The following is a 72,089-nucleotide window of genomic DNA, read 5'->3' on the forward strand; positions in this document are numbered from 1 at the left end:
AGGCGTGGTCTCATCTTGTACCGGAGCAATTGAGAGTGGTGGGAATGAATTCATGGATATGGCAGAGGATGTGGATGCCACCTGGTAGTACACAGAAAATCCAAATGATTTCACCTTCAGCAAGAGAACACACACTCGTAGTGGAAACAAAATACATCATTAGAAAATATCCATAGGTAGAAAAATTACAAAAACTTATCCTAGGGAATGTAACTGCTCAGACATCACACAGAATAAATAGATACATCTTAATACATATTAGAAAAAAAACTGTTTATATTTGTATTTGCCACTCATCACTACAAAGTGCATAGTGGACATAAAAATCATTAGATGTGCAATCATTTTAATATGGACCTGATCTGAAACCACTTGTGAGGTCTCATCTACTGCTGGAGCTGCGAGTGGTGGTAATGAATTCTGGGAAATGGCAGAGGGTGGTGATGTTACCTGAGGGTAGAGAGGGTAACTTCAGTTTAGGGCTGTGCGATATGGACAAAAAAAAACCTATCAAGATTTTTTGAACAATTTTGCGATTTCAATTTTAATCACGATTTTGACACACAGAGACATGCTTTACAGTCATAAATGCATTCAGTATAAATTTGAAACATATTTCCAAAAGAAAACCAATGAGAGCTTTATCAAAAAGTTGTAACATGCCTCTAAAACAGACATAAGTCAAAATAATCACTAAGTAAAGATGTCAAACTAAATGTCTAGACATAAGGCAAAAGAAATAAAAAATAAAAAAATCCCGTGTCCAGGGCTTTTATTTTTTCCATGCCATTCATTGGTCATAGAGCTCATTGTAGCGGTGCCTCAGGTGCTGAAATATATTTATTGCCCAAGGTTCACACGTACTCCGTCAGCAGTGCGTATACAGTATGTGTATGCAGTGCAGAAGCAGCAGCGAGAGCGCGTTATTGTAACGTGAAAGCACATTAAAATAATGCGCGAGCGCGAATCTCTCCGCTCGCACATAGATTTTCTTTACTTTGTCACAAAACCAGACACGTGTGCTCAGATACACGCTGCTCTCATCCGGAGAGACGGCGCGCAATTAAAACGTGTCTCCTCTCACTCACTCACTCACTCACTATGCTCATGCGCTAGATATTCATTCTTTTCGAACCTTTCAATTTCTAACCTTTTCTGTTCACATCTTTTACTGTGTGCAGTGTTAACGTTCTAATCCATTAAAATGGGCTTCTGAAAAAATAATCACAAAAAAAATATTAACAACCAGTAGTTCATAATACCACCATTCTCTTCTCTCCCCCCCCACCAATAAATGCGCTGCATTCTGATTGGATCGGATAGCATAGGCTACTGCGGGAGGTCGGGCCCGCGGAAAATCGTGCTATAAAGCGATTTAGAAATCGCGCACGCTCAAATCGTGATTTTATTACGATTTCGATTAATCGCACAGCCCTACTTCAGTTATAGGTATAGATATGATTGTAGTGTGATATAAATCCCAGTGTATAATTCCATACCTGCAAGACAGTGGCTCGTGGCACGATGTAAAGCCTGCTTTTGCCAACAACTGCTTTTAGTTCCTTCACAGAACTAACTTGCGTCCTTCCTGTCCTTGCCAATTCAAAGCTTACCAAATTTAAACTTATGTGAGGGTAGCTTTGGCAAACAAAGTTGTTTAACTCAGATAAACTCCAGTTTAACCCAATCTTTGAGTTTGTGCGTCCGGCCTCCGTTGACTCGTGCACAGGTTTTCCTAAAAAATGGAAATTTAAACATCAGTATAATCGGTTCCTAGTGGCAAAGTAACATTCATTAGTTGCTACAAGATCTTTAAGGACTCATATTTTCAGACATAATCGCAGTCTTGCCAAACCCCAAAAATAGACCTGTGTGACTACCACAGTTAACCTAAGATCATTTGTGTTTCTACTAAGTTTATAGCTTTGAAACTAAACGAACGCTACACTCCTAAGAAAATTGCATATGACAGAAGAAAGAGCCTGGTCTCACTCACAAGGCCTTTACACATTTGACCATATGTGAAAGAACATTAACATACAATATATGGTGTAGCTTAGCATCTGAATGCACCACCCAGATCCTCACACTAACCATAACCACCATTGACTAACTTCAGATAGCTGATGCAAAAGGATTCATTGGGAGGTATTCCTGGACACTTTCAAAGTGATGCATTGGCATGAAAAAGTGTTGCATAGGTGTAACTATTAAAATGGCTACATGGAAACTTATGGAATTGCATCAAAGAGTAAACTACTCTGCAATATTTCTTTAAAACAAATGCCAAATGTATTAACATAGTCAAATGTTTCCCAATATAGAGACAGTATAACAAATCGGACCATACAGGCTCAAGCTAACATAAAATCCAAAGCAGCTCATTCCATAGCTTTCTTTGCAAGAAGGTTAGATAATAAGGTGTAAAAGTAAATAACACAATTCTTATCTGCTTCAATCTCATGTTTACCTAATCCATGTTTAGCCAGTTCCTCAAGTTCTATTGTGGGGGGCAGAAAACCATTATCTGGCCCTGGAAGGAGGAAAAGTTTTGCTTGCCAAATAGGGTTTTCCCTGCGGCCACCAGATCCTCCTGTAAAACACAAATACATAACGATCAGCAGTAATTCTTGGCTAAAATGTTCCTGTGTGTCTATTTATGAGAGAGATTCACACTAATACACTTTAATAAAGATGCTGACATGCATGCTATTCTTGCAATGGAAATGCAATAACACTAACTTCCTTGGATCAGGAAGAAAAAAAGTTCTTAGTTCAGATTAGTTCTTTTTTTCCACAGTAAAAAGCCATGATAGCCTGTAGGTATTGATTTCAGGTTTTAACAGTAGCTAACAGGTAAATTAACAAGTCAAATGTTCGTTTAAAAGCTGCTCTCAAACTCGAGGAGCATTGGGAACATTGTTCGTGTACAAGGAGTTTACTTAAGATAAAAAAAATTTAACGCTGGAACTTACATATGGCAGAAACCGGAAGACAACGTGAGGTAGCCAATTTCTCTGAATTTCCCTGAATTAGTTTCTGCCAAAAAGATCTTTAGCTTATGGTTACAAAGAGAACTTACAATATATGGCAGAACTCCATCTAAAGCTTTGTTTATCCTTCTATATCCCTTTATGTTGATTCTGTCACCTGTAAATCTATTGACTCTCCTAATTTTAAATGTACAGGTCCTGGTCATATAATTAGAATATCATCAAAAAGTTGATTTATTTCACTAATTCCATTCAAAAAGTGAAACTTGTATATTTATTCATTACACACAGACTGATATATTTCAAATGTTTATTTCTTTTAAATTTGATGTTTATAACTGACAACTAAGGAAAATCCCAAATGCAGTCTCTCAGAAAATTTTAATATTGTGAAAATATTGAAGACACCTGGTGCCACACTCTAATCAGTTAATTAACTCAAAACACCTGCAAAGCCTTTAAATGGTCTCTCAGTCTAGTTCTGTAGGCTACACAATCACGGGGAAGACTGCTGAATTGACAGTTGTCCAAAAGACGACCATTGACACCTTGCACAAGGAGGGCAAGACACAAAAGGTCATTGCAAAAGAGGCAGGCTGTTCACAGAGCTCTGTGTCCAAGCACATTAATAGAGAGGCGAAGGGAAGGAAAAGATGTGATAGAAAAAAAAATGTACAAGCAATAGGGATAACTGCACCCTGGAGAGGATTGTGAAACAAAACCCATTCAAAAATGTGGGGGAGATTCACAAAGAGTGGACTGCAGCTGGAGTCAGTGCTTCAAGAACCACTACACAAAGACGTATGCAAGACATGGGTTTCAGCTGTCGCATTCCTTGTGTCAAGCCACTCTTGAACAACAGACAGCATCAGAAGCGTCTCGCTTCAAAAAGGACTGGACTGCTGCTGAGTGGTCCAAAGTTATGTTCTCTGATGAAAGTAAATTTTGCATTTCCTTTGGATATCAGGGTCTCAGAGTCTGGAGGAAGAGAGGAGAGGCACACAATCCACGTTTCTTGAGGTCCAGTGTAAAGTTTCAACAGTCAGTGATGGTTTGGGGCAGTGGTTCCCAAACCTGTCCTGGAGGCCCCCCTGCCATGCACATTTTGTATGTCTCCCTTATCTTAAGGCCCGTTCACACCAAGGACGATAACTATAAAGATAACGATAAAGATATAGTTCTAAAAATCGTTTTCAGTATTAAAGAACAGCAGCATCCACACCACACAACTATAACGATAAAGACAAAGAAAAACGATATCGTTGGAATAACTTTCAAAACGATTTTTTTTCCAGCTGATGACCGATAAAAAAATTGACAGCCAATCAGAATCAATCCTGCTGTAACGAGCTTGAGAATTTAAAGCGCCAGACGAGCGTGTGCTTAGAATAAACAGAAGATATCGTTCGCTGGTGTGGACACTAATATCGTTATCTTTATAGTTATCTTTATAGTTATCGTTCTTGGTGTGAACGGGCCTTAACACACCTGATTCCACTCATCAGCTCATTAGTAGAGACTGCAAGAACTAAATTGGGTGTGTCTGATTAGGGAGACATACAAAATGTGCAGGGCAGGGGGTCCTCCAGGACAGTATTGCCAAAAAACAACCAAGTGTACCATGTCCTCCGATGGTGTTGGTCCACTGTGTTTTCTGAGGTCCAAGGTCAACGCAGCCGTATACCAGGAAGTTTTAGAGCACTTCATGCTTCCTGCTGCTGACCAACTTTATGGAGATGCAGATTTCATTTTCCAACAGGACTTGGCACCTGCACACAGTGCCAAAGCTACCAGTGCCTGGTTTAAGGACCATGGTATCCCTGTTCTTAATTGGCCAGCAAACTCGCCTGACCTTAACCCCATAGAAAATCTATGGGGTATTGGGAAAAGGATGATGCGATATGCCAGACCCAAGAATGCAGAAGAGCTGAAGGCCACTATCAGAGCAACCTGGGCTCTCATAACACCTGAGCAGTGCCACAGACTGATCCACTCCATGCCACGCCGCATTGCTGCAGTAATTCAGGCAAAAGGAGCCCCAACTAAGTATTGAGTGCTGTACATGCTCATACTTTTCATTTTTATACTTTTTAGTTGGCCAAGATTTCTAAAAATCCTTTCTTTGTATTGGTCTTAAGTTATATTCTAATTTTCTGAGATACAGAATTTGGGATTTTCCTTAGTTGTCAGTTATAATCATCAAAATTAAAAGAAATAAACATTTGAAATATATCAGTCTGTGTGTAATGAATGAATATAATATACAAGTTTCACTTTTTGAATGGAATTAGTGAAATAAATCAACTTTTTGATGATATTCTAATTATATGATCAGCACCTGTATATGGAAAAATAAAGGGGAACACATCAGCAGGAAATCTTTAACTCAACTGTACTCAAAGGAAGGTTTGAATGTTTTAAACTTTTACCTTGAACCAGGTTTTTAAAATAAACTGGTTGGAAAAAAATGTTTAAAGGGGAATTCAGTCTCTTTATTCATAACTAAATTTATTTTTTGTATATATATAAATAAAAAAAAAAATCTTTCTTCTTGTGATTTTAAATGTACAAGACTACCTATGAAACTTTCCATGTTATTATGTCATGGAAGCTGATCTTTAAACACAAATTTTTCTCCTCATATCATATAGAACAATCAATATTATCAGCCCGTAAATAATCTTTCTTCCCTTATTGGTTTAATAAAAGCATTGTTTTTTTGTTTCAGACTTAGTAAACAATAGGGGAGACTTTTATTCTTGTGAAGATGTTATTGAACTATATGGTTTAAATGTATCAAAACAGAACTACATTAAACTTACAAAGACTATTTGAATATGAATGTCCCTCAACTATTTATACAAGGGGTAAATATCCTGGATGTTAAATGTAATTTGTTTTTAAGAAACTTTATAACTGATAGAAAGAGTACAGTTATTAAGGCTTATGGGAATTGGTAATAACTCCCCCACAAATACCACATTTCAAAAAGTATGAACAATCCCAAACAAACTACCTTGTAATAAATATTTAAGTAAATTTTACCATAATATTTCCCCACTATGCTCTTTTTGCCAAGAGGAGGAAGAATCTATTTTACACTTATTCTACTTCTGTTCTTATACTAAACAATTGCGGCTTCACATTTCAGCTTCCATATATCTTGCATTTCATCAGTTGTGTAATATTTCTGTCAGTAAGGTTCTTTTTCACTCGGATGTCTCTGAAAATAAAAAGCTAGATGATATATTAAACTTTTTTTGTATGATATCATATTCACAAAGCAAGATACCTTAAATTTAAACCTAACTGCAAAGTATTTCCTTATGATTTACAGTTGTTATTGTCATAACTTTAAAAAAATCCCCTCCAATAAAAAAACTTTACGTTTTATAAATGTAATCTTTAGTTTTTCCTTTTCTCTGTATCCCCACATTCATGGTTCTGTATTCTGTAAAAAACGTGGGGTAGCCACGTCCTGTGCTAACAAAAACGCCTTTTAGGCAAACTCTTTGTACACGAACAATGTTCTCAATGCTCGAGTTCATGAAACCAACACAATAAAAAAATCATTAGACCATAATGACACGAGCCTTCTTGATATTTAAAAAATAGCCATTTTGATGTGTATTTGCAGTAGTTCTAGCTGCTAGTAGTGCCCCAAGCGAACCCATTCAAAAAGTCATTAGACCGTAAGGACAGTCAATCTTAAAAGTACAGTTTTTGTCGTCAATATCATTTTAAATGAACGTTTGACTCCAGTACATTCACAAAAAGACCCTAGCATTTTGGCAACTGTTTTAAACTGTTATTAAACAACTACCCCGAACTTCTGATAGCACATTAGCAAATCTGATGTTAAAAAAGAAAAATTACCTCGAACTCGATGAACTCGCCGGCGAAATAGTCGTCTTGTTGTGGAGAGTAAGGTTGAATCATCATTTCTCGCTGCCAGCTCCTGTCGTGCACGGGCTGCAGCATTAAAAAGACGATTAAAAATTCCTTCGCCCTCTGGCTGCTCCGACATGGTGCTAATTACAAGTTAACAGGTGCGATTTGAATGATTAGAACAACAACACGCTCTGCTCCCGCCTAAAGTGCGATGCGGGCCTAATTTGCATAAAGATATCTGCAACGTCATTTCGCCTAGTCAAAACTCTAATTCAAGATATCTGTAATTACATTTTGACTAGGCTGAATGAAAATTACAGATATCTAAAATTTCAGATATCTCTAATCAAAATTCATTTCAAGATATCTATAACTTGATAATAGATATCTACAATTAAATTATGACTATCCCTAACTCCAGTTTGAGATATCTACAATGCCATTTTGACTAGTCATAATTCCAGTTACAGATATCTACAACGTCATTTCGCCTAGTCAAAATTTAATTTAAGATATCTGAAAAGGAACATGTAGATATCTTGAATTGAAGATATCTTGAACTGGAGTTATGACTAGTCAGAATCAAATTGTAGATATCTCAAACTGCAATTACAGATATCTACAATTCAGTTACAGATATCCGTAATTCACAAAGTGGATATCTGCAACTGAATTGTAGATATCTGTAATGATAAACCCCATACAAATGAATGGCAAAAGTGATGTCATTTGTCCTAGGAAGAATGTCTTTGTGGATATCTGAAATGACAATTATGGATAGGAAGAATGTAGTTGGGGATATCTGAAATGTTCTTTTTGACGAGGCAAAACTGAAATACAGATATCTGCAACACATATCCATTCTAGCTTTTAAATGCTAAAACGGCTTGCGATACGTTTTTGTTTTTATGATTTACTCATAATGAAGGAGACAGTGATGAACCTCAGGCTTAGCCAAGACCAAGGCCAGGTAAACTACACTGGTTTGCTGCGATCTTCGTCGGATTACAACTTTAAATGCAGGTACTGGCTTGAGTTTACTTGAATAATGTAATGATACATACGAAAAACTACAAAATACACACATGGCAGTTCAAATCCTGACTGATATCTTACAAAGATGCAATTTTATGTAGTTTATTGTCCTGACCATATGTAGACAGGTTTGCAACCCGTATTTTTTTAGGCAGTTAACCATAAAAATAAAACTGTATTAAAAAAATAATAATAATAGAGCATAGTACAGCTTAATGTCCAGCAACTTTAAATTTAATAACCTTGAACATATTTAGAAGTAAACTGCAACATACACAGAAGTGCAGCAGTATCATTAATGTAAAACCATCCTGACAAATTCTTTTTTCAAGACAATACTGCACATACCTTTAATATACTTAAGGTATTGAGAGTAAAAGTAGAGTATGCAAGATAATACTTTTACTTAAAGGATAGTTCAGCCAAAAATGAAAATTGTGTAATCATTTACTCACCCTTCAGTTGCTCCAGGTTTGTAATTTATATTTTTGGGTGAACTATTCCTTCAGCTTAGTGCACTATATAGTGGATAGGGAGCGGTTTCGGACACTCTAGTGTCCGGCTATCGCAAGCCGTTTTAAATTAAAAAATGTAATTAAATTTATGCATTTAGCAGACGCTTTTATCCAAAGCGACTTAAAGTGCATTGAGGCTATCAATTTTTAGCATTTAAAACTTGGTTTGACTATCATAAAATATAATTTCGGATAGTCACAATTGTAATTCGGATAGTCATAATCATAATTCGACTAGTCACAATGACAATTAGAGATATCTGCAATTATAACTGCACTAGTAAAAATCGGATTAGAGATATCTCTAAATACTTTATGACTAGTCAAAACTCCATTTAAGATATCTGTAATTACTTTATAGATATCTTCAATAGACGCGTCATACATCCACAAATGTAATTAGAGATATCTCTAATTCAGTTTCGGCTAGTCACAATTATAGTTTAAAATATCTGAATTACAATTGCTCCTAGTCGAATCGCTCTTTGTCAGACACGTGGTTTTGTTGTGTGTGACGTCACCGCGGCGCCATTTTTGAGGTATCGCTATTGACTGAAACAACCACGATTACAAGAATAGAAGTAAATAATAGAATAAATAACTAATATAACTACTTAGATAACTATCTAGATAATAAGTAAATATAAGTAAATATAACTCGCAAACCTGGAGAAGCAAAAGAAGATTGAGAAAAGGCCGTACCGAGATAAACTCAATAAAGATGCCAGGGACTGTTATTTGGAGAAATTGTCATCCATTCATGACATAGATCCATATGAGCTGACTGCATTAAGTTGGAGTGCTGTCCCCGCATTGCTACCTTCATTCTCATACTTAAGACATTGTAAATTACCTTTTTTATGGTAAAAGCGCATATACCAGTGAACAATTTAAAAACTATAAATCTCTGGAAGCCCACGGACATTTCACCAATGGCTGGGTACAGGATTTATTTACATTCCGACCGAAGGACTGCGACAACACAGTAGTAACAGCAAAAGTATGTTTGCTGTAATGATGATGATGATGATGATGATAATGTCATGTTAACTGTTTATGACTGATTAAGGATGGTTTGTTTAGTTTTAGTTTGAACGTGTCAAATAAATTGTTACAAACAAATTGTTATACTATACTCTCTTTCATGAATTTTTTTCTTTATTGTATAAATGACACAAACCAATACCTAACACAATAAAACAGAAACATTGTTCCAACCCAGGCCATCCGACGCCTCTTTTTTGTTATGTCCACAAGCTGTCCATGTCCAGTGTTGGGGAAAGTTACTTTTAAAAGTAATGCATTACAATATTGCGTTACTCCCCAAAAAAGTAACTAATTACGTTACTTAGTTACTTTTTATGGAAAGTAATGCATTACGTCACTTTGAGTGGTGAGCGCGACGCACGAGGATCTTCCCCCCACCCCCAGGACTGTCTGATGGTGGAATTACAAAATAAGAGCCTCCCAAATCTTCATAAATAATCTGCTGCATCTCTTCCTTTCAAAAATCTATAAAAATAAAAGTTTATAGATTGCACAGACCCCATTCAACCGCAGATTAAGAGACCACCTGTCCCACAGTGTTCAGCTGCGTAATTTCAGACTGTCTGATGTGCAATTACAAAATAAGAGCTCCCCAAATCTCATAAAATAGATGCTAAATTCTCTACTTTCAAAAATCTATAAAAAAATAAAAAGTTCTTGCTTGCACAGACCAGTTCCACCTCAGATTGAGAGTACACCTTTGCCACAGTGTCAGCTGCATCGTTTCAGGACTGTCTGATGTGGCATTACAAAATAAGAGCCTCCCAAATCTCATAATATATAGGAATGCTGCATCTCTACTTTAAAAAAAATATCTATAAAAAATAAAAGTTATGATTGCACAGACCCATTCCACCTCAGATTGAGGTACACCTTGCCACAGTGTGTCAACTGCATGTCTTTCAGGACTGTCTGATGTGGAATACACAAGAAGAGCATCCCATACTGTTATTACACATTTACAGGTTTTGCTTTGGGGTGCATAACTTATTACGGCATACAATGTGTACAGGGAGGTGTTAACATTGGTGGGACATTACTCATCATCTTGAGATACAAAATTAGATACAACTTATTTTAATTCTAAACATTTACAAGTAAATAATGTTACAAGTACTCAGTAACAAATAAAATTTAGCATCTGTCACAATTCCAAATAGTAGCGTTGTGCTACTATTATAATAATATATAATAATATTTGTATAATATATAAATCTTCACTAAACAAATAAACTGAACAGTAAATACACACAGCATGGTGTAACAAAAAAATACGGCTAGATGGTAAAAGTTTTTTGTGGTATGTGAAGTGACGGTAATACCCCTTCTCTTATCGTTCTTTATATTAAGGAAATGTTTCTGTTCGATGTTTTATAGGACTGTACAAAATGACAAAGTAAAAAATATTTGGGGAATTCTAGTTAAGAATGCTGCCATATGCTCGAGTCTGATACCCGTACATGATGGTCTTATATCACTGATTTTTTAGATGCATAGGGGATAATGAATGCATTTCCAGCTGTTTCCCGTTTTACCAATTTGGACACTTCCAGAAAGGAAATGGGCAATGAACGGAAAAATTATGGCTCTGCAGATACTCAAAGCATCAGGTTTGTAAAAAGCAAGTTCTGTCTGCTGTGTGGCTGGATCACTATTAATAAAATTGCAGCTTTTCAGATCTGACTCAAATCAAAATTCAAATACACAAGCAGAAGCTCGAGTATAACATAACATAATCACTTATAACTCATTTGCAAAGTATTGGATAGTAGTTAATATTTTATAAATTTTTAAGTAATAGCAGTTAATTAGTCGAAGGTGCAAAGGCACCTATTGTAATCCATAGGCATTATTATTAGGGGCAAGCACCGAAGGTGGCGTAGGCTCCTATTGTAACCGTGGGTGTTTCTTATTCTTTTTCGTCCCATTTCTTCCACTCTGGAGTCTATGGCAGCCCATACCACTTGCAGGAAAGTTGTCAAATTTGGTACACTGAAAGAGGACAGTCTCAACTTTACCAAAGCAAATTTGGAGTCTCTAGCACCACCACTTGGAACATAGGATGAACATAGATCTAACTAATTTAGTCAGCATGACGAAGAACAATACTTATACCATCATTTATCCATCGTAGTGCGTGTAAATAAGGAACCTTATTATAACGTTTTACTAACAGTGTTGATTTCAATGACAATGACTTATGAAATCAGTGTTTGTATGAAGTCGATTAATGTATTAACTGCACGTTTGTTAACTATTTAGTTTACAATAATCAAATCAGTTTGTAAGTGATTTTGTACTTTACAATATAACAGTGGCAGTCAAAGATGGTAAACATCACTATTTCTATGGCTTTTGAAAGAAACTGTCATGCTTACCAAGTCTGTTTAAGGCATCTGACAGTTAGATATGGTTCTAATCAAGAATGTCACTTTCAGCAAAGATAGAGATCACACCAGTTAGAATTGGTCTTTTAAGGGTCAACAGTCATATGAAGGTTTTACACTATTACTTTAAAGCTGCCACAAAAATGCATGGATGTCACAGTATTATAGCAAGCCTAATAAGTTCAAGGGGAAGCTTACAGTTACAGTTACAATATATTATAATCTTGCATTACCTACATCTGATAGGTCTCCACTAAACAATTCAAGGGTAAAATTCATGGTAACAAAACTTGTTAAATTAACAACTATGGAAAATAACAACTACAGATGCCAGATCGACTATGCAGAGGCCTGAATTCATTAAATTATTTGATCTGCAATGTCATAGAAACAGGTGTTTACCAAAAATGAAGGGGATGCAAATGCACTGTTTGTCTACATGCCACCACCATGTACATAAAACAAAGTAACACACATTGTTATTGGTCACTGACGGTTTAAAAGACCTGTTTTGAAGCCTGATTTAAAGGTGGATGGGAGAGTAAAATATTTTTTTTTTTTTTGTTTGTGTTACTAATTAATTTTTGTTTACATGAATTGCAGTGTTCGATGAAGCCGAAAACAACTGTGCCATGTGTTCACTTAAAAAGACTGCTGGATCTGTGCATCGTTTCATAACATTGGGTAAGTTTGTTAACCACTAGATAAAAAGAGAATGGGAAAGTGAAAGCAATAGCATATATTAAAATTTAGCAGTTCCCTGATATTTCGACTTCTAGCATTTCTCGATCCAATGTGAGACATGTGAAAGGGGGTACCATGAAGAGTGCCGGGGTATGGCCAAAGAAGACCTGGAACAGGCCAGAGCTAACAAATGGAACTTGCATAATTGTGCTCTTAAATCGTTTCATTAAAACAAATGTTTTCTTTTTTTTGTTGTGTTTGTTGAAGTGTGCAGTGGTTCTTTTAAGTTGTTATTAATAATTGTAAATTGTAAATTGTTTTTATTACACCGAGTATACACACTGTTTTGTGAAAAATGTAAGAAGAAAAGTCTAAATTATTATAATATTAAACCGTTTTATCATGTGAAATTCAACCATCAGAACATGATGTCATTTTGTAGTTGATACCATGTCAACGATGTCCCTCAATCTGAGTTGAAAGTTGTCTGTGCAAACTAGAACTTTTGTTTTATAGCTTTTTGAAGTAGAGTGAGGCAACCGTATTTCTTTACACTTATTTTTGTAATTCTACATCCAGACAGTCCTGAAACAATGCCATCTTGAGCAACTGTGGCAAGGCTGTACTCTCAATCTGAGGTGGGAATGGGGTCTGTGCACTCTCTATACTGTTTATTTTTATCATTGATTTTTTTTTGAAGTAGAGATGCAGTGCCATCTTATATATGAGATTTGGGAGGCTCTTATTTTTGTAGTCCAATCAGACAGTCCTGAAACGACCGCAGCGGACACTGTGGGAAGGTGTACTCTCAATCTGAGGTGGAATGGGTCTGGGCAATCTAGTAACTTTATTCCTTTTTATACATTTTTTTTGAAGTAGAATTTAGCATCTTATTTATGAGATTCTGGGAGGCTCTTATTTTGTAATTCCACATCAGACAGGTCCTGAAACGATGCAGCGACACTGTGGCAAGGTTGTAACTCTCATCTGAGGGGAACTGGTCTGTGGCAATCTACAACTTTTATGTTTTTTATAGATTTTTTTAAAGTAGAGATGCAGCAGTTTATTTATGAGATTGGGAGGCTCTTTATTTTGTAATTCCACATCAGACAATCCTGAAACGATGCAGCTGACACTGTGGCAAGGTTTGGACTCTCAATCTGAGGGTGGAACTGGTTTGTGCAATCAAGAACTTTTATTTTTATATATTTTTGAAAGTAGAGATTTAGCCATCTATTTATGAGATTTGGGAGGCTCTTATTTTGTAATTCCACATCAGACAGTCCTGAAATTACGCAGCTGACCACTGTGGCAAGGTTGTACTCTCAATGAGGGTGGAATGGGTCTGTGCAATCTATAACTTTTATTTTTATACATTTTTTTTTAAAGTAGAGATGCAGCTCTTATTTATGAGATTTGGGAGGCTCTTATTTTGAAATCTCCACATCAGACAGTCCTGAAATTACGCAGCTGACACTGTGGAAGGTGTACTCTCAATCTGAGGTGGAATGGGTCTGTGCAATCTATAAACTTTATTTTTTTTCTATATTTTTGAAAGTAGCGATTTAGCATCTTATTTATGAGATTTGGGAGGCTCTTATTTTGTAATTCCACATTCAGACAGTCCCTGAAACGATGCTGCAGCTGACACTGTGGCAAGGTGTTAGTCTCACTCTGAGGTGGAAACTGGTTTGTGCAATCCATAAATTTATTTTATATTACTTTTTAAAGTAGAGATGAAGCAGTTTCTTTAGAGATTTGGGAGGCTCTTATTTTGTAATTCCACATATGACAGTCCTGAAACGATGCAGTTGACACGGTGGGAAGGTGTACTCTCAATCTGAGGTGAAAGTGGTCTGGCAATCTACAACTTTTATTTTTATAGATTTTTGAATTAGAGATGCAGGGGGGGGGGGACTTATTTTATATGAGATTTGGGAGGGCTTCTTATTTTGTAATTCCACATCAGACAGTCCGAAACGATGCAGTTGACACTGTGGGAAGGTGTAACTCTCAATCTGAGGTGAAAGTGGTCTGGGCAATCTACAACTTTTATTTTATAGATTTTTGAAATTAGAGATGCAGCAGTTTATTTATGAGATGTTGGGAGCTTTCTTATTTTTGTAATTCCACATCAGACAGTCCTGAAACGACGCAGCTGACAATGTGGGAATGTGTACTCTCAATCTGAGGTGGAACTGGTTTGTGCAATCCATAACTTTTATTTTTTTATAGTTTTTTTTAATGTAGAGATGCAGCAGTTTATTTATGATATTTGGGCGGCTCTTGTTTTGTAATTCCAATCAGACAGTCCTGACACAATGCAGCTGACACTGGTGGCAACGTGTACTCTCAATCTGAGGTGGAATGGGTCTGTGCAATCTATAAGTTTATTTTTATATATATTTGAAAGTAGAGATTTAGCATCTTATTTATGAGATTTGGGAGGCTCTTATTTTGTAATTCCACATCAGACAGTCCTGAAATTACGCGGCTGACACTGTGGTAAGGTTGTACTCTCAATCTGAGGTGGAAACTGGTTTGTGCAATCCATAACTTTTTATTTTTATATATATTTTTAAAATTAGAGATGAAGCAGCTTATTTATGAGATTTGGGATGCTCTTATTTTGTAATTCCACATCAGACAGTCCTGAAAAAATGCAGCTGACACTGTGTGGGAAGGTGTACTCTTAATCTGCGGTGGAATGGGTCTGTGCACATCTATAACTTTTATTTTTTATAGATTTTTGAAAGTAGAGATGCAGCAGATTATTTATGAGATTTGGGAGGCTCTTATTTTGTAATCCACATCAGACAGTCCTGAACACGACGCAGCTGACACGGTGGCAAGGTGTACTCTCAATCTGAGGTGAAAAAGTGGTCTGTGCAATCTAGAACTTTTTATTTTTATATGTTTTTAAATATATAGATGCAGCAAGCGTATATTCTTGCATTTTATTTTGTAATATGTGTATTGGAGGGCTTTTATTTTGGTATTCAACATCAGACAGTTACGGACTGTGTGTTGGGAAAAATCGCGTTCGCTGGAAGAGCGCTGCATCCAGATCAGTTTTCTGACGGTTTTACCGTAATAGGCAGTTTATACGCGACCCTCAAAATAACGTGGCGGCTAGATTGACTGTGCTTTTCGACTTGGCGGCTGGCTTGACCGCAGTCATATATCTTGCATTTCATCAGTAATATTTCTGTCAGTAAGATTCTTTTTCCACTCGGATGTCTCTGAAAATAAAAAGCTAGATGATATATTAAACTTTTTTGTATGATATCATATTCACAAAGCAAGATACCTTAAATTCAAAACCTAACTGCAAAGTATTTCCATATGATTTACAGTTATTATTGTCATCACTTAAAAAAAAAATCCCCTCAATAGAAAAGCTTTACGTTTTATGAATGTAATCTTTAGTTTTTTTGTCTTTTCTCTGTATCCCCACGTTCATGGTTCTGTATTCTGTAAAAAACGTGGGGTAGCCACGTCCTGTGCTAACAAAAACGCCTTTTAGGCAAACTCTTTGTACACGAACAATGTTCTCAATGCTCGAGTTCATGTGTAGGGACCCTTATAATACTACAAGCAAAGTGTCATGTTGTGTCGAGCCTTCTTGATATTTTAAAAATAGCCATTTTGATGTGTATTTGCAGTAGTTCTAGCTCGTCAATATCATTTCAAGCGAACCCATTCAAAAAGTCATTAGACCGTAAGGACAGTCAATCTTAAAAGTACAGTTTTTGTCGTCAATATCATTTTAAATGAACGTTTGACTCCAGTAAAATAACAAAAAAACCATATCATCAACTCAACTTAATTTATTAAACAAATAAAACAAACACCCCATAACACATTAAACAAAACTAACAAAAAAAAAGAAAAAAAAAATAAAAAAAACATCGAACTCGATGAACTCGCCGGCGAAATAGTCGTCTTGTTGTGGATAGTAAGGTTGAATCATCATTTCTCGCTGCCAGCTCCTGTCTTGCACGGGCTGCAGCATTAAAAGATGATTAAAAATTCCTTCGCCCTCTGGCTGCTCCGACATGGTGCTAATTACAAGTTAACAGGTGCGATTTGAATGATTAGAACAACAACACGCTCTGATCCCGCCTAAAGTGCGATGCGGGCCTAATTTGCATAAAGATATCGGCAACGTCATTTCGCCTATTCAAAACTCTAATTCAAGATATCTGTAATTACATTTTGACTAGGCTGAATGAAAATTACAGATATCTCAAATTTCAGATATCTCTAATCAAAATTCATTTCAAGATATCTATAACTTGATAATAGATATCTACAATTAAATATGACTATCCCTAACTCCGTTTGAGATATCTACAATGCCATTTTGACTAGTCATAATTCCAGTTACAGATATCTACAACGTCATTTCGCCTAGTCAAAATTTAATTTAAGATATCTGAAAAGGAACATGTAGATATCTTGAATTGACTTGAATTAAAGATATCTTGAACTGGAATTATGACTAGTCAGAATAAAAATTGTAGATATCTCAAACTGCAATTACAGATATCTACAATTCAGTTACAGATATCCGTAATTCACAAAGTGGATATCTGCAACTGAATTGTAGATATCTGTAATGATAAACCCCATACAAATGAATGGCAAAAGTGATGTCATTTGTCCTAGGAAGAATGTCTCTGTGGTTATCTGAAATGACAATTATGGATAGGAAGAATGTAGTTGGGGATATCTGAAATGTTCTTTTTGACGAGGCAAAACTGAAATACAGATATCTGCAACACATATCCATTCTCCCTGCTGAAAAAAACAATAGAAACCATTACAGAATTTGTAATGGTTTTAATGGTTCTAATGGGAATTCTAATGGTTTTAAATGGACACTGTAATGGTCTCTGTTGGTCTCTATTGGTAATTTGCTTTCTTCTATTGGTGGCATGTATTGTCTATTGGATACCATTAAGGACCAACAGAACACCTTGGAAACTTCTGGTGGTATCTACTGGAAACCAGTAGAAACCATTATGACTCCAATAAATTAATTGGTTTCTTTGGAAAACTGTAATGGTCTTAGTGGGTAGGCTAGACTGCTGAAAAAACCATACCAAAAAAAAAAAAATAATGAACACACAAACAATAGAAACCATTACAGAATTTGTAATGGTTTTAATGGTTCTAATGGGAATTCTGTTGGTTTTAATGGACATTGTAATGGTCCCTATGGGTCTCTATTTATAATTTGCTTTCTTTTATTTGTGGCATGTATTGTCTATTGGATACCGTTAAGGACCAATAGAACACCTTTGGAAACTTATGCTGGTACCCACCCAGCACCAGACGTCATTCGGACATCGTTTTTTTTTTTTTTTTTTTGCTAAATCTCGGCCCGTCATGGCCTTCTTTTAGATCAAAAATTGACGTTGAAAGTTGTTTTTTTGCTTGTTTCGTCGGATTTGGTCCAACTTTTGCCCTAAACTCAGCAATGATCTTTGTTTTGTCTGTCTGATTTGGTTCAAATATAGCCCCAAAATCTATGTTTAATATTAGGTTTTGTTTGGTCCATCTGATTTGGTCCAAATTTAGGCCAAAATAAATGTTGAAATAACAGTGAAATTCTGCGTGACTTCTACGTGCTGTAATGGGCGCGCGCGCTGAACTGGAGCGGAGGACGTCACCATGGAAACGAGGCGGCAGCCCAACCGTCAAGCAGCTGAACGCTGACTCTCAGTGTGGTTTTCACTATTGTTTTTTAGGTAAGTTTCGTCTATATAATTACACAAATAGTACATTAAAGTGTTTCTGACATTTTATTTCATGTAAATGATACGCTTCCGTTTAATATTTACTTTATAGAAATGGTTTAGTGTCGTCAGAAAAAGTCCGTTAGCATCTCCACTGTAAGGCTAACTACAAGAGGTAACGATAAACTTGAGCTCTTATTTATTAAGTTTGGGCTTTTAATGTCATCTTATGTGTAGATGAGCTCTCTCTCTCTCTCTATATATATATATATATATATCTCAACGGATGAATGGAAGTAAGCTAATTAATTTAACCTAAAAGTATGCACTGAACAGTTAACGTTACATCACTTACAATGGGCTGAAACCTTCAGGTTTTGATCTTTCATAGTAACGTTAAACACATAAATACCACTTGTTCTGTTATTTCAGAAGTGCCAGAAAAGAAAAAAAAACCTCTATGACACAGGAGATGTTCCTGATTTTAAAATTTCTGAAGGGAGATAATAATGTGTGTGTGTGTGTGAGTGAGTGAGTGAGTGAGTGTCTGTGTTTTGTTTGCTTGTTAGTTATTTTGATGTCCACGCTGTAGGAGCATTACTAAATTAGTAAAACTAAAATGTTTAAGTCTTTTTTTTGTATATATTCTGTAAATTATCATTTTTATTTTCTGCATTTCACCTCTGCTACAGTTCATTTATAATAAACCTGTCATTGTATAATAAATATTGTTGTCTCTGTGACAGTATGCTTATGTTCTTGGTTCTTCCATGCTGATGGCTGTGCTCTAGAGTCATATCTCCTGTCGAAGAACATTTTTAGACATTATGAACCATGAAAAGTAAGTAATTCCTCAAACATACACTACCATTCAAAAATGTAAGGGTCAGATTTGTAAAAATAAATGTTTTATGCTCACCACTGCTGCATTTATTTGATTAAAATACAGTAAAATAGTAATATTGTGAAATTACCATTTTATAACTATTTTCTATTTTCAGTATGTTTTAAAAAGTGATCAAAGCTGAATTTTCAGCATCATTACTCCAGTCTCCAGTGTCACATAATCCTTCAAATATTAGTCCATTCTTATAAAGTGCAAGAAGCTCTTACAAATATTAATGTAAATAGTATTTTTTTCCTTTGGTGATTTGTATTGTATACCCAGAATGCAATGCACAATGAAGTAGATTACCATTCTCTAACTCACACCGTGTCTACACTGGACGCACCAAAGTGACTGTTGAAAATCATTTGAACTTTGTCAGTACATCATAAATAGAAAGAGGCATCAGTTTACCCGTCTGTGATTTGTTGTGTCGTGTCGTGCCACATCCAGTGTAGAGAGCATTACTGATTATAATAGGCTCTATTGTATTTTGTTGTGCCGTCCAGTGTAGACACAGTGTTAGACCTCTTATTAAATATCATTACATATGATTCATGTATGATGCCATTCATCACTGATAGATCTTTTCTATTTCATCGATAAACCACAAGGTAACTGTAACATATTTAAACAATATTAATAAGAATAAATAAAAATGCATCTGTGACTTACTGTAATATTGCTTCTTATTTTTCAGTGGGTTTTGAAAGTTCTTATTAAACACATAGCTTTATTCTCATCTCTGTGCATTTTCAGACGTTGTGCATATTTCTGAATCAAATTTTTTTAACTTTTTAAAATCATAATATTGGTTGTCTTCTCTTTTGTCAGAGTTTAGCTCCAACCCCAGTTAAGCAGATCGGGGCAGCTGATCAAGGATCACCAGAAACTCTGCAGAACATTGGTCCTCCAGCCCAGGACTGGACACCAGTGTTGTAAGTCATTAATCTAGAAGTAATCCTGCCTCTTTGAAGTGTCATGTTCAGAATATATTACAGGAGATCTGAACATTGTCTCTTAAGGTCCACTGACATGCAGAGTTTTGCTCCAACCTGCATTGCACCTGAACAACATTAATCAAGGTCTTCAGTTTTACCAACTATTAGTGTTGTCACGGTACCAAAATTTCAGTATTCGGTACCAGTACCAGTGAAAATCCATTGTACTCGGTACCAATTTCAGTACCAAAGCAAAACACAAAAACATGCTAATTAATTTTTTATTATTATTATTATTATTAGCTGCACTTATACTAACAATTAACACTTATACTAACAATTAACTAACAAAACAGCGTTCATTTCAATCCGACATTCAGATGTTTATCAGGATATATATACACAATTATATATATCCTGATAAACATACACAGAATGACAGTCAATCACTGATCTTTATTGAACTGCTTTTATAGTTTTAATAATTACTTTATTTTGTAATGAACACAATAAAGGGATTTTACAATGGATTATTTGTTTTTTTTACTTGAATGCTTTTGTTCAGATGTAAAATAAAAAGTGAATTATTATTAAGAAAAGAACTGCAGGAAAAGATGCAATTTTGCTTTGGAACCTTTAGAAAACTTTAACCTGATTTTTCTCAAAATTGACTTTGCCAACTCTTTCAACTTCAAACTGGTGTAGTTCAGTAATTTTTTGTCAGATTTCAACAAATTCTACATCATTTTGAAGGACTATTAATGAGAATAATAATAATAATAAAAAAAAACCTAATTTTTGCTCATTGTGACTTATTTTGCCAGCACAGGTCACACATGCTACTTAATTTCCAGAGAGTGGTCAGATTTAAAGTCTGAGATTAGTCCATCAGTTCTTCTTGAATTTCAATTTGTTTATGTGTGTGTGTGTGTGTGTGTGTGTGTGTTTGAAAACAAGAGTGTCTGTCTCAGAAGCTGAAGAAAAGAGGCCACACCTCAGAGGAAATAAGCGCCTCCTAAGTGTACGGAAATACCTGGCTGAGAAGATCAGTGACATAAACCAGATAAAACTGTCAGTGGTAAGTATTTACATATCCATATCCGAATGTAATTACTACAACCTCTTATATGATTTGAAGTGAATAGAGACTATGTACCATAAAAAGTAGACAATGTAATTATTCAAGACTATTTGTGACCCTGGACCACAAAACCAGTTATAAGGGTAATTTTTTAAAAAATGTAGATTTTTATATCAATAATATTAAGAATTAATTTTCCATTGATGTATGGTTTGTTAGGAGGACAATATTTGTCTGAGATACAACTATTTGAAAATCTGGAATCTGAGGGTGCAAAAAAATCTAAATATTGCGAAAAATATTTAAAGTCCAAAGCAAAGCATTTTATTATTCAAAAATTAAGTTTTGATACATTTATGGTAGGAAATTTACAAATATATATCATGGAACATGATCTTTACTTAAAATCCTAATGATTTTTGGCATGAAAGAAAAATCAATAATTTTGTCCCATACAATGTTTTGTTGCCTATTGCTATAAATAAACCCCAGCGACTTAAAACTGCTTTTGTGCTCCAGGGACACATTTATTCACTCACTCATAACAACAAACATCACTGAACTACACCTAAACCATTGAGATATTCAACACAGCAGACAATAATTAATGACAATATGCATCTATTAAAGCAGCGCATAAGATAAATTAAAAAATGATCTGCGTTAAAAAATGTGTCCATTACACATTTTATAAACATAAAATGTGTAATGGACAAAAGTTCATATCTGCCAAGAATTTGAATCTGCTCAAAGTGCTCCAAAGTGTTGGACGAATTTTAAACATGATGATGTTTTTGTCAACAACTAAGTTTTTGCAACTTTTTGAGATTGCCATATAAATATATATATGGATAATCTCACATACTGGTAATGTGGTTTTAAGTGGTACATTGTCCTAACAAATTTTTCCTTCTCTTTTGCAGGTCTAAGACAGCTACAATGAAGCCACAAAATGCAGTTCATAGTTCCTGTATTTCTATAATGCATTAATGAATAACAATAATTATGTAATGTCAATTAAAAATGTAATGTCAAGGTTTTGTGTTAATTCCAGCTATGTTGAGTATTCTGTGAATAATTTTGATTTTAGGTGCATATTCTTAATTCTTTGCAAAACAACCTGAAACTGTTTGCTATTGAAAGGTGGTATGTAGTTTAAATAAATAAAAAATGATATTCTTGACAAAACCTGTGTATAGTTGTATTAATAATTTAAATTATTTAATTAATCAATGGCCTAATTACCAGTTATCAGGTAAACATTAAAATCAGAACCAATACAAAACTGCAACGGAAACCAATAAATATGTGCAAATAAAGACCAATAGAATCTTGTAATGGAACCATCAGAACCAATACAAAACTGTGATGGAAACCATTAAATATGTGCAAATAAAGACCAATACAAACTTGTAATGGAACCATCAGAACCATTACAAAACTGTGATGGAAACCATTATGTGCAAATCGTGACCAATACAAATTTGTTAATGGAAACCTATACAAACCAATAAATCCTAATGGAATATGCCCAAAACACCACTACGTAATGGAAACCATTTGGTAATGGTTTTAATGGTTAATTGCTGATGGTTTGTAATGGTTTTGTAATGGAAACCATTAGAATTTCTGTAATGGTTTCTATTGTTTTAGAATTTCTGTAATGGTTTCTATTGAAATCGGATTAGAGATATCTTTAAATATAATTTGACTAGTCAAAAAATACTTTATTGATATCTTCAAAAGACGCGCCGTACATCCACAAATGTAATTAAAGATAACTCTAATTCAATTTCGGCTAGTCACAAGATATCTTAAGATTGCTCCTAGTCGAATTGGTCCTGTGTGACGTCAGAATAAATTTACTCAGCTCCTCCCCACCTACTCTGCTAACTGCTAACAACATAATAAAAGTCTGCTTTTGTTGTCACGGATGCAGCCTTGTGTGGTAAAAGGTCTCCAGCGTGCATGTATGTATAGCGCTGTGTTTTAATTGAATCATGTTGCAAAATAAACCAAATGCAGTGTAATGTTTAATAAAGGCAGAAAATCACAAACTGCTCGTCTGAATTTATTTATTATATATTTAGACAATAAAAAACAATGTTTATTTATTTATTTATTTATTTAAGAAAGGTAGGCCTACCTTTAAGAAAAATAAAGGTATGCCTAATTTGCAGCTTTTATCTTGCCATTAATTCTGACGTTTTTTTTCTCAGAATTGCGATATATAGAAAAAGCGAGATATAAATTTTATAACTGTGAGATAAAAAGTTGCTATTTCTTTATTAATTAATTATTTCTTTATTTAGTGGCGGAAACGCGCTTCCATAAATAGCCGACAAGGTGGCAGTATTGTATTGTATTATAGCAAGAGATCCGTGATGATGATATTCTGCTGTGTTCAGCGATGAATGCCTAGGTGTAAATAGCATATTTTCTTAGCGAAAGATGCTATTTAGACTATGTGCAAATAGCAATAGATTCTCTTTACACATAGCAGTATTTTTTAACGATGTGCCATTTACACTAAGTGCAAATAGCTAGCTATTATACTGACATAAAGTTGGCTTGACGTTGGACATTCGATATTCGCAAATCTAGGGACCGTCTCTAAAGTTACATGTGAAACTACTATACACTTCTCTAATGTCAATAGCATGCGAGGATGACTAACAGTCATGAAAACAACTGTTAACTGTTCATCCAGGTGTCAACTATAATACACACCTTTTATATATTTTTTTTTTGATAATTATTAAAATAAACTGTAAATCATATGGAAAATTGCTACTTTTCATTACAGAATGGACTTAATGGACTAAACACAAATTTAAAGCTCAATAGCATTTGAACAGAATGACTCACATTCATAAAACATAATGTAAAGTGTTCATCTAGGTGTAAGCTATAATGTACACCTTTCATATTTTTCATAATTATTAAACTGTAAATCATATGTAAAATATTGCTAATTTTCCTTACTGAATTGGCTCAAATGTAAAATATGCCATAATTTGAAGCTCAATAGCATTTGAACAGAATGACTCACTTTCATAAAACATATCTAGGTGTCAGCTATAATGCACACCTTTTATATTTTTCATTATTATTCAAATAAACTGTAAATCATATGTAAAATATTGCTACTTTTCATTACTGAATGGTCTCAAGCACAAATTTAAAGCTCAATAGTATTTGAGCTGAAAATGTACAATTAATATATTTAATATATTTCAGATGTATACTTTAAACAGTAATGAAAGAAACATCAGTGATGACAACGATACTTCATAATTTTAATTGTTCAATTATTATCTTTTCAATATATATATATTTTTTATCTTTTCAATATTTTCATATTTCCTAGGAACACCCCCAATCCCTACACCCACACAAATACCTTAACTTTTACATAAAATAAGTGAGTCATTCTGTTTAAATGCTATTGAGCTTCAAATTATGGCATATTTTACATTTGAGCCCATTCGGTAATGAAAAGTAGAATTTTTTTTTACATATGATTTACAGTTTATTTGAATAATTATGAAAAATATAAAAGGTGTGCATTATAGCTGACACCTAGATGAACACTTTACAGTATGTTTTATGAATGTGAGTCATTCTGTTCAAATGCTATTGAACTTCAAATTTGTGTTTAAGTCCATTCGGTAATAAAAAGTAGCAATTGTTTTCCAAATGATTTACAGTTTATTTTAATTATCAAAATTATCAAATTATCAAAAAATATAAAAGGTGTGCATTATAGTTGACACCTGGACAGTTAACAGTTGTTTTCATGACTGTTAGTCATCCTCGCATGCTACTGACATTTGAGAAGTGTATAGTAGTTTCGCATGTAACTTTAGAGACGGTCCCTAGATTTGCGAATATCGAATGTCCAACGTCAAGCCAACTTTATGCCAGTATAGAACTGATTTACACTATTTTAAAATAGCAAGGTTTTCTGCAATTTATACTACTTATTACAAATAGTGGCAATTATTGGCGTATCCAAGATGGCGGCACGTCCACGCACAGTGGCTTCTCTGTCCCGACAGAACAGTGTTTTCGTGTTTTTTGTCTTGTGAGTCGCAGTGTTTTTGTACGTCATCATCGCGTCTACCTGTCTTTAAGCGCGCATACAGTCGTGAGTTTCTGCTGGATGTCGGCAGAACCGCATTTTTAGTTAAACTCTGCGCACGCGGAACAGCTGCGGGCCCTCGGTCTGCTCCAGAGGCCTACATTATCACCGACCCCCACTGATGCATCTCGCCCACAGCGGAGACGCCACAAGTGGCGTGAGAGGAAGCAGAAGAGGGGCAAGCGTGGAGGTATCCGAGCTAGGCTAACGGCTAACCCACACAAGCCATCTATCCCCACCATCGAACTGGCTAACGTACGCTCTTTGGACAATAAACTGGACTTCATCTGATTACTACGTTCAACTCAGAGGACTGTAAGAGACTGTTGTGTTTTTGTGTTCACGGAAACATGGCTTAGCAACAGTGTTCCGGACTGCACTATTCAGCTCAACCAGCTGACGTGCTATGGAGAGGACAGAGGTCTCATCGCGGGAGGAAAAACCCGCAGCGGCGGGCTTTGTATTTACATCAATGATGCATGGTGCCGCGATGCTGTTGTGATCTGCAAACACTGCTCAACCCTGGCGGAGTTTATGATTATTAATCGCCGGCCGTTCTATCTGCCAAGGGAATATACTGCCATACTGCTCGTTTCGGTTTACATTCCCCTGAACAACAACAACTGCAACAGGAACGATGCACTAAATGAACTGCACCAGCACATCAGTGAGCAGCAGACAGCACACCCTGATGCTTTTCTTATCATAGCTGGGGATTTCAACCATGCTGACTTAAAGAGTGTGTTTCCAAAAATACACCAACACATTAACTTTCCAACAAGAGTTAACAACATTTTGGATTGTGTTTACACCACACAGAGAGGAGCTTACAAAGCCCTCCCCCTCCCCCACCTTGATGCCTCAGACCACATCACTGTCATGCTAATGCCTGCATACAGACCGCTCATTAAAGTCACCAAACCAGTTCAAAAACAGATACAAGTGTGGCCGGAAGGATCATCAGAGGCTCTTCAAGACTGCTTTGACACAACTGACTGGAATATGTTTAAGCAGGCTGCCACTTACAATAACACCACTGACCTCCAGGAGTACTCAGAGACTGTCACTGCTTACATCAACAAGTGTATTGAGGATGTAACAGTCACAAAAACCATCACTGTCCGGGCTAACCAGAAACCGTGGATGACAGGGGAGGTCTACAGACTCCTGGAGACGTGGAACGCTGCATTCAGAGCTGGAGATGAGGTAGGCCTGAGAACAGCCAGGGCCTACCTGTCCCGTGGCATCAGAGAGGCTAAGAGACAGTACTCCAGGAGGATAGCCCATCAATTCAGCGACAGCAGAGACACTCAGAGCCTGTGGCAGGGGATACAGACCATTACGGACTACAAACACCCACCACGGACCTGTGACAGCAACATCTCTCTGCTTAACGAGCTGAACACCTTCTTCGCTCGCTTTGAGAAACAAAACAGCTCCACTGCACAGAAGACTCCACCTCCTCCCGGTGACCAGGTGATGACGGTGACCCCGGACAGTGTGAGGAGATCCTTCAGCAGGATCAATGCACGCAAAGCTCCGGGACCTGACAACATTCCTGGGCATGTACTGAGAGACTGTGCAGCAGAACTAACTGATGGCTTCACAGACATTTTCAACATCTCACTTAGTCAGGCTGTTGTTCCCACATGTTTCAAAACTACCACCATCATTCTAGTCCCGAAGAAGCCATCTCCATCCTGCTTCAATGACTACCGTGCTGTTGCACTTACTCCCATCCTCATGAAGTGCTTTAAATGGCTAGTCATGCACCACATCAAGTCTGCCCTCCCCACCTCCCTGGACTCATTCCAGTTTGCATATTGGTTAGGGCTGGGCGATATATCTAACGATATGATCATGCGCATCTAGTCAGTAAATCTGGTTCCTTGATTACCGCTAAATCGCCATCACCTGCTTTCAAATGGAGCGGCATTTAATAGACAGAGCCGTAGCTCACTGACAAGGTACGCAATATCGCGTTGATTATCGAAGGCGATTCATCTGGGATAATGAACGCGATATTGCATAGCTTGTCAGTGATCTACGGCTCTGTCTATTAAATGCCGCTCCATTTGAAAGCAGGTGATGGCGATTTAGCGGTAATCAAGGAACCAGATTTACTGACTAGATGCGCATGATCATATCGTTAGATATATCGCCCAGCCCTAATATCGGTCCAACCGCTCGACGGATGATGCCATCACTACTGCCATCCACTCAGCACTCACACATCTAGACATAAAGGACTTATACGTCAGAATGCTGTTCATAGACTTCAGTTCAGCATTCAACACAATCATCCCTCAACAGCTCATTCACAAACTGGTCGAGCTGGGGCTCAACACTTCGCTGTGCAACTGGCTGTTGGACTTTCTGACTGGAAGAGCTCAAGCAGTACGGGTCGGCAGCAATACATCCAGCACCATCACACTGAACACTGGAGCCCCCCAAGGATATGTGCTGAGCCCCCTCCTCTTCACTCTGCTGACCCACGACTGCACACCGTCACACAACTCCAACCTCTTCATTAAGTTTGCGGATGACACGACTGTGGTGGGTCTCATTAACAACAGAGATGAGACAAACTACAGGAGCGAGGTTAGCTGCCTGGACGGGTGATGCAGTGACAACAATCTCTCTCTGAACGTGGAGAAGACGAAGGAGATTGTTGTTGACTTCAGGAGAGCGCACACTCAGCATGTTCCTCTGACCATCAACAGTACGTCTGTGGAGAGAGTGAGTAGCACCAAGTTCCTGGGTGTGCACATCACAGAGGACCTCTCCTGGACTGACAACACCGCAGCACTGGCCGAGAAATCACAACAGCGTCTCTACTTCCTCCGCAAACTAAGAAGAGCCAGAGCCCCACCCCCCATCATGTACACCTTCTACAGAGGCACCATCGAGAGCATTCTGACTAGCTGCATCACTGTATGGTATGGCGCCTGCAACCCGTCCTGCCGGAAGACTCTGCAACGTATAGTGAGAGCAGCTGAGAAGATAATTGGTGTCTCTCTCCCCTCCCTCCAGGAAATTACGGAATCTATGGAAATTATGGTGACCCCACCCACCCGTCACACAGCTTCTTCAGTCTGCTGCCATCAGGGAGGAGACTGCGGACTGTAGCGTGAACCAGACAAATTAAAGATTCGATCGGGAGCCTGGTTGAAACATGAGCCGAATTCCACAGAAAGGCAGGATGTTGTAAATCAACTCCTAGCACCACAGTCTGATAACCAACCAAACTCTTTCAGAGAACAGCTTTCAACATTAACACCATTAGAACAATTATTGACAATTTCAATTCGAAGAAGAGATTGTCTAATTTGCGGGCAAGTAATCGAAGAGATGGACAGTCTGACCCTCACATGTAAAGCCATGAGAGTAAACAAGATCGTTGGATTGACTTCCCCCCACCTAGCAGAACCAGACTGAAATTCCTAAGGAGACCTGTTAACCCCTCTGGTCTTCACAGGACATATCCTTACTCCCCAGAATGGCACAGAGAATGCCTTCCAATGCATATATGCACCAAAATGAACTCAAAAAAGACTTCTAAATGGATATCAGTCCATTGCTTAACTCCATATCATACATGAACCCACACATTTGATTATAATGTTTCTAATCACTTATTGTGTATGTCTTTTTAAATAACTCTTGAATAGCTTAAGGGATCATATTCATGTTTAGTATGTGTGTGTTCGAATCTTCTTGCTTGAAACGTTTCTGACCATCAGTTATTTATCAAATGTATCATATTCTTGTTATAGGAATCATGTCCAAATTATACCCTGCAAGAGCGGGAAAATTCGGACCATGTGCTTGATAAGATAACATATGATTTATGAATGGGTGGGACAGACAATGCAACACCCCGAGAAAAGACAATATCTAATTGGTCAAGACAACATTTGAGGTGTGGCCAAAAGGCCAGTTTAAATACTCAGGACACCATCAAATTTGCTTTTAGCTTTGAGCTTTTGTTTTAGCTTTTGCTATCAGTCATGCCGGCTTTTAGCTTTGCTTGTAGTTTAAGCTTTTAGTCATGCTTTGTCATCACTTTTAGCATTCTTCGAGCGCCGTTCCAGCGTGCTTCGGCCTGCACGCCTGCTGCTACTTAGCCACGATGAGAAGAAACACCACCTAGTCTCGTCAAACTTTACTTCTGTTCTTTTATTTTAGTTTCTTTTCTTTTCTGTTTGAGAGTTTCATGTTCTGAGTTAAGTTTTGTAATGCCGTGTCTCCGAGTCTGACCTCGAGTGCCCGTCTGAAACTTCAACCAGCCCACAACTCCGCATCTTCAGCCAACGCCCAACCACGGGCTTCCCAAGACGTCACTTCAACGACTACTGAACTTCCAGCCAATCAGCAACTTCGGGAAACCCCCTTTTCAGCGACAACAAAGGGAACCCCGTTACACAGGCATCACAAGTAACGTACCCTCCAGACTCTGATCTGTACTGGTGTTATCTAATATAATTTTAACCTAATTGATGAACTCAATGCGAGGGTTAATTAAGTGATTGATGGTTGTCTCATGTCTATGCAATTTCACGTATTGCTTGTAAACTTGGGATTTCACATTTTCATTCTTTTAAACTCATCCTTTCCTAACTTTCTATCCTCCTGCAACTTGTGTGAATGTGTGGAGTGCGTGTGCTTATATGTTAGATTAGTTTATATGTCTTAGATTTATCTAATAAAGGCTCATTCATATTGAAAAGAGAAGTATCTTGTGTTTTGTGCTCACAAGTTAATGTCTTAAACTGCCGATCTTTTTACTGTGCTAATTAATAGTGTTTTCACTATACTTTGGATATTAATATCCAGCACAGATTTGATGTTAAACGGCTCGTTCAGTGAATCGCTGGCCGTTTCAGTGATCAGCCGTGAAACAGTGATTCTGTTCAAATTCCCTTTAAAATCTTAAATGATTCCCTTTGAGCTAAATTGACCTGTTTCCCTTACAGGACTCTCCAGGCCAGGACCAGCAGACTGAAGGACAGCTTCATCCATCAGGCTGTCAGGAAGCTGAACTCGCTCCCGAACTTGCCCCCCCCGTCCCTCTTCTGCCCCAGGCACCACTGAACTATGAACCCCTCCCCCCCAGATCCCACATCCCCAGGTCCTTCCACCCCCCTTCCACTAAAATACGATGACATGCACCAGTCACTTTGTGCAGCATTGGTCTGCTCACTACCTCATTCACCATGGAACTGAGGTCATTCTACCACCTCATCAGTCAGTTTAAAAAAAATAAATAAATAACTGCTCTTGAGCCCTTTTGTCACTTTAATCAGGCTGAATAAGTTTTTTTTTTTTTTTTCACTAAAAATCTTTTTATCTGCACTGTTTGTTCACTGGTTTGCACTCTATCTGCCATGTGCCTTGCGCTGCTTTATTTAACTTTATTTTTATTTTTTATTATATGTCTTTTTTACATTCCCTTATTGTATAGTTGTATCTTATATTTTATATTTAATCTAGATTTTTAGGCTCTACTGTTAGTGTTATCTGTATGCACCGGGGTCTGAGAGTAACACAATTTCGATTCTATGTATGTGCTGTACATGTGGAAGAATTGACAATAAAGCAGACTTGACTTGACTTATCTGCACCTCAGTATTGTAGTACATTATAAAACAGTACGCAATAATAACTTAGTGAGTGTAAATGATCATTTTAATTCAAATTTTTAAATGGATACCACCTTACTGGGACAATAAAGCCCTCCCTACACCTACCCTAACCCTACCCAATATTTATTTTCAACTTCTTAATTATTTCCTTAATTTTTTGAAAATTAATGCCTTTCCAATAAGATACGAGATTTGAAAAAGGAGACAAAATGTTTGGCAAAAGGCGGATGGGAACTCAGGTCGACTGCGTCAAAAGCACACACTTTAACCACTAATCCACTACAACTGACACTGGTTTAGCATCGTTTATCAGTGTTAACTCAATCACATGTTGGGGGACGATAGTGTAAGTAGTCTCTGACAACAAGGCAGGCTTGCACTTAGTGTAAATAGGCTCACTGATTCTTTTAACATTATATCAAATGTTGCAACAGCTGACATGAGGCTTATACATGTGTTCGTTTGTAAATAAAGGCTAACAAAATTTAATCCACAGCACACACGTCTCAACATTATGATAAAAAAACAGGACAAAAGCCTATTTAATTCCTCTCTGTTTAGCCTACCACTTTTACACATGCTCCAGCTACATTTTTATTTCCATACTTTTGAATTACTTCTGTATAAAACAGTTTTAAATCACCCAAAGACGCAGGACCTTTATTATACAACTCTTAGACAAAACTGCGAATGACAACAGTTTCCGATCTAGGATTGGTTAAATAAAATGTTTAAGGTGGGGCTCAACAAAGGTGTATTTGCATGCACATTGTAGATATCTATAAACGTATAGTCAAATTGTTAATTCCAGATATCTACATTGCAATTAAGCCTAGTCACAAAGCTAAATGCAGATATCTCTAAATCTAGTTCTTCCTAGTCAAAAATCTGATTGGGATATCCATAATTAAATTGCAGATATCTTTAAATGGGTTTTGAATAGTCATAATTCCAGTTCAAGATATCTTTAAATATGAATTGCCTAGTCAAAATTCCAATTCAAGATATCTACAACTGTAATTTGACTAGTCATAAATGAATTGCAGATATCTACAAATGTATTTTGGATATCTTTAAAAGAAGATTATGACTAGTCGTAATAGCATTGTAGATATCTGGAATGCATATTATGACTAGTCATAATCACATTAGATATCTTAATTCCAATTACGACGAGTCATAATTGCAATAAAGATATCTGGAATTTACAATTGTGACTATCCGAGATTATAGTTTATGGATAGTCAAAACAAAGTGTTTAAAATGTTAAACGGCTTGCCATATTATCGCGAGATCACTGTACCACATCAGATACCATAGACGCGTAAAAGAAACATCAGTAACGCACAGTGCCTGCCAAAAGCTTGCGCTGTGACAACGATGGCCGCGCGGTTGAGCCTTTATTATGTTATCTATGGTGCGCTCTGCCTGTAGAGATTAGTAAAATGGCGGATCGAACACTTCCGGTGGCTGCACTGCCTGTTGGCAGAACGTGATGGCGATCCAGTCATATATAGATCAGTGGGAAAACCCCTTGGACGGTCATGACGTCGTTGCTTCCGGATTTCTTTTTCTAGGCTGTGTGTTGCTGTTGTCGGGCGGAGGTTGTAGAGACTGTTTTCGTCTTTTATTTTTTATTATTTAACCTGTTTATTTACACTAGTGTCAGCATGAAATCGTATCTTCGGACGAGGAAACCCCAAAGCACCGCCACCAAACCTGACGGACTGTGATATCGGGTGTATGTGTGTTTGTGTTCTATGTAACTTTCGAGAATGTAAAACAAAAGAACGTTGTTCATGCAGAGCTGAAATGTCTTAAGTGTTGCTTAAATCTCTCACTGAATTCTCTTTTCTTCATATTATCGGCCTAAAGATTTTTCATGTTATTTGTTGCAGTGGTTGAAATATGTTCTGATGTGTCATGTACGTTAGTAAAGCAGACTCTGTCCATGTAGATAACATTACATTATACATTTATTTTGTTGATTTTAATAGTTGTTCTCTTGGTTTGCTTTATGTTAAAGACGGGGCATGGTTGTGTGTTTTGGAATACTCACAAAATTTGTTCTGGATGTTGTGTATGACAAAAAGTTTGTGTTACGGTCGATTGAATTTGGTAACCAGTCCTGCTGGTTTTAGAGTACAGTGACTTATCATAGGGTTGTGATTTCTGGTCTGCATTTACAATTACAGCTTTTAATTTCCTAAATAAAGTAAGCATATGCATGGTTGAATATATGTTGTATCCTATATAATGTCGTTCTTTCCCCTTGATGAATTCCAGGTTGACTCACGAGAAAGCAGAGTGCTGTCCTGATAAGAAGATAGCCAGTACTCGATGCTGAACTGATGAAATACAAAGATCAATATGAGCGAAAAATGAGGGATGGGCCCATCAAAGGTAAAAAGTCTTGCTCAGACTTCCTGGGTGGAATAATGAGTGTTTCTGTATGAAAATTAAAGGAATCACTCACCACAAAATTTTAATTCTGTTACATTTACGTGCGCTTTTCTGTTTTTTGTTTTTTTTTAATTGTGTCCATCAACATTTTTAGTCATTTTCATCATATTCCATGAAAAACAAAATGGATGAACTGCTGCTTTTTCGCATACAGTGTAAACTGATTGTGATTTATACAGCAAAGCTGCCAAAAAGAAAATAAAAGAAAAACTGATATAAGTAGATCCATAAAACTTGTGCACTATAGATGATGTCTTTCGAATCCAGTATGATTTCCTAACTATACGTAGCTATGTTCAGTGCTGTGTAATTACTGTACAATTGTATCCGTTACTGACTCCAGAATTACATGACAAAGAATTTTTAGTTCGTAACAGAATCCGTTTACATCACACACATAGTGATGTTTTTATTGACAAACAAATCGCAAGAGAGAACCCCTAGATAAATACAGCAGCCTTGTATGTTCATTATCTCTAGTCTTGCATTCATCCCTCCACCACGTACGGCACTCGCTCACCGGCAGCGCCGCTTCGCTACCTCTAGCGCGGGAGGATGCACGTGCAGGTGGGAGCGCGTGCTGGGTCCTGGGCTAAACGCCGAGAGTCAGTATCCCCATCTAACGGTGCGTTACATGGGCAAGTACCCCGGTCGAGAAGTAATTACCGAGCTCGGAGCGCTTCTCCCCGACAGCACCTCAATACGCATGTAACCTTTAGTCAGTTTGATTAGATGTAAGTGTGAACGTGTCGTAAATTGTAGGTTATAACATGCAGACTTACTTTAAGATTTCCTTTTTGAGCACTATTCTCTTTTTCATGATTGCGTTTAATATATCGGATATCTCTTGTTAGTACCATATTGACATAAAAATATAAAGAGTAACGAAATAATTCAGTTTGTTGTGTACTAGCAACATGAAAGTGACGTTAACCTTAACCATATCTACTCTTTTTGTCCCTTCTGCAGCATCTGATTCCTTCTCTCTCTCAGCTGTTGATTCGTGAAGAAATCTGTCAGGGTGGTTATGTAGTTTTACTATGAGAACACTAACTCTTCAGTAGACCTTAAATATTCTTCCAAACATAGTTTCTGAATCAGTATGTGCAAATCCATTTTAAAAATCAATCATAAACACATTTACTGAAAAAATGAAATATTCTTATCTCTGTTTTATCTGCTGCAATCGTCGGTTCGACACGAACCAACCTCAAAGAACCATGAACATGCATATGTGATACCGTCATCATTAACCGACGTCTCTCTATATTTTAAAATCTCAAGGGCACTTCAATAAAAGTATTTGACGGGTGAAAGAAGGATCAGATTGAAAAAAAAAAAGTTGGGTGAATTTGTTGCATTTTCGTGTGTTTTAAAGACAAATGTCTTCCAAAGTAATACATGGAAATAACCAACTGAAGTGAGAATTAAAATAAAATGATGTTTGTTCATACGTCAATTGATGCAATATTAAAAAACACTTCTAAAACCTGAATTATTTTTGTAAATCCAGTGGTCCAATGCTGAGTAGCCAAACATTCTATGTGTGAATGTCCACAGGAACTGTAAGAACTTTCTGAATGACATATAAGCAGTAGTCCAATGTTAGTAAGTACAGTTTTAAAAAGATGAAAAAAGAAGATATATAAGTGAGAATCCAATAAATTATGAATAAATTATTGCCGTTGTGTAAATATGTAATCATGTAATAACTAGTAACTGTATTTGCAATTGCAAGTCAAACTGTAGTCTGAATTATGAGTATTTTAAAATGTAATTTACTCTAATTACAAGGACTTAATTTTTGGAGTAAGTAAAATCTGCCATTAGAACTCCAGATGCTCATGTAATCAAGTTTACTTAGCCATCGCTCTCTGGTCCTATGTTGTGATGATGACCAAGTGCTAACGCTTAAGACTTTAAGAGGTATATTTTTGAAACATCTCATTTCCTGTATAGCTACTCAAAATTCCATTTGTATTACATATATAAAACTTGGTGTGTCCACAGTTGTAGAAATAAACATGCCGTGTTGGTGGTGTGTTTGACATCCAAAAAACCTATATAAATAGGAATTAAATAAAGTTGGCTGTCTTTGAAAAAGGGGGGGGGGTGGTTACTTTGGTTACTCTATTTTTGTTAATCATTCAACATGATAGCCATATATCTGGTGTGGTCGACAGAGCACACACGACAATGTGTATGAAGATTGACCATAATAATGCAAACAGGACATTGGAAACAATTTGTAGTCAATTTTGTTTTTTTCTGCTTCTATTCTAGACCATGGTGAAACAGAAAGCCATGAGAGTCCCAAACAGGAGAGAAATGTAGTTCAATATTGTAGTCAATCTTAATTTGTGTATGTCTATAAAATCTGCCACTGTAAATTAAAACTGCAAAGCAGCATTGATGGGCAGTTTCACACTGGTGGTCCATCCTTTGGTGCTGGTTGGGTTGTGCGGCATCCCTAGCCTCAAACAATAAAGTTCTGTTCCATGGCAAATTATCAACATTTTGCTGTGCTGCCAGGGGAATTGCATTCTATTTGCTTAGTTTGGAGTTAGCTAGATGTTTCTAGTGAGTTTTAGCTTGTAGTTGTACCATGTTTATTGCATAGATGGGGTATTGAGTTAACATGCTTTATGCACTGTAGCTTAAAGTGTTACATCGTCACATACTTTGTCAAATAAGTTTTAAAGCTTTTGTCATGAGTTGTCCAGGGAGTAGTTGGAGTGCTAAGTTTCAGGCAAAATCGAATGTACAACCCTAGGAGGGTTTTACTTGTTTTTATTGTAGCGGCTTTATGGTTCCCCAAGTCATGATCGAAACACAAATGGCCTTTTATATATAATTACTGATATATTACTATATTTATTTGCTATTTGTTTTGTGGCACTGCTAATACGTTTAAAGCTCTTGTATGCTGTTTTTAAATTTGCAAGTAACTTTGGTTTAAAACAGTTAGCCAAATGAACAAATGTAAATGTGTTTACCACAGGGGTCTCCAAATTCCTGCTCCTGCGAGGGCCACTGTGTCCTGCAGAGTGTAGCTTCAACCCCAATTAAACTTCCAGGCAGGTGTTGAGGCCAAATTGGGAGCTAAACTGCAGCGGACATTGGCCTTCGGACTGAGTTTGGACACCCCTGGTTTACTAAAGTGCGTCACCCACAATAAAACACATGGTCTGTATCATAATGGTGTTTGCGTAAACTTTGTTGATGCAAAAAAACGGATAGAAGACTGAAGGATATTGTTATTATCTCCCGGTATGAGGGCAGAGAGATCAGTTGATGCAGCAGTCATTTAATATCATGGAAACAAGCAAACTACACCATCCAGACACTAAAAGACACCAAGACCACTGTGTACTGAAACGCAGTCATAAGAAAAAAGAAAAATGTGATTGTTCTATAATTCCTTCATGTTTTTTTTTGTCAACATGAGCAAATGTAGCAAAACATACTTTCTGTATTCTGTATAAGTTTTCTCTGTGTGCATGTTAAATTGTTTTTTAACAGGTGGAGCGAGGCGATGAAAATTGGTGGCAAAGAAAGAAAAAAAAAAAAGCATACAAGAATGTTTAAAATTGATCAGATTGAGGGTAAGATTCCTTTCATTTCTTTACTTGGGTGTAACATACTGAATGGTCTGAAACTGATTTAAAAAAATGATGCGTGTATTAAAGAAAAAGTTTGATGTTCATGCTACAGGATTCTGCAAGACCTTGGAGGACATGATGGAAGATGGCTAATGAAGTGCAGAAGCTCTTAGCCGCAAGCTATGGGACACCAGCCATCGATGAAGATGATCTGGAGGCAGGTTAGTAGAACAGGGGTTAAGGTAGTTTGTTTTATTTTGTGCATGTTAGCCTTTTTTATTTTTGATTAGTAATTAGTTTTGATCTTTGTTAATAAATATATTTACTTTGTTCACTATATATATATATATATATCTATATAATATATATATATATATATATATATATATATACTATATATATATATTAAAAAAAAAATTATGTATTTGTTTTTGCATGCATTTGTTTGTACCATAAGAGCTGGATGCACTTGGTGACACGAACTCCTTTTGGACGATGACAATTCCTATCTGGATGAGGCTTCTTCCTGCTCCAGCTATACCCGAAGGAGTACCAGGAGTACAGAACCGCAAATCGGGTAAACACAACAACCATAAAAAAAAAAAAAAAAACCTTTTTTTTTTTTCTAGAAAACATGTCACATTATAATCTGAAAAAAAGGTACTGTGACTTATGTTCCAAAGCAACTTGTATTATGCAGTTAAACAGGCAAAGCAACGAAAAGGCAAACAAATGTGCATTCACATATAACATATCAGTTACTAGTAGTTGTTGTCATAAGGTACTGATACTTCGTACTTACATTAGCTTTTAAAAATCGAAAAAGGCTTTCAAAACACTCCCAGGTGTATTGTGTGAGCACTCCGTAATAGCTATGGATGGGACAAAAAATTGATATGTGCAGTGCAGTGTAAGTGCAGTAGACCTGCCTATTGTTCGCCACCCTGTAAAGGTTTGTTTTTGCCATTTATTATTTCATTTTGTAACTTTTATTTGATCTTTTTAGGCAATGGTAACTTAACTGAATAATATCTGAAGGCTACATGCTAATTTTTTAAAGTATTTTTTATAATACTCATACACAATAATTAACTAATTTCAACCTTTTTTTTTAATAGTTAAAAAATAATAGTTAAAAAATAATAAACAGTTGATGGTATGTACAATTAGACAAAAAAAATTTGCAGTAAGCCATATGGTCGATTTTGTATTCTTTTTGAAAGCGGCTCACAAATTGCTGGTCTTTGCGTTCATAAAAAAATTATCTTGTGGTTTTTGGTTTTTACCATTTTCTTGCATTGACCTGCCACAATTTGTGCTTGTTAGGCAAGGTAAGGCGTGTCAAGTTTGTTAACATGGCACATTTCTACACACCGAACAATTCTATTTTGCTTTAAATTTATTAAGGCTGTTTATAATATATGATGCTATAAAATGAATGCTACTATAATTTATAATAATAATTTATTTTTATTATACAATGCGGATTGCTCGTAACCTGCCAGTATACATGTAAAATTAAAAACATTTTAACATTTATCAAAGTGCTCTGTAAAGCAATTTCAATGGTTATGGCCCCCTAACAACTGTGGTTCCCCTACAGTCAGTCCCAAATGCCCCACTACGGGATGCCCCTTTTTCGGGGGTAATACAGAACATGGTGCTCTAATTAACATACAATAAGACCTCCTCATGTTCTGCCCTCCCAACTTTCTATAGCATTACATGCTCTTTTTTTTCTGCCAGTTTCAAATCTGAGGGTCAAGACCGGGGGTTTCATGACCCTTTAATAGAATGCTTAGTAAATTTAAAGTAAACAAGCCACACCAAGCTGCATCCATCAATTCAATGTGGTGGAACTTTTCATTTCAGTAATAAATTTGTATATAGTTGACAAATGCGCTCAAAAGATCATTTGTTCAATTTCATGAATCAAAATTTGATAAGAATACCAAAAAGTGTCACTTTATTGCATAAAAAGAGACTGGCATACTATATATTATATTAAGATTAGAGCAGATTATTGAAAGATTCTGTATTGTGTTATATACAGTATTCATGAAATCGCATGTAAATATTTCATACTGAGCACTGCATTTTTGTAGTTACACATTATTTGCTTTTTTGCTTTGTGGAGACGTGTGAATAAACATCCAGTGTTACAGAAAACTGATTTTTGCAAACTGATATGAGAATTCTGCTTTTTGCAAAACAGGATGGAGTACTGGTGGATGAGTTTGGCCCTTCCTCAGATTCCAGCTACATAATGGAACAAAATGACAATACATCCTAAACCCTCAAAAGATTTGGACAAATATCTACAAACATAAACACTGGGACAGACCGTTCAATGTCAAGATTCCTCTTTTTTAAATTCAGTCTTGAAATCTACTTCAGATTATAATCTTTTGGTTAAGAAATCTATCCATGATATCTTTTAACATTAATCATTGGGTTCAGAGTTTTTGTTGGTTGGTTTATTTTTGACTGTGTAGATTTGATTTATTTTCTGAAGGATATACACCCGTAGGTGGTTTACTTTGTACTGCAATACACTTTATTGAAAGCATAAATAAATATAATTTACATACAAATGTCACATTTCTGTACACAAGAAAAAAACAACTTCTGTATACATAATAAATCTAATGAATTGTAGTTCAATATCCATTTGGTTAATCCAGATAATCACCAGCTGAGTCTGTAGCTGTGAGGAAAGATCTTTCTGTGCAGATATTCCACAACCTCTTTTTTATCCTTCAGTTTCTCAAATTCATAGTATGAAAATCTAGAGACAGAGTAAAACTAAGACCATTATGTAGCATACACTAGTTTGAATTTGACTTTTGAAGTTTAAGGCCCCGTCCACACGGAGACATGTTTCGCTGTATACACAAAGTTTGTATCGTACAGGGATCTCGTCCACACACATCCGCCGTTTTGGGAGAGTGAAAACCGATATTTTTTGAAACAGGGTCCCAGAGTGGATAAATTTGAAAACGCCTCCCTTCCCTTGCGTTTCCGCCTGGACAGCAAATCCGTATATTTTCTGAAACGATGACGTCATCAGCCCACGTCTCGCCCCTAGTCAGACACCGCTACATCACGTAACAGCAACACTGAGCGATTGTTTTTTTTTTTTTTTGTTAACTAGCATTAACACAGATTAATAACTGTATTGTTCCATGTTTGTTTGTATACCGCGTGCAAGGTTTATTAGTGCATAGTCCAAGTCGTTCCTTCTCCATTTTACGTGGCAGAATTACAGCCCACATGCTGATCTGGCATGTATACTACATCGTTTTGTGTGTCGGTTTTGTGGTTTTGTGTGGACGCAGATATTTCTTGTGACAATGGGAAAGGAAAAAAGGATCGGATAGGGAAAGCTCTGGTTTTGTGTGGACGTAGCCTTAAACATTGTCATGCATATATAAGACTGGGGTTTAAAGCAATAGTTAAGTTTGTTTTACCTGAACAACTTCATATCCCAGAATCCTCAGGTGACGCTGCTTGATGGCTTCCTTGCCTAGTAGTTTTCTCTGCGTTTGCTGCAAAACGCTTTGGACCCCATCAATACAGAGAGCAATTCTGATAATAAACAAATTAATATCAATATCACAATATGCATGCACTTTCATCAGTTCCTACTTTATTTCCAAACAGCTGGAAATGCCTTACCTTTTATGGACTTCATCTGTATGCGAAGCAGGCAAGACGTATCCTTCTTCATCTAGTTTTATCTCAATGTCTGCATATATACAAAAAAAAAAAAAGTGGCATATACAGCCACAAAGATATACCAATCAGAAGGTTTACAATGTGTTGGTGTAAGAAATTGACAGCTATACAATTTAGGACCAAAGTGGAAGCATAATATGTACCTAGCGTATAACAATATGGTGTAAGTACTCTGGAAGCAAAGTAAGATTGAGCTCCCAGCAGATCCCACAGGGCGGACCACGCATTATAGAAATGAGGTTCCACCGGTGTCTCCAAAGACTGTCCGAGAAGCCAAAAATGACTTTACTTGAAACTTTGGCGAAAGTCGTGGTCCCTTCATTTAAAGTGTAAGAAATATGTAACTGAGCATTGTTATAAATAAGCAAGCAACATTAGTATATAATTCACATAAAAACAAGAACTTTTAAATTGTATTCTTTGTTGGGAGCCAAAAAGCTGGGTATACTTCATTTTATGCATTTCCCTCTGTCTCATGCACAGCTGTATTCTTGCAGCTTGTCGACCACAGAATGAGCTCAACACATGCTTAGTACCACCTTGTATTACTTCTTCTGTATCAACATTCACCTTGTGTGTGTGCCCAGTGCAGGTAACTGATGACATGTAATCTTTATCATGTAATCAGATCCCAAAAAAATAAGTATGGTGTAATTAAAGTATATAACATTTTAAAATGCTCAAAATCAGATTACAGTTATTTTTTATTGATTACATTATTGCACAATGGCACAATGTGAATTATTCAAAATTTATTCATTCACCCTAATTTTTCCCACTCTTACATTTTCCTTCTAAAATCTTACTGTGTGTCATAGCATGTAGCTTTGACTATATTCACAATATAGAATGGCCAAGTAAATGTCATGTAAACAAATGTGTAAAAAATGCTTCTAAATATGGGCGGCAGTCCCTCTCAAGCAATTTTACCATGTATGAATCAAATAATTATGCAAATTAAAGGGATAGTTCACCAAAAAAATGAAAATTCTGTTAATTACTCACCCTCATGTCTTTCCAAACCCAGAAGACCTACGTTCAGATTCGTTTCTGTGCCTAGACCGTGGTAGTGCTCCGATTTCATCAATAATATCTTAATTTGTGTTCCTAAATTGAGCAAAGGTCTTACGGGCTTGGAACGACATGAGGGTGAGCGATTTATGACGGAATTTTCATTTTTGAGTGAACTATCCCTTTAATGGTGATGTATGTCACCATAAGGTCCAGTAATATTCAGCTGTTGATTCTGGAAGTCTGAACAAAAATATTTCAAACCTGGAAGACTATGGGTGTGTAATGTCATGTTTACTAATGTTAATATATATAATCAAGGGATTCCCAAACATTTTTATTAGCCAAACCTAAAATAATTTAGTTGAAATATCTCTTTAGTTGAAATATCTCAATAATAATTGCATTTGCGTGTTTACAGTTCTGTTAATTAATGGTTACATTGACTCTGAGGTAAACAAGTAAAATATTTATGTGTTTATTTTACATTTTCATGATTTAATTAATTATTAGCTTTTGATCAACTCACAAACTATTACAGTTCTTACATAAAAAGGCACAGTATGTAATTTTTCACCGCTAGAGGGCGTGTATTCAAAATAAACAAAGACCAGGTAGCGTAGTTTGATGACGCTGTGATGAGTGTGGAATCATGGGAGTTGTGGGTCTTCATCCCCCCCTACAGAAATCATGTTCATGGGTGAGCTAATGATTTATTAAAAGCTGGGTGAGGCTGAAAGCCGTCGAAGTGAAATGAGGCTGATGAACGAGCGCGAGACACGGCTCGAAAGCAGCGGAGCTTTTATTATGCCACAGTCAACCGCTTCCACTCCTTCCGGTCATTCGAACTGAAGTAAAATCAGACACGGTTTCTCAAATAATGGAAGCAGAGCTGTATATTCAGGAAATACTGCTGTGTTTCATCAGAGAATGTCTAATATGGCGAGAAAATAAAATCAGAGAATGTCTAATATGGCGAGAAGTTTCACTCTCACTACACTTCTGGCTTCTGAACTGGTTGCAGTTCCACTCTGATTCCATATGAGGGCGCTCACAGGACGAGTGCAGAATGAATGGAGGTCAATGGCGGTATACCCCTCAAAATCCACTTTTCTCAGGATATCATTTTTTGTCTAGTAATTTGAATGTTGTATTCGAAAGGAGATGCAAAGAAATTACACATTGCTGGGTGTTAGATTTTTTAGAGTCACTTATTTGCTTTAAAAAAGTCTTTTAAAAAATGTCAATGACGTCATACGTTATACGTTCATTAGCAGAATGCTAGCGTGTTATGGGCAACAACAACTCAACCTGTAAGAAATCGAAAGGACATAAGTACTCGTTCATTCAACTTTCGACCTATAACCCATGTTGAACTTGCAAACCTACAATCAGATCTGAGATTTCTCAACGGCAATCGGTGAAAGGGACAAATTTAGCCGTCTAGCCCCATAGACTCCCATTCATTTTGCACTCGTGGCGATTGCCCCCAGTGGAACTCTGGTGGAACTGCAACCAAAATTCAGTACAATAGGACTTAATAGGGAGTGGGAAGGCTCTCCGTAGACGGGCTCTGATAACATATTAAAACGTATTTGGTGTTTCCATATGTTTTCTACAAAACAAAACCGGAAATCGAGGGATTATGACATCTTTGGCAGGCATGGACACAGTCCGTGTCACTAGTTAAAATTGCTTATTTCTCTGAATTTAAACATTCTTCAAAACATTTGGGATGATGTAAGTACATAAGTCAGCAAAATAAAACACAGTTCTAGTGGTTTTTGGATATTTTAAATAAATAAAAAAATCATACATATTGTGCCTTTTATTCCAGTATGGGAGACCCTGGTGTAATGCAATGTTTAATTTTATGATGTTGATATACAGTTTTTTTTTTTAAATACATTTTCTTTCTCTCTTGCTTTTTTTTTTTTTTTTTTTTTTTTTTTTACATTAGTGTTGTACAGTTTGTTTAATTGTAAGTTTAAAACAAGTTAGAATAAAAAGTAATCTAAAAAGTAGTCCAAAAATTACTTAAAATGAGGGGTAGGTGTACCTAGATTACATTACTTACTAACATTTTTATCATCCAAACAGTCATGCATACAGTGCAGACCTGGACACCTGACAGATGCTGATTTCTGCAACGGATGCTCTTTACTTGCCTCGTCTCATCAGGATTTCCCAAATGGGGATTTACAAAAAAAAAAAAAAAAAAAAAAAAAAAAAAAAAAAAAAAACACCAACCCTATCCCGTTTCAAATAGTAATATATGACTAAACAATCAATAATTGACAAAATCAATCAGCCCTCCACTGTTAATGAAACATTTACTATAATTTTTTTTAAATTGTTTATCTGCAAGTTATTTGACCATTAACAATCGGAAGACAGAACCATGAATGTGAATGTGTTCATTGCCCCCACCCCACCCCTAGCTGAAAGGTGATGTATTATGTTGTGCCCTCTTTTGTACTGACATGAATGTTACATTTCTTTCAGCCTGACAGTGATTCCATTTGCTCAGTGTGAAAGAACCATTTGTTTGGAATTTGTTTCATTTTTCACATCACATATGGTATAAAACAGCATCAAGTCTTAAGCATACGGTAAAATAAAAAAATAAATAAAAAAATAATATAATAATGCAGTTTCACTCACATCATAAAAATGGACACTCAAGCTTTACGGTCATGTAAAGTTGGGTCAGCTGTGCAAGCACTCTGTGATCTATCCCACTGCCCTCCTCCCCTAAAAGAGAGATGGAAAATATATTAATTAAAAAGTTTAATATATTGCATAGAGATGTTAATGATTGAGTGCTAAATCATTTTTAAAGAATTAAAGGGATAGTTCACCCAAAAATGAAAAATTGATGTTTATCTGCTTACCCTCAGGGTTTCTAAGATGTACAGGGCTCCAAACTAAAAAATACAGTAAGAAGCCATTAGCTTCTATAAAAAAAAAAAAAAATTCCCTCACCGAATTATTTTTTAGGTGCCACAGATTAAACGTGTTTTATTTCACTATTATTATTATTTTTTTTTTTTTACATTTTAACATTTCAATCATATGTCATGTGTTTATGTCTCATCTTTTCTTGACTTTATCAGCATTTTAATCCATCTTGTTTTGTAACTAAATGTCTTTTCCAACTTGAAATATACAGTCACAAAGAATTGTTCATTATCTGTACCAATATCATGGACCATAAGCATCACTTGGCCAGTTTGGGCTCCTCCTCAGTGCATTCTGTAAATGTTGTCATACACTCTTAAAAATAAAGGTGCTTCATAAGAACCTTTTTTGTCTAAATGGTTTCATAAAGAACCTTTAACAACTGAAGAACCTTTATGTTTCACAAAAGGTTTCTTTGTGGCGAAAGAAGGTTCTTCAGATTATAAAAAGTTGAGAAAGAGACGGTTCTTTAAAGAACCTTTGACTGAATGTTCCTTTGTGGAACCAAAAATGGTTCTGTGAATAACCTTTTGCACATTTATTTTTGTGTTTTTAGTGTATGTCTTTCACACTTTCAGTCTGTTTTTCTTAATTAGTAAAATGCAATTTTAGAGGAGGAGTTGAATCATGTAGACAACAGGTTAAGTAAAGATTAAAATGCAATAGCGCATAAATATAGCAAAATGCTCCTCTTTATAGTTATTTTTCTAGCTGACTGATGAGCTTATGGACACTGAATGGTTATTCTGAGGTAAATGTATATTACGTTGCAATGTTTACAAGCTTGACACGTTTTCTGCAGTTTGAAACACTGAATGAGCTTTTACACAAGACATTTCAGTAAGTTGTACTGTAGGATCTCTTATAAAATAGTCACTCTTTAGATGTTAATTCAATGTTTAATTAATATTCATTATGTACTATAGTAGTAAAGAGAAAGATTAAATGGATTACTTCCGCTTGAACTGGGGTACTAAAGCAACCATGCCTGCCGCATTAAAGAGTGCCAAAACTGTATTTGTATGTATTTTGTTATGAATTTTTAATAATTTAAGCTGATACTTTGTTTATTAAAAAGTAACAAAGAACAAAGATTTTTGTAATAACTGGAACAGAATTTGTAATTAACAGAACACAGCATAGACTAAGATCTTGTTAAGAAGAAGCCATATTAGTAATGATTATAAACGAGAATTGTAATGATATTGCCAATATCCAGACAGCTGACAGCTTTACCTGTTGTAGTTTGTTCAAGTTGTGCACGAAACAGACGCTGCTTTTCTGCTCTTTCACTTTGCACATCTCCATCATTTCGATCTCTCTCTCGCTGCACAACTGAGCTGCATTTATCAGGTGTGCATCAGTGCTGCTGCGCGGCAGAGATGAGGACTGTTTGAAACTCTTTTTTCCACTAAAACTTTGATGTGCATCTTCTAAGTTTAATATGTGAATATCGCAAAATAATCAGGAAAAAAATGCATTACATGCAAATTTTTATGTTATAACATGTAAATACATAGTCTAGTTGCCAGTGGCGACCTCAGCAAAAACGTCACTCACAAATTAATATTTTTTGGTCGCAAATGTGACCGTTTTAGTGCAGTTTGGAGCCCTGATGTGGGTGAGTTTGTTTCTTCAGTAGAACACAAATTACGATTTTCACACCAGCTGTTGCAGTCTGTCAGTCATATAATGGAAGTGGATGGGAATCACGGCTTTGAGAGTCAAGAAAACATACACAAGCAAAACCAAATTAAACCCTGCTGCTCATGACGATACATTGATACAAAATGATTGGTCTGTGCAAGAAACTAAACAGTATTTATATATATTTTTTAACCTCTGATTCACTCAGTGTCTGAACTGTTCAACTGTCCTGAGCGTGTTCTCAACAGCAGGCGTGTGACGGGTCTTCTCCTTTAGCCGGCGCCTGATGCATCTTCTTCTTGCTTTACGGCAGATCGCAGATTTATAAGTGCATTACCGCCAACAAAAGGACCACTGACACTCTATCTACAATCTCAATTAGGAGTGTCAATGGTCCATTTGAGAGATAGGTGGCAGTAATGCACTTATATGTCTGCGATCTGCCATAAAGCAGGAAGAAGAAGAAGATGCGTCACATGCTCAGGACGTGCTTGGGACAGTTCGAACATTGTGGTGAATCAAGAGGTAAAAAAATTATATAAATAATGTTCAGTTTCTTGCACAGACCAATTGTTTTGTGTCTTTACACATCAATGTATCATCACATGCCGCAGAGTTTAATTTTGTTTTATGTTTTTTATAACTCTCAAAGCCGTGATTCCCATCCACTTCCATTATATAACTGACAGACTGCAACAGTTTGTGTTAAAAATCTTTGTTTGTGTTCTACTGAAGAAACAAAGTCACCTAAATCTTGAATTCCTCCTGGGTAAGCAGATAAACATCAAATTTTCATTTTTGGGTGAACTATCCCTTTAAGCTTCTATTGTCTATTAACTAATTTCAGCACAAATATGTTCAGTAATTATGCAAATAGATGGTGAAATCACTGTTTCACAACCAATCTGTATTTTCTATACCATACATTATAATAATGAATTAAAGAATTACATTTAAATTATTAGCTAAATACCAATAATCATGTTTGAGCATATTTAAACAATTTATACATAGGCCACATGTATATGAACATGGAGAACTCCAAATATCATTATTCTGTATTAATAGTAATGATTAATTAATCAATTAACATTAAAACAAGTGATCAATTAATCATGGATATTCCTAAAAACTGAACCCAGGTACTGTATAGAAAATGTTTCATTGTTTTCTTACCCTGTAGCTGTTGCATGAAGTAAGGGCTGAAGACTTTTGAGACAAAGTTAAGTGGGTATCTCTGTAGAAGGGTACAGGCATACAGTAGGTCTAGCAGGGCTCTGGGCTGAAATTGGGAAAACCGGGCATGCAAAACAGACTCCACCTTTCGGAACAACCTCCCAGCATCAGATGGCAGGTATCCCAAAACTCCCAGTGCAGCTATCTGTTGTGACACCTGCCACGTCGAGTACTCCTCTGCACGATACACAAAACTCTCAGCCACAGTGTTAAAAACAGGTGGAGAAAGAATGCGCCATCGCCGGAAAAATTGCATCACCTTGGTTACTGTTTCTGCATGAGCAGTAAAGGCAACCTTGGGCACATGGCGCTCAAGAGCTTCCACAAGAAAGTGGTCACTGTGTCCATAGTGCATAAGTGCTGACAACACCACAGTCAGTTCTGGATCTGCAAAGTTTTGAACATGATGAACAGCTTGCTTGCAAAGTGCAATTACAAGTGGTAATGCTTCCTTATGTCTCAATTTGAATAAAGCACCTAGAATTTCGCTTATCGCCCCTGGGCCCATTTTTTGCACTAATTGAAGTGCCTGAGTATTCATTTTATTTAGAAGCTCCAGATAGCATCCATCTTCACCCAAACCATTTGCTAGCATAGAGTAAACAGCAACTAGCTCTGCCGTATTCCATTGAGCTGTATCTTTATTTTGAAGCTGACCCATAGCCTGTTTTATCATGCCACTGTTAGGGCCTTCCAATGCAAATAAAGCCCTTGATAACCCACATAGCGCTTCAACACTGAGCCGTTCCAAATTCAGTCTCTTTTGACTTTCAAACACCAGCCTTACCACTAAGCGGCTCTGGGGGTCAAGGTAGAGACGTGTACAGCCCAGGAGAGCTCTAACCAATACCTCATCCTGTAATTTGGTTGAATCATGCTCCAGTGTTTGGCAAAGTTCATTAAGGCCTGCATCTGATAGCAGTATCTGTGGTTTCCGAAGGCCACATGCAGAATCATGCTCCAAGTCTGCCAGTCGGTGAAGTATAGATGCTGCTGCTGCACCTGAGAGGAGAGGGTATGATCGCAAGAGACGAAGAACTTGCTGAGATGAAGTACAGGAGGTGAGTCGCTTTATAAAGGTGTGGTCCTCATCAGAAGTCAGGTGGTGCAACAAAGACAAACCACTTCCACTGGGGAAGAGCTTCTGGTAAGGGCGAACAGATCCAGCAGCAAGGAACATTGGGTCTCGTTCTGTGGTACATACACCCCTTGGACTGAGGCTGGAACATGTGGGAAAGCAGATAGTAGAGGTTCGGAGACCAGGAGAAGACAGGCGCTTACCAGCACATGCTTTCAGTGATGGAAGGATCTGGTCATCCAAATGGCCCAGGAAATGCAGCCTCAGTGCCAGTGTTCTGGCCATCATAACAAAATGCCACCATATCCTGTGTATCAGAGAAATTTTAAATCATTTGACAATGGATTAAAAAATAAATGTGTAAAATAAACTTACTTATACTTTAAATGACAAAGTATTTTTCACAAATAAATTAATATTTAATAAAAATATAATTAAAAAAGGAAGTAAACACTGTAACCAACAGGGCACTCAGTATTCTGGGAAGTTTGTGTGCATTGGGAATCATATTTTTTAAATAAAGCCATTTTTCAATTTACATACAGCACACAGAAAAATCACATGAATATGACAGTGGGCAAATGCATAAAGCACAGCATAAATCACAAGTTTAAAGTGTTAAAGTTTAAAGCATTCAACCCACTGACTATCATGCTGAGAACAGGGGATCATGCTGGATAAAATTGCACACTTCACAAAATCTCACAGCTGAATTCGACTAAATTTGCAAGGTTTGTGATATTAAATGTTCATTAGTCATTTAAAGATTTGTTTAAATTATATAAATGCATATTTGCTTAAAGGGATACTCAACCTCAACGTATCTCTGTGTCTCTCCATATCACCATATGCTGTGTATGCCCTTCTGTGTCATCCGCGCAACAAGGATGCACTGTTTCTACATGTATTTAGCTTTGATTTGGAATAAAACAGCGGGTCCTTGTGGCGTGGATGACACAAAAGAGCATACAGTGATATGGAGAGACACATAGGAGACCGTTGACAAAAGAATTATTGAATAAAGTCTTTATTTTTGTTTTCTTCGCTCACAAAAAGTGTTCCCGTCGCTTCATATAAACCAGATTGCACGTCTGATGGCAGATGGAGTATTCTGAAGTAGACTTGTGCCGGTATTCGGTAATGCGATATATCGCGGTAATGAATATGCACGATATTGTTATCGTGGGCACTTCTAAATACCGTGAATAATTATATATTACAAATGATTCAGAATTTGGAATGCATTTTAAGAATATTTTTTCCCATCAACTGCTCAAATGCACAACACCACTGTATGCTGCTTGAAAGAAGCGTGCGCTCTGATGTAAACAAGCACGTAAGAGAAGAAGCACATGGGGGAACACGTGAGAGACGCGCCGAATGAAAGCACATTTACTCTCTGACAGCAGATGGTGCTAAAATGCAGCCCTCACTCTGTAAACCCCATAAATAAATCAGATGCTACTTTCTAAACCACATTTAAATAATTTTAAATAGCCATTCAGATTTGTGGATTTGCTATGGTGTTCATCACAGAGCCAAATATTTTAATATTTAGACTTAATAGGCTTATATTTATTTTCAAACTTTTTTTTTTTAATCTGGACTACAACATGCCCTAGATATTGGTTGAAAGTGTTTTGATTCTTTAATGTTCATTCACACTTTACATTAGGGCTTCTTTAGTTAACAAACTGCCAATGAAAAATTCTTCTGAACATTCATTAATCTGAGGTATTCCAATATTTAATAACACATTGTTAAAATTGAAAGTTGCATCTGTGTTATTTAATGAGCTAACATGAACTAAGACTTGTATTTTTTAACAAAGATTAATAACTTCTATAGCAAATGTAGCTATTGCTCATTTTTTAGCTGTGCATTTATTGAATGAGCACTATGCGATGTACAAACTGATTACACTATATTTTATGTATAGCACTGTATTTTATGTAAAATCATTTTCTATTTTTAAACCGTCTTAAATTCTTTTTAAGTCAATTTTTAAATAATTTTCAAAGTTCTTAAATTGCTTTAATTAGTTTAATCTTAAATTAGTTTTTTTTTGTGGTTATTATTCTTCTTTTTTTTTTTTACTTTCTTTTATGTAAAGCACTTTGAATTACCATTGTGTACAAAATGTGCTATATAAATAAACTTGCCTTGCCTTGAATGTTAATGCATTAACTAAGGTTAACTAACTTATTGTAAAGTGATACCTATTGGTCTTTATAGTTCTTTTGCACTTTAATGTGTAAAACTTTTAACTTTATATATATTTTTTTCTGTATTGCTTTATTGTATTTAAATGTTCAGTTATTTTTTTTTTATAAGAAAAAAAGTTGTTTAACCTGTTATACTGTATTATGACCACTTTTTTGAAACTAAATTTCAATACCGTGATAATACCGTATACCGTGACAAAAGCATTATCAATTAATCGCAACAGGAAAATTTGATACCGGCATATCCCTATTCTGAAGACGACTTTTATACCTTTTATGGTTATTTACTCAAGCCTCCCAGTTTTTATCCAAAATATCTTAAATTGTGTTCCGAAGACGAACTGAGCATTTACGGGTTTGGAACAACATGGTTTGCCTTTCTATTACTAATAATATAAAAGCAATCGTTATAATACTTTTTGTATGCATGAATTCCTTTGTTTAACGGTTCTATATGATTATTAGACAGACTTCTATCTAGGGCTGGGTTTTGACACTCACAAGCTTGCAATTCGATTCGATTCAATATCAATTCAATATAAATTATTTTATCAGGTACAATACATCCCAAATTTTCTCAAGGAAAAAAATCTCTCCACTAATGCTGTAAAATATAGCCTACATGAGAGTCAGCTGGTACGATCATTACTATAATATCAAAGATTAAAATTGACTGATTTGTTAAAATTACATTAATAAAGTTTTTAAAATAATAAAGTTACAATTACATAATATTCCTAATTTAATTCGTTTTTTTTTTTGGAAATATAAACATAATGGTGGCTGTCATAAAACATAAATGAAACATTGAAGAACAGTCAAATTTATAATGTATATGTTATATGGTGCAAATATTTAGCAAAATGCCCCTCTCTACAGTTTATTTTTCTATCTGACTAATGAGTTTATGGTCACCGAATATGTTTTTCTGAGGTAAAAACTATTATACATAACATAATATACAAACAAATATAATAATGTCTTTGCGCAGCTGAAACACTGATTGAGCAATTACATGAGACAGGATACAGCTTGTAAAGCTGTACCCTTTCTCTTAACTTACCTTCGGATGTTTAGTCATGACTCGTGTTTGGGGATGTAACGATAACCGGTTTGATGATAAATCATGATAAAATCCCCCATGGTTAGTATTACCGTTTCATTTTTTAATTATTATTAAAACCATATTAGATAACTGCGATTTGAACAACTCGCGATAAATAAATACTGTTCAGCATAAAGCACAGTTTTCAGTAACAGTCTCACGTGCGCACAGCACATAGAGTAGTTTCGTTTTGAGTCAAAACAGGGCGGAAAAGCTGGGAGGTTTTAAAATAGTGCTAAGGGAATTATTCAAATTAATATATGAATTAATTAATTATATGAATGTACCTCTGAAGGTTCTGACTGTTTTCAGAAACGATTTGATGGCATTTTGTTTTCATCTTTGCTCCATGTAATAGTTTACCTAAAAGCAGCGCTTCTCAATTCCAGTCCTCGACGCCCCCTTGCTCTGCACATTTTGTATGTTTCTCTTATGGCTTCAGACGTTTGTTCTGTTCCAACGTAAGTGCCCTGTGAAGTGGACATCACAGGATATTCCGCCATGATTCCAGTTCAAAGCGAATATACTGTATATGATCCATTCAAAGTGCATTGAAGTTTGCGAGACGTGAATTTAAATTTCCGTGTATGAAGACGTTGCGCAGCGCAAATCCGTGAGTGAATGTTCTTCAACTTCAACCGATTTCCCCTGTTCAGGGAGTAGGGAGCAATGAACACTGTGTAGAGACCATGTCAATGGGAACAAAGTTCATGCACGGAGCTCACTTCTAACGAGCTGATTATCTGAATCAGGTGTGTTAACAAATAGAGACATACAAAATGTGCAGAGCAGGGGGTTGCGAGGACTGGAATTGAGAACCGCTGACCTAAAGGAAGTGTTCTTAATAGGAATGCTGTTTTGTCCACGGAGGTTACGGGAAACAGCTGCAATTCAGCTTTTCCATAAGCGCTACGTGCTGTAAGAGAGTGGATTTATGCAGCTGTCTGGCCAAAAACGGACTGAATTTACATGCCCTGCTGTAAATTTTGACCGGCTGATGAAAAACAAGTTTATGTGGATTCTACATATTTAAACAATTCAGAACAATTCTGAACATTTACATTAGATATCTCAACATGCTATTAATCTGTTGTCAGTCAAGTTGTCATTTAAAATCTGGACATCATTGGTAATATTATTTTTTTTAGTGATTATGCAAACAAAAAGTCATTTTATTTGTTGTTTGTTGATAAATAAAAAACAAAAATTGATTAATTCATTTATACTTCTTTAAACTATCTAAAACACACAGCACATTTTAACAATACTGTGATAATACTTATAACCATGATAGTTTTGGTCACTATAATCGTGATTAGAAATTTTCATACATTACATCCCTACTCGTGTTTATTTTGTGCTGAAACTTGCATTAAAGGGGTAATACGATGCGATTTCAAGTTTTCCTTTCCCTTTGGAGTGTTACAAGCCTTTGGTGCATAAAGAAGATCTGTGAAATTGCAAAGACTAAAGTCTCAAACCCAAAGAGATATTCTTTATAAAAGTTAAGAGTCGTCCACACCCTCCTAAAACAACTTGTTTAAACATGCCCCCACATCTACATCACGATGTGGGAAGATTTGCAAAAACGCCGCCCAAATGTTCACCCAAAGAAAGAAGGTGTATAACTTTTGATGCTCGCTGTTGCCACCGGCGCCATGTCGTGGAGACACTGTTTCATTGTGAAAGCGAAAATACTTTGTTTGGTTTTCCAAAAGAGGACACAACTAGAAATCAGTGGTTACGTTGTATTTACAATACTGTTCCAGAACAGTTCAACCCAAATATACAGACGTGAGCAACACATTTTATGGAGGACTGTTTCCTGATCCTGGGACAGAAGACTACAATGCCGGCTGTTCTGACTCACAGTCTGTAAGTACGTTTACATATGTAAAGGATTTGCCACTTATGATTCAAATGCAAGTTTTGAGCAGTGTAGAGTTCTCAATTCCAGCCTTCGCGCCCCCCTGATCTGCACATTTTGTATGTTTCTCCTATGGCTTCAGATGTTTGTTCTATTCAAATGTAAGTGCCCTGGGAAGTGGACATCACAGGATATTCCGCCATGATTCCAGTTTGAAGCGAACGTATATCTTCCATTCAAATTGCATTGAAGTGTGCGAGATTGTATTTATTTACAGAAGTATACAATGTCACACTTGTCCATGTGTGTCCACATGTGTGAAGATGTTGCGCAGCACAAATCCATGAATGAATGTTCCAAAGTGAGGTAAACTTCAACAGATTTCCCCTGCTCAGGGAGTAGGGAGCAATGAACACTGTGTAGGGACCATATCAATGGGAACACAGTTCATGCACGGAGCTCACTTCTAACTAACTGATTATCTGAATCAGGTGTGTTAACAGAGAGACATGCAAAATATGTAGAGCTGGGGGGCGCGAGGACTGGAATTGAGAACCGCTGGTGCAGAGTAGAGCTTGTTGTTTGCAATTTCTCAGATCACAAATGCAGACATGGTTTTATGTTTACACGGCGCGATGCAACGCAATGTGTAAAAACACAGTACAAGTCATTATAATCTGTAATTATGTCCCCAGTGGATGCAACAGATGGCTCGTCTGTATTGGGTTTTATTGTTTTTGTCTTGTCGCACTGGTGTTCTGACCTGGACACGCATCACAGTATGGCAGGGGGGGAAAATGTCCGTCACACGCTTGAGGCAACTCACTGGATAGGTTGCCAATCAGAGCATACCTCACTTTTCAGACCGATGAAACGACACGTATAAGAAAGGCGGGGCAGAGAGGAAAAAACAATAATGTACAGTAGGCCTATGTGGAAAATAATGTGTTTTTTTTTTTAACCTTAAACCGCATAAACACATTTCATTACAACAAATGAGGGATGGGACGGTTTGCGAAAAAAACTGAACCATTCGGTTCTCCACACGCGGTTTGGCACGCGCTAGGACCACGGTTTAACTTAAATCTGACAACACATCTGTAATATGGTTTCTTATAATTAACATGTAAAAAAAACAGGGTTTGGCTAATGTATGTTTCTGTTGATGGATGCGCATTCTGGCTTCCCAGTACATTACAACAACAGCGATGAGAAAAAGAAAAAAAAAACCTGGACAAACCATTCACTTGTTCAATGCGAATGCTGTATGCTGGAGCAGTCATTTATTTTCTTTATCACACAGGCGCACAGGAGAGCAGCACACATACATTTTTGTGTTGAAACTAAACTCATTTAAGTTTTGCCAGTTTAAACATTTAAGAGCCAGAGGACGCGAGCTCGCGCGCGCAGTGAAAAGATTTGTGCATGTGCTGCTGCCGCTCTCAGTGCCGTCAACATAAAAGTCTCGCCTCGAACACATCGGCCAAGTAGAAAAACTTATCGGCTCATGACGATATTTGCAAAATGCCAAATATCGGCCGAGGCGATATATATCTGTCAATCACTAATGAAAACGTACTAACAGGACTGTGTGTCAGAAATCCCACTTTATAGAAAAAACACCGGCATTGTAGGCTACTCTTACAGGAAACAGTCCTTATTCTTGTCCAAAGACAAGCCACATATTAACAAACCTTTAAAATATACATGTCACTGCTTACACAGAAAAAAGCTGATCACATGAAAATAAAGCTCAACAAGAACATCTGACCTCCAAATTACATGACCTAGAATTCACTACAAAAGAGCAGCTAAACCGTTTAGACAAGCCCATAGCATTAAATGAACTAATAGGCAAAATGAAATCCTTAAAAAATAAAAAAATCCTGTGGCTTGAATGGAATATCTAATGAGATGCTGAAACACAGCAGCTCCAAATTGATTAAATTCTCCTGTAGGCTGATGATCTTCTGCTGCTGTCGCCTCATGAAGAGGGGCTGCACTAAAGTCTCTCCATTTCAGAAAAGTACAGTAATGATTGGGCCTTACCAATAAACATGTTTGTTTTACATGTATAATATGAACATGTATATGTGTTTCCCCTAGATTTTACTTATATGTATGTCTGTATAATATATTTATTGCTTTGGCAACATTGTGATGTTACACGGTCATGCCAATAAAGAACATTTGAACTGAATTTCAATATTGTGGAATATTCATCCACAAAATTCAGCCGAACCAAATTATAAAAGCACAAAAAGAAAATTATCTAACTTACTAGAATGAAAGAACAGAGAAAAACAAAGTAAACTTGAATGTTATTTGGCCCTAAATAGAGATTACAAAACTGCAGAATATCTGAGTACAGTGAAAGACTGTAAATTAAGAAGACAAATTACAAGGTACAGACTGAGCAATCATATTCGGTCTATACTGCAGAGACGGGCAGATATCAACAGCACTGGCTGCCCAAAGAGAGCTGCATCTGCCCCTACTGTAAGACAGAAACACTTCCTCACCAGCTGCACTATCAAGACAGTAGAAAGAAATTTTATCAAAAATTTGAAACACTGCCCTGACTTCAAAATGTTAAACAAGAAAACACAACTTCAATATTTATTAGTTGGAAAAACAATATTGTATCTTACTAGCAGCAAGATACATTGATGCCTGTCACAAAAATGAGGAAGGAGTCAACAAATCAGTGATGCGCCCACACACACCGCTGAATTTTAAATTGTTCATAGAAATTCTAGAATTGATTTGTTCCATTTTATTTCATTATATATACATGCATTTATTTATTATTATTATCATTTTATACACATCTGTTCTAGAATCAATGTAAACACTATTCTTTAGCAATACATTGTAACAATTGCCATGCCAATAAAGCACATCCTGAATTGAATATTGAATTGAGAGAGAGAGAGAAGAGAGATGGGAGGAGAGAGAGAGAGAAAGAGAGAGAGAGAAGTACCACACGTGGAAGTCAAATTAGTAGTCTGAAACGGAGAGTTCAACTACTCTGTAATGCTAGAATCTATGACTAATAATATGAATGAATAGCGGTTACCTCTGAAGCATGGGTCCACTGCAGATTACACACAAAAACAGTTTTAACTACTCATTATAATGACACAGTAAAGACGGGCTCTCTCAACATAATGTATAAAGTAGCTGACAGAAACTCGTTAAGTTTAGCATTCTCTTAAGTAAAAGTTTCAGATATACGCTGAAAAATGCTAAACATTTAAACGGACAGTAGTGACTTCATACGAGGCACAAATGGTACTAGCTATAGTTGCTAACAAATTGCAGTGAGGTCTATTCGACCGTAGGTAAGCTCCCATGCAAAGCTTCTTCTTCTTGGAGTTTAATGGCGGATGGCATACCTTTTGGGTGCGTTACCGCCACCTACTGATTAGGAGTGTGGATCAGGATCATAATCTTCACTAAATTCTATTATATACTCCTGTGTCCTTTAAATAATGCATTAAAAATTGAAAGTTTTTATACCCTGATTTATTTCCCAAAATGTTCATCAAATTAAGTTTTTCTTTATTTTCCTTGAAGCAATCAATCAGTATCTTTCTTTCCTTTCTGTATCTTGGGACACTTCATTATAACATGCTCTACATTTTCCTCCATATAACAATATTCACACTTTCCAGTTTCATGTCTCCCCATTTTCTTCAAACTGCTATTAAGAGTAGTATGACCAAATCTAAGCCTTGAGATGATATTTTCATCCTGTCTATTTCTTTCCGTTACACTGTACTTACCAACAATTCTTTGAATGCTATAAAACCATCTCCCCATTCTTTCTTCTTCCCAATATTTCTGCCATCTATTCTTCACACGTTGCTTGATTAAACACTTAATTTCACTCTTACCATACTGCATATCTTTGTCTACTTTCTTTGTTGCTTCCTTTGCATATTGGTCTGCTAAACTCATTCCTTTTACTCCCACATGTGCTGGTACCCAACAGAAAGCTACATACATTGCCATCATCTGGATCCTATATATTGTTTGAAGAATCTCAATCATTATATCTGCTCTGCTCTCTGAATGACATGTTTTAATTGTAATTAAAGATGAACTTGAATCAGAACATATGAGTGTCCGCATTGGCCTATTTTCCTCCACTCACTGCAATGCCAGTTAAATTGCAATCATTTCACCAGAGTACACTGACATATGCGGATCTGTGATTCTTTTACTGATTTTGACATTAAATTCTGGGATCCACTGACTTTTCCGCTTTCCGCCATGCTATGTCCTTCTTCGTCTTCTATAGAGATTTGTGGTTAGATGCATCAGGGGAGTATTGCGGCCCTCATTAGTTCATCTGATGAACTCCGCTTAACCCTTTAAGCCCTGATGGAAGGTGATGTTTTTCCGTGTGACATACACAAAAATAATGATTTATAACTCCAAAACCATAGCATAGAGTGACTCAATGGTAGTTATCATTTGATAGAAATCTTTCTATATTTTTAGAGAAAAAATTATTTACATTTGAACATTTTCATGCTGAGAAATGTGATAAAATGTATGAAAAAGTGTTTGCTCAAGGGAAATATTCATTCTTATTTAACATTCAATATTTCAGGAAAGAAATAAGGTAGGATAATTTTTTTTGGCAATGTTCCTCTACATATGAGCTGTATGTGAATAATTTTTTTTTCTGGTGATATTATGGAAGTAATCAAAAGTTACAGCATTTGGAACTACTGTAGCCTTTTTCTTAGCTCTTGAGAGTTTTGAAATTGTGAGTGACATAAAAAGAAGCACGCCTCATTCAAGTTATGTTAAATCCCCAAACAATAGCTTGTTTTATTCTACAGTTTTATTCTAATTCTTCAAGTGATATTTGACATGACTATCTGCAGCTGTATGATTTTGATATATTAGAGTACAAGGCTCAAAAAACATTTCATAATTTTTTATTTTTTTTTATCAGCAAATAACTCACTACTTAGGAGTTAATCAAAGATACACATGCATTGTAAAGTTCAGACACTAACTGGTGTTGTGACGATTTGTGCTACCCCGTCTGATTTTGCTACCTCCCCTTAAAACAGATGGTAGCATAATAATGTTATTTATTTTAAAATGACTTAAATACCCTAGATTTAACAAACCTATATTACATACAAATCTACAATACCAGTCAAAAGTTTTTGAACAGTAAGATTTTTAATGTTTTTTTTAAAGAAGTATCTTCTGCTCACCAAGCCTGCATTTATTTGATCCAAAGTACAGCAAGAGCAGTAATATTGTGAAATATTTTTACTACTTTAAATAACTGCTTTCGATTTAAATATATATTAAAATGTAATTTATTTCTGTGATCAAAAATCTGAATTTTTACCATCATTACTGCAGATTTCAATGTCACATGATCCTTCAGAAATCATTCTAATATGCTCATTTGCTGTTCAAGAAACATATTTGTTGTTATTATTATTATTATTATCAATATTTAAAACAGTTGAGTACATAAGTTTTTGATGAATAGAAACATCCAAAGATCAGCATTTATCTGAAATAAAAAGAGACTAAATTAGTACATCATATTTGTTGAAAAAATTCTAATACTGAACACACTATTGAATTATTAGGCTGTGACTCATATTATTTTTGTGTTGCCATCTGCTCAAGCTCCCTCCCCTCCCTGTACATAAAATCCATGTTAATATCTGTTTCTGTAAAAATAGCACTGCATAGTCTGACTCTTCACTGTAAAAATTAAACATAGTCAAACCAAAATTTATTCCAACACCTTCAACTTTTTTCACATTATCACAGTTTATTAGCTATAGTTTAGAAAATGGTAAATAAAATATGATTAAAAAAGCTCAGTTTAAACTGTTTCAGAACAAATTCATCTTGATAATGTCAGGTAACTTTGATAGAAAGGTATGTAATGGATTACAATCAATCAAAAATTCAGACAACTGTTAGTATGACAATATTTACACAACTATCAATACGCTATTGACCAATTACCAAGCAATGCTTAATTTTGTTCAGTCTGTGGTGTAAAAAGGTCACATTAGCAGGCTAATTAAAGAAAAAACACTTAAGAAAAACATGGTCAGGTCAAAGTGTCTGAATAATTTTTGGTCCCATTTTTTTTTATTTTATCAATTTTACTGGTAGTCCACTGGATGAAGTATTTTTGGGTATAATATGTCAGTTTACTTTATTTTGCTATACTCACTTACAAATAATGAACTATAGTGTCCTGCACCCACTAGTAAAAAATATCAAACATATCTGGTGTGTGAATAATTTTTGGTTTTTGACTGTGGATTAATTCTTGTTAAAATACAAAGTAATTCAGTCAAGAGCAGTTAGTGGTTTTCTTTTCTATCATTTTCTTGGATTAACATTAAGGACACCGACAGCAGACAATTAGCCAAATTAGGTGCGGTCACTTTAAGAGACAATGCATACACGTCCGATTTCTTTCTCCACTGTTTACTTTCAAGACATTACCGACAGTTTTTTTGCGAAGATACTCTCCAAGACGAGTATTTTGACATAATTTTGTATGTATTTATCAGTACAAGAGCAAAAAGAGGCAAATTCGGTGTTCAAGTGCTTTGGGACGCGTTTCTTCTGCATGCGCTCTGTGCGCAGGTGCGTGAATTGGGCTCTTTCACATCTTTTTCTGTTTGCATGTTTAAACAGTTTTGATTTGTATTTTGTTCATTCAGGTGCAAGAGGATGCGAAGGAGAGCTCAGTTCGGTGTTGCTGTCCATGAGACGTGGCTCTCTGCGTGTGCACCAAACAGCGCGCAAGTACTCAGTTGAGTTTTTCCGCGTCTTGTGTTTGAATGCTTTAAATTCTTTTGAATGTTTAAATTGGCAAGGCTTAAAAATACGTGCCAATGATAAGCCTTTCTTGACGATGCGCAGCAGTGGCCCGCCAACTGTCCTGAGCATCTTTTTAGGCTGGCCTCAGACTGACTGTCCCATAGACTGCCAAGTAAGTTACACTGTCAAGGTCCAGAAAAGTATGAAAGACACCGTCAGAATAGTCCATCTGTCATCATTGGTTCAACCCGCAACGTTATGAAGCGACGAGAATACTTTTTGTAAGCAAAGAAAACAAAAATAACGACTTAATCCATAAATACCTTTGTCGACAGTCTCCTCTGTATCTCTCCATATCACTGTATGCTTCGTATGCTCTTCTGTATCAGCCGCGCCACAAGGATGCGTTGTTTTCTTTCAAATCAAAGCTAAATACACTTAGGCTGCATTTACACTGCAGGTCTTGATGCCCAAATCTGATTTTCTGACTATATCCGATTTTTTTGACGACCCGCTTACATCATCTTTTAAAAGTCACCTGTATCCGATTTTTGCATTTACACTATACACTGCTGAAACTACCAAACGTAGACGTTCTGACCCGGAAAAGGAAGTAAAACAGCAAGAAATACAATGGATGCAGATGCAAATAAAATTATACAGTGTTTTGCTTTCCACAATATTTTTGAAAAGTCAACCAAAAAAAAAGAGCCTGCACTGTCTCTTCGCCCCAAAGACTTAAAAGACCTCCGCATTGCTCCACTGTGTGTATCCTTCGTCCTCCATCGTGGTTATAATAAGTCATGTGATCTCAGTTGGTGGTGTCCACCTGAGTTGACGTCACTTTTTTTAATGTCGTACCACTAGCATTTACTGGGGAATATCCGATTTGTCTGCTTACATGGCACACGCAAATGCACGTATCCGATTCATATCCGATTTATTACCACATATGAATGAGGCCTGAATCAGATTTGAGAAAATCGGAATCCATGCGTTTTTTTTTCCTGCTTACATGTTCATCGGTCAGATCCGATCTGTGCCACATGAGAGGAAAAGATTGGGTCACTTGAACCATGCAGTGTTAATGGGGCCATAGAAACAGCACATCCTTGTGGCGCGGCTGGTACAGAAGAGCATTCAGTGATATGAAGAGACTGTTGAAAATGTGTAGTACCAGTTTACTAGCTATTAAAAAAAAATTAAATTGTTATTCAGAAATGTGTAAGTATTCAAAAGTTCAATGTATTTAAAAATAGTAATTTATATTTTAGTATTATGCATATTATTTTACAAACAAATCTAAATTAATAAATATAAAAAATATTTTTTTTTGCTGAGCTTTGATGTTGTGACAATTTTGCATCGTGATTAGGCAAATAAGTCACCACAAAATTACATCACAGTGTCATTAAGCAACTTTTTAAGCAACAAAATCGACCCTCCTTTAGCAACTCTCTCTGAAAATTAGTTGGCCACACTGGTTGCTTTCAAGGTACAAACTGCGCACGCGCTAACGAGAAACATTAGATTCAATGAAAACTTAAACTTAGTTAATCAAACAAAATATTGCATATTTTAACTTATAATGCATGAACACTTCCAATGAAAATATCATAGGTGAATTTACTGTTTCATGTTTATTTTTTTTATTTTTTATTTTTTACAGTGTACCTTTGATTTTTGTTCTATGCTACATGTTGCCGCTGCAGTTTTATGTGTGTTATAAATTCATGAGGATTTAGATATAAATGATGGATTATAGTGAGTTTGATTGAGCTCTTTTTTTTTTTATCAGGAGAATCTAAATAATGCATGTTTTTCCACGATCTGAGCATATTTTATAAGCTGCATCCTGAAAATGGGATGTTTTGAATCATGCAGGATTATGAACGCTATACAGATGTTAATAAAGTTTTTTGCTTTTTTTTATTCTCTCTTATGGATTGTCATGATGGTTCACTCATTACCACTATCAATGGCTGGTTTTCACACACTTCATCTTTGAGAATATGTACTTACATTTTTATATTCAAGTTAAAATAAATAAAGAATAAGGACTGATTGTGGAATCACCTTTTTATTACAGACATTGAATTTAAGCTATTCAACTTTCACTATATATACACAAACTTATTTCCATAGTTCACGTTCATATTGTGAAGAACTATAAAGACTTAATATTGCCATAATACTGCAAGACTTTATCATCAGTGGGTTTGAGGATCTTCTTGTCTGCCATATTCACCACCCATCCGGGTGACAACCCAAAAAAGATCTGACGAGGATCCTTTCTTTGTACCAGCATTTCAAAAAATGTGTCTGTTGTGATGTCAGGTATGGTGTAGCCATACTTTTTAGCCAGACCTAGCCGTGCAGCTTGGACTTTATCTGGGTCTGCGAGGTAGCCACGGTTACTGGTATCTGTGTAATATAGAAGGTCTTCACCAGGGAGCAGGCGCTTGGGTATGGGCTCCCCAGACATAAGAAAGGGCACTGGTTTGATGAGGATTTCTAAAACCACACACACAAATCTTATCAGTGCAACTGATTTTATAAAATAATCACTATTTCAAGTAGCCCTGTATCTTATGTTAGGTTGGCTATTGTACTGAAGTCATGGTCCATGATATTATGTCACATATGTGAATATGCCTAGCTAACAGACTGTAGGCATACTTACGGAGGCTACGAGGATCATAGTAGCTGGTTGTGATCACACCCCCATTCCGCTCAACTGCAGCAATGGCTTTCTCTGAGGCAACCTGGACCTCAAGGTTTACTTTTGCACTAAATATATCAGCTCCCTGTAACAGAGCCATACACACCAAGTTCAATGAAAATGACTTTTATGAATAAATTGTGTTTTGTTACTGCAGACTTTGAGCAGTCAGATTTCCTACAAATTTACACAAGTTTAAGGTTACAGCCCCATTCACACCAAAAACAATAACTATAAAGATAAACTATAAAGACAATGATATTAGTGTCCACACCAGCGGACGTTATCGTTGCACGCTTGTCTGCCGATTTAAATTCTTAAGCTTGTTATAACAGGATGAATTATTATTGGGTGTCAATGTTTTTATTGTTCATTAACAGGAAAAATCGTTCTAAAAGTGATTCCAATGATTTAGTTTCTCTGTGCCTTTACCGTTATAACTGTGGTGTGGACTCTGCTATTCTTTAATATGGACAATGATTTTTAGAACTATATCTTTATTGTTATTTTTATAGTTACTGTGCTTTGTGTGAAGGGGCCTTAAAAATATATATTTACAAAAAAAAAAAAAAAATGCTTCAAAAAATGAATGTACTCCACCACTACAAACAGACTTTAACAAGAACGACAACAAAATCATTCATGCCATTTAATACACACCCTCATCAATGAGCTGAATGCCATAGTCTCGTTTCATAGGCTGGATTGCAACCCCTCTGCAATTGACAAGTTGGGTTAGATCGATGGGTTGCATGGGGTCAACACGACCCAAATCTATTAGATACTGGAGCCTGCGTAGGGATAGTGGGGGATACTGCGGCCGACGACTGGATGAATAAAACACACACACAGAGTTGCATCTTCATGAGCCATGAAGGTGAAAGATGTATATGTAACAGTTTATATCTTGACCAATATGAACCATAATACCTGTGATTGGCATTTTAGCCATATTTTGGGATGATCAGATAGAATGGAGTCTGTCCACCCTCAAAGCCAAGTCGGGGTCTATTACCACGTTGCCGTTCACCCTTATGCCCCCGTCCACTTTTATTGCCTCCATGCATTCCACGACCTCTGTGCTTTTCCTTTAAAGTGATAAGATATTTATGATATATTTAATATACAGTGCACAGCATAAATGAGTACATCCCCACTGAATAAATATAAAATATGTATTTTCTTAATGATCACTAATATAATTCTTGGAAAGAAGGCTAAATTGAACCATATTAAACATATACTTAATAAAAACACCAAAATATATACCAATATTTTCTGTAAAATAAGTAAATTAGCCAATTTTGGTTAAAATGAAGGATTGCAGAAATGAGTACCCCCGAGATTTAATTTAGAAAATGTATAATATTCTAGTACTTAGTATGTCCTCCAGAATTTAAAGTATACTGCTCTGACCCGTCTTGGCACTGACAAGTTCATGACAAATTTTCCCATCTGTCCTGTTTAACTCCTGGATGAACTCCTTAAATGCTCTGGTCTTCAATGGGGAGTTTTGCTCAGCTCATCTCTACAGAATCCCTCACAGCTGCTCAAGAGCATTAAGATTGAGTTAAATACATGTCCACTGAAAGATTTTCACCTTGGGAGAATGAGTATATTCATTGACATGCCGAAAAAAATGCCCAATAATGCAGGGAATGAGGGGATGGTAGCATCTTCTGTTTCAAGTTTTTGTATTACATCACACAGTAGTGTGTGAATTCATCCCAGCATTGATAAAGCACAACTCACTCACACCTTCAGCACTCAATCATCCCTATATAAAAGCTTTACTACTATTGAACGTCACTGTGGGTACCAAGCACTTCTCACTGTACTCCTCCTCTAGCAACACCAGAACATTTTGGATGCTTTTGGATGCGAAATGATTGACTTGGTCTCTTGAGACCAGAGTATGCATTCCCAGAAGTCACTATTTTGTAAATATGGACCTTGGAAGAGGTTAAATGAGTTTATTTTGCTTTGGCTACAGTAGGTAATTCTAGTGGTTACAACAACCATGCATGTCACTTCTGCAGGCTGCGTCATACTCTGTGAGATAAAGTGTCACTCTTTTTATAGCTTTTGCCGGCTTTGACACACTTGCATGTTATTTCTCCTGCTCTTTTACTAGCAAAAATTCACTGATCACTAAATAAAAACTTAAAGTGAAGACCTGACTATTTCAGAAGCCTTATCCATTGTTTTTGAATGTCGGTGCTACTTCTGCTACATTTTCACACTTAAAAACAATGCTAAAAAATAAGTTCACCTTGTGGTGCCATCCCAAATTCAAGGTACTGATGTTTGCCTACAAGACAACAACTGGCGCTGCACCAATATACCTAAACTCTCTAGTTCAAACTTATGCGCCCTCCAGAAGCTTGCGTTCTGCAAGTGAATGATGCCTTGTGGTGCCATCCCAAAGAGGCACAAAATCACTGTCACGGACTTTTTCCTGGACTGTGCCCAGCTGGTTAAATGACCTCCCTATCGCAATTCAAACAGCTGAGTCTTGAAAAGCGTCTGGCTGCAGACTTGCACTCAATTACTTGCATTCTCAGACTTGCACTCTCAGACACTTGCGCTTCGCTAGCGATATCGCTTGCAGTCTTTTATTTTTTTTATTTTGTTGTATTTATTGATGACTTTTTGTTTGAATCTCTCAACATTTTACAACAGTAGCCAGGTGGTGAAGACAAGAAAAAAAAAAACTAAATTACAATGTCACTTGCAATCTTCACTTGCACTCTCCACTACCTGCGACATAACTTGCAATCGACACAAATCATGCATGTTGCCAATGGAGACAAGAAGCTGTGGTGGTGATTAAATGATTAAAACTAAATTAGTACTATAACAAACAGGGTCCTGCAAGAAAAAAGACAAGATCCACAAATCCGTGGCCACAGAACAAAAGAATATGAACGCAATGCAGTCTCTCTTTGCGTCTCTCGTTTCTCCTGTAGAAAAACATAAACACTTGATATGGCGTAATGTATTAAGATACATTAAGTTCAATTAAAAGTTATTATTTAATGTACTACAAGAAAAGAAGATGGCTATGAACACAATGCGCTTTCACTTGTCCTCCAATACAGCAAAACGCTTAATGTGGCATAATAACGGACTAAGATGATAAAGACAATTCAGTAGGCCTAGCCTTTATGTCTTGTTGTTGACTCATAGTAGGCCGATAATTAATGCGCACCTCATCAGTAAAGCCGGTTATTTAATCAGCGGTAAATTCCATCAGGTGCATGATTTCTGACAAGAGATCAGAGACCATTCCTTCATCCAGAATCACTTCAGACCCTTTAGATTCCCAGCTCCATGTTGGTGGTGCTTCTCTTCAGTTCACGACACTCATTTTCTATAGGGCTCAGGTCAGAGGACTGGAATGGCCATAGCAGAAGCTTGGTTTTGTGCTCAGTGACCCATTTTTGTGTTGTTTTTGAGGTTTGTGTTTGGATTATTGTATGGTTGGAAGATCCAAACATGGCCCATTATAAGAGTCAGTCACTTTGTGATTTTTTTTATCTTTTGGTATTTGATAGAATCCATGATGGCATGTGCCCTAAACAAGATGTCCAGGGACTCCAGCAGAAATATAGGCCCACAACATCAAAAATACAGCAGTATATTTCATTGTACACATGGGGTACTTTTTATCCGTGTGTTCACCAAACACATCTTGAGTGTTTGCTGCTAAAAAGCTCATTTTTTAGTTTCTTCTGACCATAGAAGCCAGTCCAGTCATGTCTGATAACTGAATATGCTGGGCTTGTTTTTGGATGAGCTAGAATAATTTTTCTTGTAACCCTCCCAAACAACATGTGGTGATATAGGTGCTGTTTGACAATTTTTCTTTAAGGTTTTCTGACCCCGAGTCTCAACTTTTTTCTTCAATTCTCCAGCTGTGCTCCTTGGAGAGTCTTTAGCCACTCAAACTCTCCTTCTCACTGTGCATTAGGACGATATAGAGACACGTCCTCTTCCACGCAGATTTATAACATTTTCTGTTGATTGGAAATTCTTAATTATTGCCCTGATGGGGAAAATGGGAATTTTCACTGCTCTAGCTCTTTTCTTAAAGCCACTTCACTAATTTGTGAAGCTCAATTATCTTTTGCTGCACATCAGAAAATGTATTCTTTTGTTTTTTTCATTGTGATGGATGATTAAGGGAATTTGGGCTTTGTTTTCCCTCATATTTATATTTCTGTGAAACAGGAAGCCTGGATAATTTCATGTTCATAATCACCCTGGAGTGCTCAAAATTGTGAATATGAATGGGAATATACTTCTGAGATATTTTACTCATTAGAATTTCTAGTGGTGCCAATAATTGTGTCCAACGTGTATTTGAGAAAAACATTAATTTCATAATGATATTTCCCCCCATTTTAAATTCTTATCCAAGGAAAGATTAGATTTTTGTGAATTTTATAAAAAAAAAAAAAAAGGGCCGATCAAAAGGATTAACAATGCAGATTAATTTTCACAGCCTTCTTTTGATCATATTTACCAAGGGTGCCGATATTTTTGGCTATGACTTTACATATTCATTATATTAATAAACTGTATATTTAATTTGATATTTTAATAGCATCTTAATACATTAAGCCATGTTAAATGTTTATGTTTTTCTAAGGGAGGAAAACGGTTAGCGAGAGACTTTGCGCATGCATATATTCTGCTGTTCTGGCCACAGATTTGCGGATCTTGTCTTTTTCTTGCAAGACCCTGTACGTTAGGGTAGTAATTTAGTTTTAATCATTTAATCACCACCACAGCTTCTCATCTCCATTGGCAACACGCACGATTTGTGTCGACTGCAAGTGATGTCACAGGTAGCGGAGAGTGCAAAGTGGCAATTGCAAGTGACACTGTAATTTAGTTTCTTTTTTCTTGTCTTCACCCACCTGGCTACTGTTGTAAAATGTTGAAAGATTCAAACAAAAACTAACGAAAAAAAGAACAATATAAAAAATAAAAACTGCAAGTGACGTCGCTAGTGGAAGCGCAAGTGTCTGAGAGTGCAAGTCTGAGATTGTAAGTCTGTGAGTGCAAGTCTGCAGCCAGACCCTCTTGGAGTCTTTGGCGATTTATTGTGGCCAGCCTAAGGCACACCTGTGCAATAATCATGCTGTTTAATCAGCATCTTGATATGCCACACCTGTGAGGTGGATGGATTATCTCAGCAAAGGAGAAGTGCTCACTAAAACAGATTTAGACAGATTTGTGAACAATATTTGAGATAAATAGGCCTTTTGTGTACACAGAAAAAGTCTTAGATCTTTGAGCTCAGCTCATGAACAATGGGGGCAAAAACAAAAGTGTTGCGTTTATAATTTTGTTTCAGTGTAATTATTTCACCCACGCCAGACAGTGACTGCAATGGTGCTGCTGCATGTTGTGCCAAACCTCTCATGGCAGCGTCATCAGCTTGAGATCGGCATCTTTAGAGACCGTCGATCAATATCCCAATGTGATTATTGTCCGATAGTGATCGTTAGCCGATCAATTGGAGCACTTTTACTTTTACTTGAGAAGAATAAAACTAAAGCATTCAACTTTGCTACATTTATTTTTCACCAAAAGTACAAAGTACAAAAAAAAAAAAGCGACAAAGGCGCTGCCAATGGAGAAGAGTGGGCCGGCGTAGAAGGCACAGATGGAGAAGACCGAGCCAGCGTTTGACAGGTTCTTTAAAAAACTGCTGGAGTGGAGCCCTGCGCTTCAGCCAATAACAGACATGTCTGACTCTGGTGTAAAACCAATCAAAACTTCCAGTTCAGTTGGGGGGCAGGCCGTTCAAACCCCGCTTTGCTTTGACTGTCAGTCGGCTGTGCTGTTTTGAATCAGCATCATTAGCGTTTCAGTATTTTAGTGAATGTGAGCTATGCTGATTTTAAATCCTGAAATGAGTCATACTGTCGATATTACACTCGGCTGATAGAAGGACGTAGTTATTGCATGGATGGAGCAAGAACAATATAAGTGTCTAAAATACATGCACATGGTTCAGTTGAATGGTAAAAACCACCCTCTTTAACAGTGCAGTTAAAAAAAAGGTACATTAGCCATTAAATATTAACAACAACATTGAAATAAGAGCACATACATTTTACATGCATCTGGCTGATAGATCTGTCAACCATGATTTATCTGTCAATCAGATGCATTTAAACTCACTTTTTCTGTGTGCGTTTTGGATGTGTGAGCACATGGGCATATAAACAAGATAGTCTATGTATGACTGGACGATTTATTCATATCCAAAACGAGACGATATGGACATTACAGAGCACTAAACACTCTCATTTCTTTCTGTTTCATTCATACTCGAAGCCGGAGGGTGCTCTCGCGCAGAGGAAAGTCCAAAACAGCCCAGTAGAAGTAATAATTTATGACACGCAGGAAATCCCTAATATAGACAAAGGCTTCCCACTATTGCTGTAGCTAAAAAAGGTAGTTTCAGGTCATTTCGAGGTAAAAAAATAATAATATATGAATAATCCATTGCTAACTGACATAACATTTAATACAGTATAGAAACTATTCTGCCTTATTATGTGTTTGTATAAACCAATCCTAAAATTGTCATTGGGAAAATACAGAAAAAAATATTATAGAATACAAATTATTGGTTATCATTCAGTAGTGTATTTGATATATTATCCAATTTAAATACTTAAGAAAAATAAAGCCTGTTTTTCTCTCTGCTGGACACACATCCTTGTGTAAGTTTTCTTTAGCCTGTTGATTTTTATTCATAGCATTCAGCTAACAAGGAAAATATTTTGCAATAAGAGTTAGAATAAATGTGAATGATATCTAAAACTTTTCAAAATTTTTTTTTTTTTTTTTTTTTACCTAACTGGAATCAAAATTAGGAACTGACAAGAACACGAATCATTAAAATTCAAACGATGTCCAACCTTACCCATACACCACATTATTTTTTTACTGGCACACTTCAATTCACACTGTTTTAAACCCTTTCTTATCTTTTAAACCCTCACTTACCCTTCTTTGCATTTGCCCTTCTTAAAAACAACCACATAATCTTATATGTGAATGTACTTTTCAAAATTAGTTATAGAACAGTTGCTCCTGGCAACAGGGAGAGGTAGTATATGTTGCATAACATAGCGTCAGACTTAATTTATGAGACTAATAATAATGTTTTGCTCCAAAATCATTATATAACATCAGTCGTGTTTGAAACAGTTAGCTTCTGAGGTTCCATGTTGCTTCTTATCACAGTGAGACAGAAAATATTCTTTATACAAATCTTTACTGTGATACAAGCTATGTCAATTAGCTTTGCATTGCAATTGGGTGTTTATTGTCTTCCACATGTCATCAATCAAAGCATCTCTATCTGCATGTTATTCAGCTGTAGTGATATCTGATGCATTTGGTTCATAAGGGATTTTTGTGGGTCTCACTTTTTGAAACAGACATTAAAGTACATGCGTGTAAGGATTAGGGTTAACCCTGCTCCATAATGCTCACATCGTCTCATTTTGGGTAAAAATAGAAAAATAATACTAAAGTACTTTGTAACGCAGTAACTTGAGTAGTTTTATAGCAAACTACTTTTTTACTCTTGCTTGAGTCATATAATTTTTCAGTACTTTTACTTGTACTCAAGTAAATAATTCCTTAAGTAGCAATACTTTCACTTAAGTACAATTTCTTAGTACTATTTCCACCACTACTGAAAAGATTAATAATACCGCATGCGATTTATCATGCAGACCTAATATAAATTAGTGCTGTTCAAATGATTAATTTTGTTTACATAATATATGTATGTGTACTGTATATATGTATTATGTAAATATAAATACACACACATACAGTAAATATTTTTCAAATACTTACATGTATATACATTTATATTCTTATATTTTATATACATTTATATTCTTCTATATTTTTAGTTTAACAAACAAAATTTTTCAAAAATATATACATGCATGTGTTTGTATTTATATATACACATAATAAATATACACAGTATAAACTAGGGGTTGAACGACCTCTGAATTGTTTTTTTATAGTCCACTTTTATGTGATGAAATTCGAGTTGAAGTCAAATAGTCGCTGAGGACGTGATTAATGAACAAAAAAGTCTGGAGCTGTGACAAACCCCTTGTGCACAGATATGGCATACGACACAACGCTGCCCACATTGCTATTTCTCCTATAACAGCTCATTTTTTATCAGTTATTTTGCCTTTGGGTCGTTTTATTTTTCTCACAGATTTCTGCTCGTTCTAAATCAAATATAGCTAAATAAAGTACTGCACAGTAAAGATTACATGTCTATGAATGCATTAGTGAGAGCGATTGCGTTGTGTGAATTAATTCTACATGGCAGCGTCTCTCTAGTAGTAGTGACGCTGTGGGATTTAGATATTAACAAGTATATGCTTAAACTTTTCAGTTTCTAAGCTATTTTATTGAGAAATCACAGAACAGTGTTGACAGTTATTTCCGTGCTGAATGATTCTGTGTGCGCGCGATCTGCGCATGATGTACGAGCTACTGTCTGTAGCCTATGTGTGTGCGTTACAGTGCAGCAGCGCATTA

At 36.3% G+C, this 72,089-nt stretch overlaps 3 protein-coding genes and 1 long non-coding RNA gene across 5 annotated transcripts in view; 1 reads left to right on the top strand and 3 right to left on the bottom strand.

Annotated features, from left to right (window-relative positions):
* Nucleotides 1–7,417, bottom strand: part of LOC109064769 — a 9,259-nt gene extending 1,842 nt beyond the window's left edge. Inside the window, exons 1-5 of the mRNA XM_042754406.1 lie at nucleotides 6,870–7,417; nucleotides 2,471–2,593; nucleotides 1,500–1,735; nucleotides 358–450; nucleotides 1–81 (exon numbers count right to left, since the gene is read on the bottom strand). The exon at nucleotides 1–81 is cut by the window's left edge and continues 42 nt beyond it. Coding sequence (XP_042610340.1) covers nucleotides 1–81; nucleotides 358–450; nucleotides 1,500–1,735; nucleotides 2,471–2,593; nucleotides 6,870–7,020 — 684 coding nt within the window. The 5' untranslated portion in view covers nucleotides 7,021–7,417. The remainder of the gene's footprint in view (nucleotides 82–357; nucleotides 451–1,499; nucleotides 1,736–2,470; nucleotides 2,594–6,869) is intronic.
* Nucleotides 7,418–18,048: 10,631 nt separating this feature from the next.
* LOC109108905 lies at nucleotides 18,049–22,158 on the top strand. Of its 2 annotated transcripts, XR_006159378.1 has the most exons (6): nucleotides 18,049–18,308; nucleotides 18,409–18,471; nucleotides 19,043–19,137; nucleotides 20,017–20,120; nucleotides 21,081–21,201; nucleotides 22,128–22,158. It is a non-coding gene; the product is annotated as an uncharacterized LOC109108905 (long non-coding RNA). The 2 variants fall into 2 exon arrangements; XR_006159379.1 differs by lacking the exon at nucleotides 18,409–18,471.
* Nucleotides 22,159–39,746: 17,588 nt separating this feature from the next.
* On the bottom strand, nucleotides 39,747–58,098 carry LOC109052709 (FAST kinase domain-containing protein 3, mitochondrial-like). The gene is given in 9 exon segments (XM_042754402.1): nucleotides 39,747–39,863; nucleotides 40,529–40,646; nucleotides 40,737–40,806; nucleotides 40,940–41,057; nucleotides 41,059–41,112; nucleotides 44,472–44,480; nucleotides 44,482–44,561; nucleotides 47,592–49,036; nucleotides 57,006–58,098. Coding segments are annotated over 9 exon segments (2,022 nt in total). The 5' UTR covers nucleotides 57,017–58,098.
* Nucleotides 58,099–62,821: 4,723 nt separating this feature from the next.
* LOC109093364 (39S ribosomal protein L15, mitochondrial-like) overlaps nucleotides 62,822–72,089 on the bottom strand; it is a 10,630-nt gene continuing 1,362 nt past the window's right edge. The window contains 4 exon segments of the mRNA XM_042754403.1: nucleotides 62,822–63,274; nucleotides 63,444–63,566; nucleotides 64,143–64,309; nucleotides 64,413–64,570. Coding sequence (XP_042610337.1) covers nucleotides 62,928–63,274; nucleotides 63,444–63,566; nucleotides 64,143–64,309; nucleotides 64,413–64,570 — 795 coding nt within the window. The 3' untranslated portion in view covers nucleotides 62,822–62,927.

This window comes from Cyprinus carpio, unplaced genomic scaffold, assembly GCF_018340385.1.
Source record: "Cyprinus carpio isolate SPL01 unplaced genomic scaffold, ASM1834038v1 S000006512, whole genome shotgun sequence".
In the NCBI taxonomy this organism is placed as follows: Eukaryota; Metazoa; Chordata; class Actinopteri; order Cypriniformes; family Cyprinidae; genus Cyprinus; species Cyprinus carpio.